The 72,089-nt window shown below is 42.2% G+C and overlaps 1 pseudogene; it reads right to left on the reverse strand.

Annotated features, from left to right (window-relative positions):
• Window positions 1–17,845: 17,845 nt before the first annotated feature.
• On the reverse strand, window positions 17,846–47,918 carry LOC147453923 (uncharacterized; annotated as a pseudogene).
• Between the last annotated feature and the right edge of the window lie 24,171 nt (window positions 47,919–72,089).

The following is a 72,089-nucleotide window of genomic DNA, read 5'->3' on the forward strand; positions in this document are numbered from 1 at the left end:
TTTTTGCTTTACTTAAGTTATTGATTGCCTATGTAATAGTCCTTAAAACAATATCGGATGGCTTTCTTGCTCCCATGTCTCACATTGGTCTTTAGGTAAGACAAGTGGTGACCTTAAAAGTACGGTCTCATATCTCGATCAAGTGAAGAGACATGAAGCTTAAATATCACTACTATGTATCTAGTGTTAAACTCCATCGAGACAAAGACTAGATAGCCAAATTGCAGTCAAGTTTAAGTGAAAAATCCATTTGAGCTAAGGTAAAACTTATAGTGCCTCATTTTTCTAGGATTCTACCCCATCAAGGAAGTTAGAATCTAGCACAAACCAATTAAGACTCTTTTGGAGCCTAGATAGGACAATTCGTGGAACTTATGAAACTTATTATTGAGTTAGAGTTTAGTTTAGATAAGCAAAAGATCTTCAAACCAGCACTTGACTTTCTTACTATTCAATATTCAAAGTCCCTTGAGGCTAACAAATTACATACCCACTTGTAACCTAACTAATGAGTAATTATATAGATCTAAGCAAGTATATATAATGAGTCTTCAAACTAATAATCCAAGGGAAGAGAGTAGCAAGGTCCACTACTTGTCCAAGCTCAGCTCTAGAAAACATAGAAAGATGCTAGTTCTACTAATTGTCTAATTATAGGCATGGAGAAATGATAGAAGGTTGACCACTTGTCCAACCTATCATCTCTAGTAAGATGGGAGGTTTGGCCTTAAGATTCACCATGTAACCAACCTATACATCATTGTATTATGAAGAGTAAAAAAGCAAAGCTCCACCACTTGTCCAAGCTAGTTCTAAAATCCACATGGAGATAAGCAAGCTCCACCATTTGTCGAATCTCTCTTCCATTAAAACATGAAAAAACTCATCTATGTTGTATAGGGGGACTTTTTTCCAAGGTCCACCACTTGTCCAAGCTAGGATCCCTAGTAGCACGAGTGGTTTGGTCTCAAGATATACCACTTGTACACTCTATGTCATTATATTAAGAAGAACTATGTATTAAGGTCCACCACTTGTCCAACCTATAAGGTTATATCTTAAATGGTATCCTTTCTCACCACTTGAAATGCCCATGATATGTTTTACACGGGGGTTTCATTCCAAGGTCCACCACTTGTCCAAGCTAACTCTATTCAAACATAGAGAGAAGCAAAGGTCCACCACTTGTCCAAGCTAACTCTATTCAAACATAGAGAGAAGCAAAGGTTCACCACATGTCAAAGCTAGGCTCCGTTGAAGTATGGAGAGAAGTAACCTCCATCATTTTTCCAAGATAGGTGCCATTCAAACATGGAAAGAATCAAGATCTACCATGTCTCCGAGATTCTAGGCTCCATTGAAACACCCTAAAACCATGATATTTTGTACATGGGGTGTTTACATTCAAGGTCTACCACTTCTCTAACGTATTATACCTAGTAGCATGAGTGATTTGGTCTTAAGATTCACCACTTATCCACTCTATGTCATTATATTAAGAATAACTGGGTGTTAAGGTCCACCACTTGTCCAACCTACAAGGGTATATCTTAAATGGTATCCTTCACCACTTGTCAAGGTCCATCACCACTTTTCCAACCTATAAGGTTATATCTTGAATGATATTTTTCCTCATCACTTGTAATGTCCATGCTATGTTTTACAAAGGGGTTTTGTTCCAAGACCCACCACTTGTCCAAGCTAACTCCATTAAAACATAGAGAGAAGCAAAGGTCCACCACTTGTCCAAGATAGGCTCCATTGAAACATGGAGAGAAGGATGATCCACCATTTCTCCAAGATAGGTTCCATTGAAACATTGAGAGAAGCAATCTCCACCATGTCTCCAAGCTAGGCTCCATTGAAATACCCTAAACCCATAATTTTGTACATGAGGGGTTTACATTGAAGGTCCACCACTTGTCCAACCTATTATCCCTAGTAGCAAGAGTGGTTTGGTCTCAAGATTCACCACTTGTACACTCTATGTCATTATATTAAGAAGAAATATGTGTTAAAGTCAACCACTTGTCCAGCCTATAAGGTTATATTTTAAATAGTATCCTTTCTCACCACTTGAAATGCCCATGATATGTTTTACATGGGGGTTTCATTCCAAGGTCCACCACTTGTCCAAGCTAACTCTATTAAAACATATAGAGAAAGAAAGGTCCACCACTTGTCCAAGCTAGGCTCATTGAAACATGGAGAGAAGGAACCTCCACTGTTTCTCCTAGATAGGCTCCATTGAAACATGGAGAGAAATAAGCTCCACCATGCCTCCAAGTTGCTAGGCTCCATTGAAATACCCAATACCCATAATTTTTTGTACATGGGGGGTTTACATTCAAGGTTCACCACTTGTCCAACCTATTATCCCTAGTAGGTTTGGTCTCATGATTCACCACTTGTCCACTCTATGTCATTATATTAAGAGGAATTAGGTGTTAAGGTCCACCACTTGTCCAACCTATAATGTTATAGCTTGAATGGTATTTTTTCTCACCACTTGTAATGCCCATGACATGATTTACATGGGGGTTTTGTTCCAAGGTACACCACTTGTCCAAGATAAATCTATTGAAACATAGAGAGAAACAAAGGTCCACCACTTTTCCAAGCTAGGCTGCATTGAAACATGGACCTTAATACCAAATTATTCCTAGTAGCATGAGTAATATTTTGTACATGGGGGGTTTGCATTCAAGGTCCACCACTTGTCCAACGTACTTTTCCTAGTAGGTTTGGTCGCAAGATTCACCACTTGTCCACTCTATGTCATTATATTAATAATAATTGGGTGTTAAGGTCCACCACTTTTCCAAGCTAGGGTCCATTGAAACATGGAGAGAATGATGCTACACCATTTATCCAAGATAGGCTGCATTGAAACATGGAGAGAAGCAAGCTTTACCATGTTTCCAAGCTAGGCTCCATTGAAACACTCTAGGGGGTTTTATTTCAAGGCCCACCACTTGTTTAACCTATTATCCCTAGTAGCATGAGTGGTTTGGTTTCAAGATTCACCACTTGTACACTCTATGTCATTATATTGTGTTAAGGTCCACCACTTGTCCAACCTATAAGGTTATATCTTAAATGGTATCCTTTCTCGCCACTTGAAATGCCCATGATATGTTTTACATGGGAGTTTCATTCCAAGATCCACCACTTGTCCAAGCTAACCATATTCAAACATAGAGAGAAACAAAGGTCCACGACTTGTCCAAGCTAGGCTCCATTGAAACATGGAGAGAAGGAACCTCCACCATTTCTCCTAGATAGGCTCCATTAAAACATGGAGAGAAGTAAGTTCCACCATGTCTCCAAGATGCTAGGCTCCATTGAAATACGCAAAACCCATGATATTTTGTACATGGGTGATTTACATTCAAGGTCAACCATTTCTCCAACCTATTATCCCTAGTAGGTTTGGTCTCACAATTCACCACTTTTCCACTATATGTCATTATAATAAGAGGAATTGGGTGCTAAGGTCCACCACTTGTCCAGCCTATAAGGTTATAGCTTGAATGGTATTTTTTCTCACCACTTGTAATGCCCATGACATGCTTTACATGGGGGTTTTGTTCCAAGGTTCACCACTTGTCCAAGCAAATTCTATTGAAACATAGAGAGAAACAAAGGTCCACCACTTTTCCAAGCTAGGCTCCATTGAAACATGGACCTTAATACCAAATTATTCCTAGTAGCATGAGTAATATTTTGTACATGGGGGGTTTGCATTCAAGGTCCACCACTTGTCCAACGTACTTTTCCTAGTAGGTTTGGTCGCAAGATTCACCACTTGTCCACTCTATGTCATTATATTAATAATAATTGGGTGTTAAGGTCCACCACTTTTCCAACCTATAAGGTTATATATTGAATGGTATTTTTTCTCACCACTTGTAATGTCCATGATATGTTTTACACGGGGATTTTGTTCCAAGATCCACCACTTGTCCAAGCTAAATCTGTTCAAACATAGAGAGAAACAAACGTGCACCACTTGTCCAAGGTAGGGTCCATTGAAACATGGAGAGAATGATGCTCCACCATTTATCCAAGATAGACTCCATTGAAACATGGAGAGAAGTAAGCTCCACCATGTTTCCAAGATGCTAGAGTCCATTGAAATACCCAAAACCCCTGATACTTTGTACATGGGGGGTTTACATTCAAGGTCCACCACTTGTCCAACCTATTATCCCTAGTAGCATGAGTGGCTTGGTCTCAGGATTCACCACTTGTCCACTCTATATCATTATATTAAGAAAAATTGGGTTTCCATATCTAAATGGATCTTTACTTGGATAAGTGGTAGACCTTGAGACCTAAATACCCATTCTACACTAGAGCATTGGTTAAGCCTTATACACTTCAAGAATACCTTTAACAACAAGTAGTAGTTATTAGTTGACTTAAGTCTAGTTGAACTCCATGGTATTGAGACTAAGAGAGAGTGTAGCATAAAAAAGAGTCAGGATTTTAATTTGACTTTCTTTCTATTAATGAGTAGATCATAGATGGATTTTGGTATCTAATAAAACCTTAGGGTAGACAATGTAAAACTCATGTCTATTGTTGAAAACTATTGAATTACCCATCCAACCTCCTCCAAGACCTTGTCCAAGGAATGAATCACCTTCTTATCACCTACCACTTGCTTTCAAGGACATCAAAAGAGTACTTATCTTGGATCTAGAGGGGTTACTTCTCAAGACACTTGAAATGAAACATGGAGATTCTATGCCATCTTGGGCTCAACACATGCGACTTGTGGAGGACAAAGATGAAGTTTATCATGTGGTGCGACCAGACGCAAAAAGTTTTTTGGATTTTTGTGCTGAATACTTTGATCTATGGATATGGAGTTGCTATAACTTAACAAGGGTGCAACGCATCACACAAAAGTGTTTTCCTGAGCAGTATACCAAGTTCAAGGTGTTTATGAGTAACAAAAATGGCCAAAATCCAAATATCATGTTAGGATTTACAAGGGTTTATCACAAAAATCTGAGTGATATTTGGAAGATATTTGAGGATTTGGATGCAAACAATACCTTAATTTTTGATGACACTCCATATAGGGTGATGTGGAACATGCCAGGGACATATCTTATATTTCCAAAGATGTGGAGGCAAACTTCCGAGCAACTTCAAAACTTCTTGCAGAGAACCATAATTCCATGGTTGGTAGGATGGTTGTATGCAAGAGATAAGAGAGTCTATACATACAACACAATTGTAAATCAGTATAGTGATTCTGAGACAAATTATGTCCTTGGTGTGTACTTGTCAACACGAAAGCATTGAATAAATATGGCTATAAGATGCTTTTTTTATTCTAGTGTGTATCTTTCAACATTTGTATAATTTGATATAGTCTTTTTTTTTTTTAATAAAGGTGTGTCAATTTTATGAACACTTGAATGGAGTGCACCCTACTCTAAGGGGACTTCAATGTACTATTGGAGTGCATCCTATTGTAAGGGGACTCTGATGTATTGCTAGAGTGCACCCAAATTTTTGGGGACTCATTTTTTATTTGATTGGGGCCTATGTTGGGTCATATAGTAAAAAAAATTCATTTTTTGTCAATTCATATTGAGGTTGCATTTATTTGGAACTATGAAAGAATTGATGTTTGATGTCAAAATAAAACTTGTAAGTGTGGATCAGAGAATTCATGGACTTTAAATATGTGAGAGGGATCTTTTTCTTGGGCACAAATGTTTGCTTCAAGAATTTTGTCATTACATACTTTATGTGAAAGAGTTTTAGAACCTAAAAGACTTTGAAAACAAAACTATGGAATCTAAGTGCATGTATTCTTGAATGGCTTGAAAGTTGATGTATACATGCATGTCGCCTTGATGAAGATTTAGATCTGACAAGATGGAAAGATATAATTCTTGGACGTTACCTTTGTTAATTTGGTAATAACATATTTAACTTTCTTTTAATATGGGTGGAAAATATATTATTATGTGCATTTGGAACCTAATTGCTTGACCTTCAAACCAAGATTCCTATGTTATTTTTTCATATACTTTTTTGTACTGAATTAAGATTGTGGATGCAAGGTCCACCACTTGTTCAAGCTAGATCTAAGAAAGTATATATACTGAGTCTTCAAACTAGTAAACCAAGGGAAGAGAGAAGCAGGGTCCATCACTTGTCCAAGCTCATCTCTAGACAACATAGAGAGATGTTATGTCTACTAATTGTCCAATATAGTCATGGAGAAATGATAGAAGGTTGATCCACTTGTCCAACCTATCATCTCTAGTAAAATGGGAGGTTTGGCCTTAAGATTCACCATGTAACCAACATATACTTCATTGTATTATGAAGAGTAGAAAAGAAAAGCTCCACCACTTGTCTAAGGTAGTTCCAAAATCAACATGGAGAGAAGAAAGCTTCACCATTTGTCCAAGATAGGTTCCATTAAAACATGGAAAACCTCATATATGTTGTACATGGAAGCTTTTTTCCAAGGTCCACCACTTGTCCAAGCTAGGATCCATTAAAACATGGATAGAAACAAGGCTCCACAACTCGTCCAACCTTTATAGCTGCGAAGTGTACCGGTTGTCTAAACTAGGCATGGGAAAATAATAGAAGGTCCACCACTTATCCAATATATTATCTCTAATAGCATGGGAGGTTTGGTCTCAAGATTTAGGAATTGGCTGACCTGTATTTCATTGTATTATGATGAATTTGGTTTTAAAGTCAACTACTTATCCAAGATATAAGTTTATATCTTGAATGGTATTCTTTCCCATCACTTAGAAAACCAATGATATGTTGTACATGGGAGGGTTTGTTACAAGGTCCACCACTTGTCCAAGCTAGTTTCATTGAAACATGGATGAAGACAAGCTCCACCATTTGTTAAATCTAGACTCCATTGAAATCTAGAAAATCCATTCTATGTTGTACATGGGGTTTTTGTTTTAAGGTCCAACACTTGTCCAAGCTAAGATCCATTGAAACATGGAGTAGAGAAACACTCCACCACTTGTCCAAGCTAGGCAACATTGATAGTAGTTGGTTTATTTTGAAGATCCACCACGTGTCTAAGCTAACTCTATTGAAACATAGAGAGAAGCAAAGGTCCACCAACTGTTCAAGCTAGGCTCCATTGAAACATGGACAGAAGCAAGCTCCACCATTTCTCCAAGATAGACTCCATTGAAACATGGAGAGAATCAAAGGTCCACCATTTCTCCAAGCCAAGATCTAGTTGTCCAACCTATAAGGTTATATCTTAAATGGTAATCTTTCTAATCACTTGGAATACCCATGATATGTTTTACATGGGGGTTTTGTTCCAAGATCACCACTTGTCCAAGCTAACTCTATTGAAACATAGAGAGAAGCAAAGGTCCACCACTTGTCCAAGCTAGTCTCCATTGAAACAAGGAGAGAAGCAAGCTCCATCATTTCTCCAAGATAGGCTAGCATGGATAAGTGCACCTTGAAACCAACCTTCCTATGAGGCAATAGAGCATATGCTACATATTTTATGTATGTCCCATGCCTCAAATTAAGAAGTTATAGATTAGAAGTGGACCTTGCTTAAATGTCACATGCAATAAATTAAGGAAAAATAGCAAAGTGGATTGTATTCCTCAATGGATCCTTGCTTTCACAAGTTGTGAACCTTGAGTCACTTTTACATTAACTTGGACAAGTGGTGGACCTAGAAACCAAGCTCTCCATGTTGAGATAAGTTGTAGGTAGGACAGTAGAACATAGACAACGATAATGGATGCACTATACTCCTCTCCTAATAATCCAATTGATTGAAACCATGATATTTTAGTTGTTTTCATTGTGTATTGTATGTGCATAAAGTGGAATGAGACCTTAAGAAAACTCAAATTTTTGACAAAATCTCTATATTTTATACATGATATATTGAAAGTTGTCCAACCTGGGAATTGGGATTTTCCCACTTTACCTAATATGGTCTTTGGAGAGTTTGCATATAATTTTCTTTGTTTTTTATGGCCACGGATAGCAAGCTCAGAGAAGTCAGAAAGCGATGAAATTTTCACTACCCGTGCTTGACACGGTGTAGATTCGATACCGCTTTTGGGCTTGGCCATCGGGCATGGGAGCAGAGAGAGGGAGCAATGGTGGTGTGTTGCCGAAGTAGGGGATGAGAGATCTTGTTGAAATTTTTTGTGAAGGCTTGGGAACCCATGAGGGTGCGGAATGAGGGGTCGACATGTGGCATGGGTTAATTCCGCATGTGCAGGGCGGCATAATTGTGCACACTATATGGGCTGGGCCATGTGGCCCCCTTGAATCACAAGGTGGAGTGTGGGGAGCTTACACTCCCATGAGCTATGGCGTGAGAGCTTTGCAACGCTTCAAGTGCTGTGCGGGAGCGGTGGGGGTGGAGCCCGACGGTCTTTTGGCCAGGAGGTGAGGCATAGGCAGTAGCGCACCCGCGTGAGGAGGACATGGAAGGAGCACGTGTAGCTGATGATGTGGCATGCCCGTATGGTAGTCAGGTGATGTGGTAGGTGCCCTTAGGGGTCTAGTCTCGTAGCCCTTGGGGCCCAACCCTTTTTTGAAGAGACCCCCCCCCCCCAATTAGCAAGTTCACTAATGCTCGAGGGCAGGGGATGATTCCCACAGAGACAAGGAGAGAGGGAGTGTAGCCGGCCGGGACACTCCAAGGCCAAACCCAAAGGTGAAAAGGAGGGGTTAGAGAAGAGGCCGTTAGAGCAAAGGCAAAGGCAAGGGCAAACGGAGGTAGAGGTAAAGGTAAGGAGGGTAGCCAGCACTAATAGGGAGCAAATGAGAAGAAAGAAATGAAAAGAGAGGTGAAAACTGGAGGGAGTCGGACAGAGAGGGTCAAAGCTAGGCCAAAGAAGCAGTGCAAAGCTAAGTCCCCCCAAAGGGGTAAAAAAGGAAGGAAAAAGAAAAAAATAGAGGTGTCTAGGGGCAACAGCGACCTCGCTAATGCCGCCCCCCAAGTGCAAAAGAGAGAGGAATTGAGCAAATGAAGCAAGGCGAATACCCCTTCCAAAAGATGCTAAAATTGATGTGCCAGATGGTCAAATATGAGGGCAATTTCCAAAATTGAAGCCCCTCCTATAAAAGTCAAATTTTAAATCAAATTAGGGGCTTTTTTGTGGGCTTTTTTTGTGCCGTTTGAAGCCTGCAAAGTGGAGCTCTCTGATAGAGGAGTGTGCCTGTCAAATCCCTTTGTAATTTCTCGTGAAAATGGCCATGGTGATGGCAGTGTAAGCCTGTGTACATGTTTTTGTGAAGTGCAATCGAGCCACTATTGCCACATCTTGTTGTTGTTTCCCCTTCCCCCCTTCTCTTTCTCTTGCTCTGGTGTTTTCCCTCAGTGCCGGCAGTGTGGAAGTGTGTGCCCCCCCGGACCGACGGTGTTTTGTGTCAGAGAGTGATATTGAGTGGCTGTGAGCGTGTGTAAGGGTGGAGATAGACCATGGCAGCAGTGTGTATTGTGTGGTGGATTTGAGGAGTGTGTGGACATTGCAAATTGAGCAGGTGGTGGTCTGCTAGTGTAAAGTGTGTTTTTGAAGTTGTATTCCGAGAGGATAGGGGTGCTGTAGATACCCTGCGCTATAGAGAGGCCCTTGTGTTTGTGTCGGGCGTGTTTCCCCATTCCTTTTCTCCAACATGTTGTGTGCACGCAAAGCATGTGTGGGTGTGTGTTTAGTATATGGGTGTTCAAAAAGGGAGCGAGAGGTGGGTGAGTGAGAGGCCGGGGGAGTGTGTGTGAGGGAGCAATGTGTATGGGGTGTGTGTGTGTGTGTGTGTGTGTGTGTGAGTGGATGAATGTGTTGGCCAATGTGTATGGGAACGAGAGTTTTAGAGGAGTTTCAAATTTTTTTAATATTTTCCTGGCTCGGGGTTACATAGAGAACAAGAGGGGGGAAGAGAACGGGAGTGAGAGATGGAGTGAGGATGTGTGTGTGTGTACGTGTGTGTGTGTGTGTGTGTGTGTGTGTGTGTGTGAGAGAGAGAGAGAGAGAGAGAGAGAGAGAGAGAGAGAGAGAGAGTGAGAGTTTCTGCGCTACGCTGCATGGCGGCCCTTTGACTACCGACATAGAGAGAGCAAGAGCGGGGCATGAGTGAGCGAGGAATGGGAGAGGGTGAGAGAGGGAAGGAGAGTGTGAGGGCGTGTGTGTGTGGTGGGGGTTAAGAGAGAGAGGGAGAGATTCTTTTGCTGAATTGGCCACCGTCACCGAGCTAGAGAGAGAGAGGGCTAGTCAATAAGGCAAGACAGAGGAGGAGTGGGTGAGGAGAGAGAGAGAGAGAGAGAGAGAGAGAGAGAGAGAGAGAGGTTGAGGGAGGGGGTGTGTGGATGTGTGGGTGAGAGAGGGAGAGTAGCGGGCCAGATGCTACCATGAATGGCGGCCCCTTGTTGGGTGATGAACGAAGGAGAGAGAGAGATAATATTTTTTATATGTGCCCTATGGGCTGGTCTATAGAGAGAACGAGAGAGGGAGAGAGATAATAGGAGTTAGAGAGGAAGTGTTGAATAATAGATGAGAGGGAGAGAGAAAGAGTGTAGCTGAGGGAGTGGGGGGGTGATAATGGAGGAGAGGGAGGGAGTGGTGCCAGGGGGAGGCACGACGGCCCATTGCACGCACGTGAGCAAGGGAGGGGAGGTTGGTGGCAACTACAAAAAAAAAACGTTTTTTTTTACTTTTTTTCTTGTTTGAAGCTTCCTTAAATGGGGTTTGATTCTCGTGGCCGTGGCCGCTTGTTAAAGCCTACCATCATCAGTTTTCTTCGGGTGGGCTAGAGGGCGGTGCGGCTAACCCGATGTCATTAGCCCTCCCCCTAAGGCTAGGGGCATTTATGCCTGTAAATCATTCGTTTGGTCGTTGTACTTCTTATCCTTGCATGTGTCGAAGCGATTGTCATAGCGGAGCACCAACATGCCCTTCTTTAAATCTTTGCACCGAAGATGTTGATTGAAACTACGCCGTCTGTGTTCTGCCTGTGCTGCATAATGATTAATTGCTTCTTCTATGTCCAGTTGTAGTCGTTCCAAGTCAAGGATGTGATCTTTCAAATGTATGCTAGGTCATTGAAGCTGGTGTACGCGTATGTCGCACGTGTCAATGCAAGGAACTTGCCGATACACCGTGTGCGAGCCACAAATGGCTCCAAGCACACAAAAAGCCTAAACTAGTAAGCTCAAAGATGGCGTTGGTGTGTCACCCATCACTCTACGCTTCTTGTCGTGGAGGATTCCTTGCCGCAAAGAAGAGGGAGACGCCGCTACGCCGCGCTCAATCGCCTTGCCGCCGTCATGCCGCCACAATGCTTGATCGCACACACACACACTCTCTCTCTCTCTCATGCATACACACACACACACACACACACACACACACACACACACACACACACACACACACACACACACACACACACACACAAGGAGATGAAGAAGAAGAAGATGGAGATGGAGCAAGAGCACCCTTCAATTGCACAAATGAGAGAATGAGTGAATTTTAGGTTTAGTTGACTTTTATACGAGCTCACCCCATTCACACTTGGGCACCCATGCTTAGCCAACTAATCCCTTGAATGTTCTAGTTAGAGTGCGCCTCTCATCGGCGATCACTCTTACCCTTTTCCTATTGGACCAACAAGCCCGGTACCTGACTCTACCAAGTAAATAATACAACGTTCGTCGTAGGTGATAGGGTGTCCGTGAGCCGTGAGGGTTAACATGCCCCCCTTCCTGATGTAGATTCCGTCCTCGGAAGCTATTGAGTTGCAGCGCATTCATCGAGGTGGAAGAGCATTTGAGATGAATGGCCTTAGCCTTCTTCAGTCACTGCAAAATCAAACAAAATTGGCACATTAATTGCATTCTCATATACAATTAAAAAGCATATGCAGTTTTAGACAGACAAATTGATTGGTAACAGAATTTTAAACCATTTGTCAGTAATAAACATTAAATTGCAATATAATCAAATGCATAAATAGATATAAAGGTAAAAATTAAATAAGTATGGGGTTGCTAATTTAACGGTCGAAAGGTACTAGAGATTAATACCATGGGTAAGCTTCTTAATTTTCTCTGGTCAATTAAGTTTTTTAATCGCGAGAGCCAAGTATTTCATGTTCGAGGACTGACTAGAGGCTATACCTAGAAGACCTTGTAGTTAAGCTACAATAAAAGGAATTTCTCATGAAATCATCGCCTGACTGATTACCTTTTCTTTGACCCCCCAAAGTATTTTCACATTGATTCAATTTTGATGTGTGTGCTTATTTTGTATGCCTTGGGTTTTTTGCTTTTCAAGGAAAAGCGCCCACACTGGGAACCTCTAGGGCTCTAGTACTGAGGCGGTTCGGGGCGGGCAACAAGAAGAGCAACCTGTAGACACCCTTCAAGGCTCCCGTGCTACTCAATGGGGTTGGGGCACAACACAACACAAACCAAAACAACAAACCCACAGCCAAATCCCAACTACACAAGGGGCACCACCTAGTTTAAGAGCGAACTAGGACGTAAAAGAGGAGAAACGTTAGGGCAATCCACAAACAAGCAATGAATTTACACTAACCCTAACACCAATGGAACACTCTCACACACTAAAACACGAGAGAGAGAGAGAGAGAGAGAGAGAGAGAGAGAGAGAGAGAGAGAGAGAGAGATGGTGTACAACTTAGCTTCAACTTTATATTTTGCACAAAAAGGAACTTAGAGCTTGCGGAATCAAGTGACAAGATTTGGTTATAGCATCACTAGCACATTGTCTTAGGGTTATGGGAGCCCTCTCACCATCCACCCTCTTACAATGGTAGCCAAGCAATAGCCAATGAATCACAAGCCACAAAACAACAACCTTCAATGAAACAAGTCACCTTATGAAGCTGAATGAGTTTGCCAAGCCAAATTGGAGGAGAAGCGTGAGCCTTTGGACATGAATTGCACCAAAAACTACCAATTCATTGATGTTGGGGTAGATACAACAATGGTAGGAAAATATCTTCTACTCGCACTCACTCAAACTAGCTCAAGCTTTTCTATGCACCAAGGTGATGGTGTATAGAAAGCTTACTCTCTCTTTACAACCAAGATAGAACTGGCGTGTGGTACGCTCAATCTAGTGTGCAATGGTATAGTGATCTCTTTTACAAGGAGGAATGGGTTCTATTTATAGGTTTTAGAAGCCTTGATTAGGATTAAGCCTAATCAATTTTATTAGGAAAGATCAAGGATTATGAATTTTTATGAATTTCAAATGATAATGGGGTCTCTCTTTTCTCTTGAGTCACATGGATGTGGGCTCAAGTAAGAGAATTATTGATGTGGTGAAAGGAGAGAAACTTCCATGGGAGTGAGTGAATTTGGTTTACTTGTGCGGTTGCCTACTCCATATGTTGATAGTGTGGGTGCATTTTTACAAGAGAAGTTAGTTGTTAGTGGTAATAATCACTAGAATTGTTAGTGATACATTTACAATGGGTAGGATGAGTTGATTTGATGAAGGAAGAGGGGTGAATTAAAAGAGAATCATTGAGATGGTGAAGCTTTGAAGAAGCTTGAACTCACCCTTGTGTAGATTGTGGAAAAAATGACCGCTGGTCTTCTTCTTCTTCTTCGCTTCTTTACGCCGCCGCCACGGTTGACCACCACGATGAAAAGAGGATTTGTTGATGAAAAATCCTCAATTTGCAGAAGTTATCATGGTTAAGATGCTAAATTTTAGATATTTTTAGGAGAGGTAAATGAAATTGTAACATAGAAGCAATAGAGAGAGACATGGAGAGGGTGTATGTATGTAGAGGTTCATAAAAGAACTATAGGGATGAGAGAGAAGGGTAATGGTGAAGAGGGTGGGAGAAGCCATGGAAATTGCAGGTTTGAGTGAGGGATGGAGAGGGAGGGATGTGTAAGAGTGAGTAGGTGTGTGGAAGGGTGAGAGAAGACTAAGGGCTACTTGTGAGAAAAGTGGGCACACTGGGGTCCACTCAAAAAATCATAGCTCACCGCTGGTAGCTCCAAAAATCATGAAAAAGTTTGAAGTGATTATTCAGAGCGTGGGCTACATTTTCTCTTTTGACCACTGCTCCAAATTCGGAGTGGAGATAGGTGCCAAAATTCTCACCAAAAAGCCTATTTTTTATGCCTGCAAAAGTCTTTTAGTGGCCCCCTCCTTTGTTGAATTTGTACAATGCATCCAAGAGTGAGCCCCTCCTTTGTCATATTATAATACAAATCATCCAAGTTGCCCTTGACCCATGCATGGAGGAGGATTATTGGTGAATAAAGAAATATATACATGTTGGGACTAGTGTATGGACTATTCATGGACTTTAGCTCAATGAGCACATGGTGTTAGAATAATGAGTAAAAATAATAATAAAAATATGGAGGAGTTATGGATATGGAAAGATATTGGAATCATATGATATGGTCCCTCCTTGAATTATTTTGGGTGAAAGAGAAAAAGGTATGCAAGTAAATAATATAATAAAAGTAACCAATGAGTAGAAATCAATTTTTTGTTTTCACGAGGGTGAGGGTGAAAATGTGGGAGTGATTTGTATAAAGAAAAAATATGAGGTTAGAGTATGTACATATTGTCAAAAAATATAATTATGGTGTAAGAGAATGAAAGAAGGTGTACATAGGTTTAATAAAACACACACCTAAGTAGAAATATTTAAATAAAATACCAAAATAATAATAAAAAATCCCTATATTTAGGCCATATATACAATGAAATATTTACACACAAAGAGGCCATAATATACTTTTTTTTTTTTCGGCTCAACTAGCCTAGTGACTAGCTAGCTGAGGGTTTTTAAGAAGATATGGGAAAAGCCCCCTAACTCACACATGCCTATGTACAGTGAAATGGTAGGGATAGCCATAGCGTTTGGGTGAATTTGGTAGGTTGGAGTAACTTACTATGGAAATTATGGAGAGCCAAAAAACGGCTATCATTAGCCCTCGGCGATACATGTGAGTGAAGTACCAAATCAAGCTGAGATTTCTCTTCCAGCTTAAGATTTTACATTGTGGCACTTTGATTTTTTGCTTGTTCATTTTCAACATTTTAATTTTGTAACTTTGGGGGGTCATATAACATTGTTACCCTCCCCAGGCTCATCAAACTAGTAAACTCCATTTATAATACTTAAGCTAAAGGTCAATAGGGACTAAGCCCACTAGAAAGCCCTAGTACATTTCACACAATGATGCCTAAATCGGATTAAGAACCTAAGTAACCATTGCTTATTAGGAAGGCATTCCCCATGGTATTAAGAGAAGATCTCTAACACCTAGCTTGGTCAAACTAGCTTATTCGGACTGATTGATTTTCAAGCCTAGACAAGTGATTATGACAAAAAATTACGTTGAATTTAATGTTTGGTGCTAAACAAAGACACTAAATATTATGCTACCAATCACAATCAAAGCAGAAAAACATAGATGCAAAAAAGATAAAGAGCAATGCTAATGGACAATAAACACCTGTTTGTGTTGATGGTCGCGCTTGGTTTGAACTGTGAACGAAAGAAAGATCCAATGAAGGTCCAAATCCTAACAACAGCAACACGAGGAATCCCAAAACTCGAGCGAGATTTTTCGAGCAATCGCTAAAACGAGCAAGACAAAGCAAGGCACACTATACAAAACAAAAACCAAAAATGATTTCTTAGGTGACTTCAAGCACAAAAAAAAAGATTGCACCTATTTTTAATGGTAAACCGACCACAGACTTTTGACAGACAAAATCCATTGAACAAGCGTTTGGTAGAATGTTTCCTTTGAGGGGCTAAAAGAGTTGGAACCATTACAATGGCATGTTGATATTCCTCTCCTTGAAACTCGCTGCCCCCAGATATTGGAAGCTTATTGCTACCACCATTGATCCTTGTTGGGAATAGTGGTACCATGATTCCAATGGATATAAATCTCCTATTTGTACCTTCCTTACATGTAGTACCTCATAGAGGTTGTTAACAATTTGGGTTAATATACATTAAGCATCACAGATGACACATTGATGCATGTATAACATGGATGTAATATGTTGTAGTTCCATTGCTTCCATAAAAAGGGCGATGAAAAAATATTTCCCAATTCCAACCCCCCAACCACAAGCCTTACGCTAAAAAAGTAAGGTTGTTGCCACTCATACAAATCTCATGAATAAGGAGAGTCTGGAAGCTTGAGCTTCTCTTCACTTCTTTTTCTTCTTCTCCTCTCTCTCACTCTACCTTAAGTTATTGTGGGTTGATGTACGATAACATACTATGCATTTTAAAGTTCCGCTAGAGAAAACGGTGGGAACTTGAAAATAATTATCTTATTGCGACGAGTCCATTCTTTTGAGAAACTCCACATCATAGTATCTATTAAAGTTTAAATCAAACCATCATATATGATGTAGCCTACCATAGAGGGGGTGGGAAAGTTGATGGTGTTGCCAAAGGTGGTGGTGACAAAGGTGTAAAGGGAGGTGGTAATGGTGGGGGATTATAAGGAGTACTTTGATAGAAGAGTACGCAAGGTGGATAAAGTTATGAACAATTTTCCTAGGATAACTTCGCCCATGTACCATCTATCTTTCACCCACCCATATCGATAAAAAAAAGAAACCTATGCTTAGTGTAATTCCACCAACAAATCTTGAGATTTATCTTCAAAATTTAAAGTAGAAGGTGAGAAGACCTACAAAATTTAAAGAAATTTTGTGTAAAAAAACTTCTCCTAAATTTTCCATGTTTATATGAGCACTGCTCAGAGTTCCTAGACTGCTCGGGGTTCCTAGTCTGGTGACTTATCCATCATGCCTCGACCCAGATTACTCACCCAACCCACGATCCCCCTATATTGAACACACCTCTTAGAGCCATGGTGTATGACTGTCATTGTAGCCCTCTCTACTGCTTTTCTTAATGCGGCTCAACCCTCAATTTTTGTCCGTAATCTATCTGCTGTTTGGGAGTTGTAGGTTTATCAATGCCTTGTAGCAACTCAAATGGATGGCAGTCCAATTTTGCATCTGTCTGTCTATAGAATGATGTGGCCCAGGCCTTGATCAACCATCCTTACATCGTCTATTGGCCCTTGGGACATCAAAAACCATCTTGGGATAGTTTTTCACGGGCATAGTTCCACCCCAGCCTACACATGTAAGCAAACAAAGCTTGCAAGACCCAACTGTGCCGCTCTCAACAGAGTGGGAAAACCTCATCTTCTACCCCCGCCTTGTAGATGGTTGGAGAGTTCACACGCAAAGCTACTTTTGCTTGCCAAGTTTTTGAAGCGTTTTCGTTGTCTCCCATCAAATGTTTCTTGAAAGTGTATGGCATCGTTGTATAGCACAACCTTGAGCATGGCTTGCATCTTGTCGTGAGACACCAAGTTTTCCACAATATTTAATCATCAAGTGTAGCCAAAAGTGTGTGGCTTCCTACTTATATGGCGACAATCCAACAATAACTTGCAGCCTACGTCTGTAGCCGAGTATCATCACCACCTCTCAATCTGATTGTTAACATCATCGGCGGGTGGTTGCCGCTTTTGACCAGCAGTATATAGAGCTGCTCCTTAAGACTATATACAGCTTTCTTACGAAGGGCACGCCAGCTTCCATGGCCGTGTTGATATAGGCGCTCAACTCTAGAACCCCTTCTTTAAAGCAGGGAGCTCGCCCCTTTATTTTTACGTCTGGTTAGCCAAGCCTACTTTGTTATTCGTGATCAATAAGCTCTTTTGAGAAGAATGAGTGAGAGAGAGAGAGAGAGAGAGAGAGAGAGAGAGAGAGAGAGAGAGAGAGAGAGAGAGAGAGTGAGGAAGCCGATTAACGTGATTATGTACTGGAGCATGTTCGTTTGCTAGAGCAGTACTAGAGCGATATGTCTCGTTTTGTGTAATGGAATTTGCCTATTCAATTTGAGAATAGCGGAATTTAATGAGAGTACTTTCAAGAAATGATTTTGTGAGCATAGCGGGTAGACATAATTGAAGATAGCAACATAATCATAGCAATTAGTTAACTTGGCATAGACAATACTTTTGCAAGAGAGAGAGTTTAGAGAACATGACAACAATTGAGGACCGGATTTATGTGGAGCCGGCCCCCCCTCCAATAGGCATTTGTATTATGATTTCTCCCATAAAGAGAGACTTGTTACAATACAGTCTTTGTGTTCCTTGTGACCTAGGTGATGCCATGAAGATGGAAGGCTTCATGCACCACAAACATAACATAAACTTGAAGAAAGCTTTAACTATCCCAAGCCTCAGTACCAAGACCTCAAACACCTTCGAAGGTGGAGAGAGCTAGCAGGGAATGAGGGTAGGGAAGAGGAAGAAGAAACATTTCGTAGGAGAAAGAATTAGTTCCTCACTTATCATCCTCTTGTTGCTAGCATACATAATAGCATAGTAATGAAGAAGAAGGATATGGCAAGCTTAAGCATTGAAGCATGGCTCTTGGTTGGATTTGCACTCCATAGCCAAGAGTGTTGGTGTAGGCTCTCAACCTCTACTTGCTTGGAGAGGGAGCTCTTGCACTTTGCATATCACACAATGAGAGTGCTTGTGAATGTGTGTGGGTGAGTATACCCCCTAGGCACCCCCCTAGCTTGCTTGGGTCGACCCCCCCTTGTAGCTCATGCTTGAAGCTCATTGGACCCCTCCAGGCCTAGCCAATCACAAGCAAGAGCCATTACAAGCAACATGGGTAGCCTTGGGACAAGTGTCCCCCTTTCCCCTTTGAGAGAGAGGACTTGATAAATGCTAAAACAATTAGATAATTCATGTAATTTATCATTGGACCCCTTTGAAGCCTAGCCAATAGGCTTCAAGCAACACATGAAGGTAACATGGGTAGGGGCCTGACATGTGTCCTTGCTGCCTCTTCAAGTTGGGCTTCCCTTGTGTGTGTGAGTGGGTGTTCTCTCTCTAGCCCCTAGGAAAAGGGCTCGCCCCCCCTCTTGTAGGAATGCTTTTGACTTTTAGGTGATCAAGCACCTTACTCACCAAGCATGACAAAGCACTTGAACTAGGGGGTGTTCCCACAAGCATCTCAGGCAAGCTTCTCAAGGCACCTCAAGTACTTTAATCATGCAGCAAGTCAAGCACCTCAAGCATGGAGCCAGTCAAGCACCTCAAGCATCTTAATCAAGCACCTCAAGCATGAAAAACACCTCAAGCATGACAAGCACCTCGAGCTTGGGCCGGGTTCCCACCTCAAGCTCAACCCTAGCTTACTTAAGGTCAAAGGACTTTTACACACATTTATTGGAGGTCTTCAATGAAGCTAACCCTAAGGTCTTATGCTCCATTGGTTAGCCTTGCTCTTTGATAGACCATCTCCCTTTTGGGCCCCTTTACCATTGGCCCCGTGTTGAGATAGATTTTTAAGCACATACCTATATCTTAACACTTGTTCCCGTTTATTCTCCCACATTAAGTGATCAATTTAATATGAGAAAATCATTTGGGTTAGTTAGATATTAGATTTTATGACATTACCTCTCTCTTGAAATCATAGTCATCCTCGACTATGAGGTAGAAAAGATAAAGTCTTAGTCATTAGTCAATCGTACTTAGCGGGTAAAGGATCCCTTTTTACCCTATGACATCTTTCCAAGATGGATGACTAATCCATTTGGTGCTTGGGAGACATAGCTGCCGCAAGCATGTCTGCTCTTTAGTCCATTTTATTCTCCCAAAGTAGAGTGACAAATTCTACTTGGTGTTTGAGAGACGTCGTCATCACAAACATGATTCTAAGCATGCATACTAGTTAAATTTTGTGCACAATTAAAAAGAGGACTAGTCATATAAGACAAAAACATGAGTTATTTAAAAGAAATTTGTACATTTGCTTACTCTAATGTAGCATTGTAAGCATTGACAAGGTTCATACTATCCTTAAGTTGTACTCCTTGCATCCATTTAGCATCTTCAAAAGGATAATTTTTGAACTTAATAAGATACCGTCGGATAATCTTACCATGTCGTAGTACCTTGTCTTCATGCCGAAGGATAGCTTCGGGTTGTAGCACCTCTTCTTGGTCTTCAACTTCGGGAGGGTCTTCAATAATTGGTTCAATTGGTGGCTCTCCTTTGTAGGGCTTAAGTAAGCTTACATGAAAGGCATTGTGTATAAGCCAATGGTTGGGCAACTTGAGTTGATAAGCCGTCTCATTGATAGGCTTCAAGATTTGGAAAGGACCATAGTATCTTTTTGCTAGTTTAGCATAATACTTTTGATGGCCCGTAGGATTTTTGCCCGTCGTTTGCCTTAATCGAGAGCCTTAGGAAACTTGAGTAAGACCCAATCATTTTCTTTGAACATTAAGGCTCTTCTGTGCTTATCAGCAGCAGCTTTTTGCCTTTGTTGAGAGATGGCTATAGCCTCCCTAATCTTTTGAAAAGATTCTTGTAGGTCACGGCTATACTCATCGGCGGCGAAGATTTTCCCATGTACTTTCAGTAGCAAGGGACTTTTAGGTCTTCCTTCTATGATCTCGAAAGGTGCTTTGCCCGTAGAAGTATGTACAGTATTATTGTAGGCATACTCTACTAGCGGTAAATACTTTTCCCATTGTGAGCGTTGATCTACTTCGGTAACATAAGTCTTGAGTAGATCAAGTATCGTAAGATTGGCTATCTCACTTTGGCCATCCGTTTGTGGGTGATAGGCCGAAGAGAAATTCAATCTTGTTCCTAGATTTTCAAAGAGACCTTTCCAAAAATTACTGGTCATTCTAGGATCTCTATCTGACATGATGGATGTGGGTAATCCATGGTGTTTGAAAATCTGAGATATGAAGAGAGTTGCCATTTGATGTGCCTTAATAGTCTTTTTGACAGGAATAAAATGTGCTTGCTTGCTAAACCTGTCGACTATTGTCCATATTCCTGTATTCCCATGGATAGACTTGGGTAATCCAAAGATGAAATCCATGGATATACTCTCCCATGGTGAATTTGGAATAGGCAATGGCTGGAGTAATCCAGGTTGCTTCCCTCTATCATACTTGGTCTTTTGGCATACTACACATTTTGAAACATACTCTTGTATGTCCACTTTCATGGTAGGCCAATAGAAATACGTCTCTACTCCTCGGAGAGTAGGTTGAATACCTCTATGCCCTGCATATGGAGGAGCATGGGATTCATACATAACCTTCTCACGAAGGGAATGGGTAACACATAGCCTATTGCCGTGAAGAAGATAACCATCCTGCAAGGTGAATGGTTCCTCTTTCTTCCCCAAAGAAAGGGCTGACATTATGTCTCTAAAGTCAGGGTTAGTAGCATACTCATCTATCATAGAGGATAGATCATTGTGAGTAGCTATAGACACCGCATTAACTTTTGGTCGTCGTGAAAGTGCATCGGCAACTTGATTGTGCTTACCAGCTATGTGAGCAATATGAAAATTAAATTGCGAAAGAAAATTTGCCCACCTCATTTGTTTGTCAGAAAGCTTGGTTTGCGTCATGAAATACTTGAGACTTTGGTGGTCGGTTCGTAGGATAAATGGAGTCCCCAATAGGTAGTGCTTCCATGTGTCTAGGGCATGTAGAACAGCTAAAATCTCTTTCTCATAAATGCCCAAGAATCGTTCATCACCATTGAGCCTTCGGCTCTCATATGCTATGGCATGCCCTTCTTGAAGCAAAACCGCTCCAAGGCAATCACCACAAGCATCACATTGGACCTCAAACGGCTTTGAGAGATCCGGAAGCACAAGGACTGGTTGGGAAGTAAGCTTCTCTTTGATTTTTTCAAAAGCATTTTGCTCCTTAGCAGTCCATACAAACTTAACGTTCTTCTTGGTTAAGTCGTGTAGTGGTCCTGCCACTTGAGAGAATTTTGCTATGAAGCGTCTATAGTATGCACACATACCAATAAAGCTTCTTAGCTCATGTAGATTCCTTGGGTTAGGCCATGATTTTATTACCTCTAACTTTGATGGATCCATACGAATACCATCGTGAGAGATAATATAGCCTAGATATTGACTCTCTTGAAGGAAGAATTCACTTTTCTTTTGGTTGAGAAAAAGTTTGTTCTCCCTCAAGGCTTGAAAAATCACTTGGAGATGTTGCTTATGTTCCTCCAAAGACTTGGAGTAGATGATGATATCATCGAAGAACACTCCAGTGAATTTTCGATATGGTCTAAAAATTTTCTCCATCAAACGATTGAACGTAGCTGGTGCATTAGTCAAGCCAAAAGGCATGACTAGATATTCATAAAGACCAAATGTTGTGCGAAACGCGGTCTTTAAGATATCCTCATCCACTATCCTTATTTGATGATAGCCACTCTTAAGGTCAATCCTACTGAAGTAGGTAGAGCCTTGTAGCTTATCAAACAGATCTTCTACCCGATGTACGAGAAATTTGTTTTTAATAGTGATATGGTTTAGTGCTCGATAGTCCACACACATACGGTATGTACCATCTTTCTTTTGCACTAAAAGGACTGGAGAACAAAAGGGAGAGGAACTAGGCCTCACCATCCCTTTGTCTACCAGCTCTTGTACTTGCCTCATGATCTCCTCTTGTTGAGCTTGTGAGACTCGATAAGGAGGTTTGTTAGGCGGTGAGCTTCCTGGAAGGAGCTCAATACGATGGTCATCATCCCCTCGTTTTGGAGGTAGGTCCATAGGGATATCATCGATGAACACATCTTGGAATCCTTTTAGAAAAGTAGACAAGTCTAACTCTTCTTGATTCCTATCATTTTCATTTGATGAAACATTATTAGCTTTTAGAGACTCTTTGACATAAATCATGTACGCAGAAACTGAGCTCTTCATTGATTTATCAAAAGAAAGAGGATTTACAAGTGGAATAGTGCGACCACGCTCACTAGCATCTACATACATGTTCTTTCCCCTGTAGGTGAAGTAAATTCTCCTTTCAGGGAACTTCATGTTGGCAGCCATGCGATCAAACCATGGTGCCCCTAGGATAACATCCTGATGTTGGAGGGGAGAGATGAAGAAGTCTTCTTTGTCGACATAGCTTTGGACATGAAGCCTCAACTTCCCAATCAAGGGAGTAACGGAGGCTTGTTGTCCCTTGAAAGCTGCATCAGCTGTTACTATATCTCCCATCTCAAAAGCTTGAATGCCCAACTTGGTGGCCAACTCTATTGATATGAAGTTGAGAGTAGAGCCAGGGTCAAACAAGATGAAGGCATCATGCTCTCGTACCTTTCCCCAAGCATAGGAGAGTGATGATCCTTTGCAATGAGCATCCTCTTTTGGAGCTTCGATGGTGGAAGCCCTAGGAGTCTCATTGCGAGTATTCTTCTTGGGGCAAGAACGATAGCCATGTCCTTGCTCCCCACACTTGAAACACTTATGGTCCTTGCGAAAAGCTTCAAGCTCTTCAGGAGAGAGTTTGTTTTTACCTTTGTAAACTCCCTTCTCCTTGGACCGATTGTTGTTGTTGTTGTTGGAAGTGCCTTGGGAATTATTTTGAGCATTGGATTTCCCCTTTGCATCATTTTTATCTTTGTTTTCCATGGGCTTGACATTACGTCTAGCCCCTTGATGGAAATTGATGCGTGAAGCAACCATGGTGTGGTGGATTACTTCGGTAATAGTACCGGGCCGTTGAGAGTTGATATATTCGGCCATCTCTTCAGGTAATCCCGCACAGAATTGCTGTCTTTGCTCGACAAAGTCTATCTTTTGAAAGACAGTAGCTTTGAGATGTAAATCCCAAAACTTATCTACATACTTGTTGATAGACTCATGAGAGAGGAGCTTCAAGCCGCGCCATTCGGTAAGAAATTTATCTTTAGTATCGCTTGGAAGAAATTGCTTCATGATGGAAACTCGTCGAGTTTTCCATGTCTTTGGGGCTTCTCCATTGCCACGAAGGCTAGCCCACCATTGACGAGCTGATTTTTGGAAGTGCATAGCTACATGGCGTAGCTTGGAGGACTCTGTGAAGCCCTCGTCCCCAAAGGCCGCATCAAATTGCTGGATGAAGGCCAACACTTTGTCGGTAGCACCAAAGGTGCCATCGTAGGTGAGAAAAGAGATACTCTTTCCTCCCTCCTTGAACTTCTTTAGCTTTTGTGACCTTCGCCATGCAGGAAATGATTTGCGATGCCCTCCCCTCTTGTATTCTCCAGGAGAATAGCCATAACTTTCATCGGAAGAGAAGGAAGGTGAAGAAGAAGGAGAAGAGGGTGACCTCTTCCTAGCCCTTTTCTTCCTTTGTTTCCTCTCTTGCCTTTGAGAGTGATGAGGAGAAGGACTATGGGTTGCTCTTTTCCTCTTGGGAGGAGTAGGCGATCGTCTAGACCGCCTTCTTCGTGGAGCCACATCTTCAGAAGAACTTAGACTTTCATTGCTTTCTTTCTCTTTGGATTCCTCCTCTCGAATGGGAGAGAGTCTTCTTTTGGGGGTCTCTTCAAGAGGCCTCCTAAGCTCTCTCTCCTCTTGGAGAGGAAGGGAAATTCCATAGGCACGAAGTTGTTGAGTAACTTCGGCTTGCAAGGTAGGGTTGCCCATAGCTTGTTGCAACCTAGTCACAAGATAATTCACAAACATGGGAGCATCATCATTAGCACCTTTATGTGCAAAATCAAAGCTATCAATGTTCATTCTACTCTCTTGATTATTGTCAGCCATGTTAACAAAATTTTATGTATGTACTTAGTGTATGCTTTGGCAATTCAAAACCTTAGTTGCCACTCCTCTTAGCCTTTGAAAATCGGCTCTTAAGTATCTACACCCACGGCTCAAAGTGGTTAATTATAGAGAGTAGAGGAGTAGGTCTAACATAGCAGAGTTGCCAAGGGCTAGCTCCTTTCGGACTTCTTATGGCTCAATAATGGTAAAGCCGTAGGCAAGTCTAAAAAGACTCCATTATAAAGTCCAAAGCTCCCGAGGTGTGCACCATCCCCCACATAGTGGGCTTAACAAAACCGGTATTAGATCCCAGTTCCACTTACTCTATTATAATTAACAACATCAACCATTTATAGGCTACTTAAGGACCTCTCTTCTTAAGCAAGAAAAGAGAAACCAAATGCTCTGATACCAATGTAATGGAATTTGCCTATTCAATTTGAGAATAGCGGAATTTAATGAGAGTACTTTCAAGAAATGATTTTGTGAGCATAGCGGGTAGACATAATTGAAGATAGCAACATAATCATAGCAATTAGTTAACTTGGCATAGACAATACTTTTGCAAGAGAGAGAGCTTAGAGAACATGACAACAATTGAGGACCGGATTTATGTGGAGCCGGTCCCCCCTCCAATAGGCATTTGTATTATGATTTCTCCCATAAAGAGAGACTTGTTACAATACAGTCTTTGTGTTCCTTGTGACCTAGGTGATGCCATGAAGATGGAAGGCTTCATGCACCACAAACATAACATAAACTTGAAGAAAGCTTTAACTATCCCAAGCCTCAGTACCAAGACCTCAAACACCTTCGAAGGTGGAGAGAGCTAGCAGGGAATGAGGGTAGGGAAGAGGAAGAAGAAACATTTCGTAGGAGAAAGAATTAGTTCCTCACTTATCATGCTCTTGTTGCTAGCATACATAATAGCATAGTAATGAAGAAGAAGGATATGGCAAGCTTAAGCATTGAAGCATGGATCTTGGTTGGATTTGCACTCCATAGCCAAGAGTGTTGGTGTAGGCTCTCAACCTCTACTTGCTTGGAGAGGGAGCTCTTGCACTTTGCATATCACACAATGAGAGTGCTTGTGAATGTGTGTGGGTGAGTATACCCCCTAGGCACCCCCCTAGCTTGCTTGGGTCGACCCCCCCTTGTAGCTCATGCCTGAAGCTCATTGGACCCCTCCAGGCCTAGCCAATCACAAGCAAGAGCCATTACAAGCAACATGGGTAGCCTTGGGACAAGTGTCCCCCTTTCCCCTTTGAGAGAGAGGACTTGATAAATGCTAAAACAATTAGATAATTCATGTAATTTATCATTGGACCCCTTTGAAGCCTAGCCAATAGGCTTCAAGCAACACATGAAGGTAACATGGGTAGGGGCCTGACATGTGTCCTTGCTGCCTCTTCAAGTTGGGCTTCCCTTGTGTGTGTGAGTGGGTGTTCTCTCTCTAGCCCCTAGGAAAAGGGCTCGCCCCCCCTCTTGTAGGAATGCTTTTGACTTTTAGGTGATCAAGCACCTTACTCACCAAGCATGACAAAGCACTTGAACTAGGGGGTGTTCCCACAAGCATCTCAGGCAAGCTTCTCAAGGCACCTCAAGTACTTTAATCATGCAGCAAGTCAAGCACCTCAAGCATGGAGCCAGTCAAGCACCTCAAGCATCTTAATCAAGCACCTCAAGCATGAAAAACACCTCAAGCATGACAAGCACCTCGAGCTTGGGCCGGGTTCCCACCTCAAGCTCAGCCCTAGCTTACTTAAGGTCAAAGGACTTTTACACACATTTATTGGAGGTCTTCAATGAAGCTAACCCTAAGGTCTTATGCTCCATTGGTTAGCCTTGCTCTTTGATAGACCATCTCCCTTTTGGGCCGCTTTACCATTGGCCCCGTGTTGAGATAGATCTATAAGCACATACCTATATCTTAACACTTGTTCCCGTTTATTCTCCCACATTAAGTGATCAATTTAATATGAGAAAATCATTTGGGTTAGTTAGATATTAGATTTTATGACATTTTGCATCATGGCCATGCCTTGATTGTACAAGCTCTGATGTCTGCAGAATAGTAAACAAAAACGTGCTTAATTCGCTCTGAACATTAATCAAACGAACCAACCAAACAAACGAACTTGTCCATATTGTTCTGTTGTAGCGGAGTAGTTATAAGTCTTTGCTAGAGATGATCAGGAAATTGTTTAAAGGGGGACAATACAGTGTACTGAGGATCAGCAATCTAGCGGCGCCATGGATCAGGTAATGGAGTTTGTCGAGCATACACAATTGATGGGGCCCTCGATATCATATTACTCCCAGCGGTAGCTGGGTATATTGAAAATGGTCAAGTTTGCTGGGGCTGGTGCCGGGGCTGAAGTCTAATAATTAGCGCGCGATGTCGATGCTGCAGGCCTGCACTAGCAGGACCAAAGTATGGATGAGGGGGATTAGGATTCGGATCTGCCGGAGTATGAATATAGATGGGAGTAAGTATCGATCAGGACACGGAGCGTAAAGATGTTGATGATCACGCACCTGATCCAGACGATCACAAGCAGTAAAGTTTTCAAAAGGTACTGTCGGACCCTGATTTCACAGGAAAGTTTTCAACATTAGCAGCAAGCCATTGATCATACAGAGCAGCGCCATTACCAGCAAAAGTCTAGTTATATGGTTGAAGAGCTACCTGAGCAGAGAATATTTGAATGGACTGAGGCTCGTTACTAGGAGTGCCATGCGGATATAAACTAGCCAAATGGGGTGGAGGAAGGAGCGAGTACGAAGGATTTATACCGTCCTGGGCCTGCTCCTGCGATCGTGTCGTTGCAAAATCTACTAGATGGCGATTGTATTCCTGTGTGCTCCGAGCCACGAGACGTCGACATCTCTGTGTGGGACGGCCTGTAATTAGAAAATGGAGAGGATTAATCCGTCTCTGTGTGCGAGGGCGCGTAATTCTCGGGCTATTAGGGGTGAGGTCGCTCTGTAACTATGCTTGTCCACCCCCTTGTAAATATAATTCGGCAGCAGCCGAGCTGGTACGAGCTGGTACTGGCCTGCGGATCACTATGGGAATACTCTCAGCAGATACTCTCTCTAGCCATCCGCGTCGGCGTGGATGGCTGCAGAGAGATCAGATATCAATATTTATACAGTGTGCAAACTACATGCGACTAAATAATTGGCATGGCATGGCATGCATGTGCGAATACTTTCTCTCTGCAAATACTCTCTCTAGCCATCCACGCCGGCGTGGATGACTACAGAGAGATTGGGTTTCAATATTAGTCTAATGCTTTTTAAAGGTAATGTAGTGAGATAACCGGGTTTTTGGCCAAAATATACGTATTTATCAAGATTTATAAATAAAATTTTCAACTTTTGACTTCAAAAGTCAAGGTCCAATTGAATTACAAGTGGGATTTTTAATTCAAGAGATGAACACTACAAACCGGGACATGTGAGCACTCGTTCTTAATCTTTTCCTTTTGAATAGGAAGCCTTGAGTTCAAGAGTCATTAGATAGATCTTTGAGGTTATTGTTAAGTATGGAGCTTGATTTACCCTTGTAATTTTCTGTGGTAAAAGCGCACATTTGTAAGGCCCCCATTATGAGGAGAAGCCATCGTGCGTGAAGGAAAATCACTCACCGAAAACCAAAATTTTCACGGACAAGAATCAGGGGCAACTTTAAAGGCCTTGGGGGCGGAAGCCCCCGAGACTTTTTTTTTCGCCGGAATATTATGGCCGGATGGCGGCCGAAAAGTGGTCGGAAAACAACCGGTCGGTTGGCCGGTGGTCGGAAGTCAATGGCCGGTGGCCGGTGGCCGAATTCAAAAGCGGACTTGTCTTCTCAAGGGCGTCCACACATGGGCGGATTGGAGGGTCCGATTTGGACTTATTCGCACAAGGGCGGCTACACATGGCTGTCTCTCATAAGAGAGGGCAGCCCTTTTGGCCTATAAAAGGAGGCCATTTCTACACACATTTCATAGTGTGAAGTTGATGCAACAAGGTGAGTGTGAGGTGGTGAGAGTGAAGCAAGGCGGGAGCTCCATTAAGGGTATAATCCCTTTGTAAACTACTTCTTGTTTTGAAGTACTAAAGCCATTGAGTGGCTGCTTTCTCGTGGACGTAGCCCACATTGGGTGAACCACGTATATCGTGTGTACTCTCTATCTCTCTCTCTCTACTCTATAATCTCGTGTATATAAATCTATCTCTCTCCATTAAGTAATCTACTCAATTATCTATTTAGCTACGTCTTATTTCCTAACATCTTCAAGTTTTCGCCGGAATATTATGGCCGGAGGGCGGCCGGAAAGTGGTCGGAAAACAACCGGTCGGTTGGCCGGTGGCCGGTAGTCAATGGCCGGTGGCCGGGGGCCGAATTCAATGGCCGGTGGCCGAATTCAAAAGCGGACTTGTCTTCTCAAGGGCGGCCACACATGGACGGATTGGAGGGTCCGATTTGGACTTATTCGCACAAGGGCGGCTACACATGGTTGTCTCTCATAAGAGAGGGCAGCCCTTTTGGCCTATAAAAGGAGGCCATTTCTACACACATTTCATAGTGTGAAGTTGATGCAATAAGGTGAGTGTGAGGTGGTGAGAGTGAAGCAAGGCGGGAACTCCATTAAGGGTATAATCCCTTTGTAAACTACTTCTTGTTTTGAAGTACTAAAGCCATTGAGTGGGTGCTTTCCCGTGGACGTAGCCCACATTGGGTAAACCACGTATATCGTGTGTACTCTCTCTCTCTCTCTCTACTCTATAATCTCGTGTATATAAATCTGTCTCTCTCCATTAAGTAATCTACTCAATTATCTATTTAGCTACATCTTATTTCCTAACAACTGGTATCAGAGCAAGGTTTCCTTGTAGCTAAATTATCTCAAGGAAAGGATTCCTTGAATTGAGTGGGAGTTATGGCGGAGGAAGGGAAGCTCAAGATTGAGAATTTCAACAGCAAAAACTACCAACATTGGAAGATGCAGATTGAAGACTATCTCTACCAGAAGGACCTCTATTTGCCACTAGGCGGTCTTGCGAAGAAGCCCGCAACAATGGCAGATGAAGCATGGATTGTCCTTGATCGAAAGGCACTGGGAACAATCCGGTTAAGCTTGGCGTCAACGGTTGCCTTCAATGTTTCGGAGATGAAGACCACGGAGGACTTGATGAAGTCACTTGACGACTTCTACGAGAAACCATTGGCATCCAATAAGGTATTTCTTATGAAGCGCTTGTTCAATCTAAAGATGGCAGAGAATGGTTCAGTTGCAGAACACCTAAATGACTTTAACACAAACATAAGTCAACTTCTATCAGTGAAAATCAATTTCGATGACGAAGTGCGAGCTCTCCTTATACTATCATCTCTACCGGATAGTTGGGACAGCCTTGTGATGGCTGTAAGTAATTCTATCTCTGGCACAAATACTCTTAAGTTTGATGATGTTGTGGGTGTTCTCCTAAGCGAGGAAATGCGGAGGAGAAGCACAGGAGAATCATCAAGTGCTGCACTATCAGTGGAAACAAGAGGAAGGCTTAAGGAGAGGTTCAAAAACCAAAAGGGTCGTGATCGCTCAAGGCGGAGCAAGTCACGCACAAAGTCAGTTCTTGAATGTTGGAACTGCGGCAAGAAGGGCCACGTCAAGAAGGATTGCTGGTCCAAGAAGAAGAAGGAGACAGAGTCTCAAGACAACAAGCCAACATCGGAGGCCAATGTGGCAGGTAAAGTAGAGCAAGATGCTCTAATTCTCTCATTAGACAATGTGTCTAATTCCTGGATAGTAGATTCCAGGGCTTCATTCCATGCGACACCACACAAGCAACATTTCCAAGACTACACCAAAGGTAATTTTGGATATGTATACTTGGGAGATGATGAAGCTTGTGAGATTGTCGGCAAAGGTACAGTTTTTGTTAAAAGTGCTAACGGAAATGAATGGAAGCTTAAAGATGTTAGGCATGTTCCTTCTCTTCGCAAAAATTTGATCTCTACAGGACAATTGGACGATGAAGGTCACAACATTGCATTCGGAAACAAACGGTGGAAGATATCAAAGGGATCTTTGGTGGTTGCCAAGGGTGAAAAAGTCGGTACACTTTACTTGTGTACTGTTAGCACGCAACCTTCAGCTTGTGCAGCAACTACAAAAGTTGACAGTGCGGTGTTGCACTACCGACTTGGGCATATGAGTGCCAAAGGAATGCAAATCCTTCAAACAAAGAAGCTTCTACCAGGTTTGAAAGAAGTGGACTTAGAGTTTTGTGAAGATTGTGTTTATGGTAAACAAAAGAGGGTAAAATTTCAAAAAACAGGAAATGAAAGAAAAAATAAAAAACTTGAGTTGGTTCATTCTGATGTTTGGGGTCCTGCAAGTACACCATCACTTGGTGTCTCATTGTACTATGTAACATTAATAGACGATGTGACTAGAAAAACATGGGTTTATGTCATGAAGAATAAATCCGATGTATTTTCCATATTTCAAAGGTGAAAAGCCTTTGTGGAGAATGAAACAGGTACCAAGGTTAAATGCCTCAGATCCGATAATGGAGGCGAATATTATAGCCAAGCTTTTGAAAGCTTTTGTGCTAGCAATGGCATTCGGAGGCAAAGGACAACCCCAAGGACACCTCAACAAAATGGGATTTCGGAAAGGATGAACAGGACAATCATGGAACGAGCACGAAACATGCGGCTACATGCAAGCCTACCGCTTGAGCTTTGGGCGGAAGCTGTAAGTACGTCTGTGTACTTAATCAATCGGTCACCCTCAACGGCATTGGATGGGGGAGTTCCAGAAGAGGCATGGACAGGTAAACCGGTGAATTATGCATTTCTCAAAGTGTTTGGGTGTGAGGCTTTCATGCACATAGATAGAAGCCTAAGATCAAAGTTAGATGCAAAGTCCAAAAAGTGTTTCTTCATTGGCTATGGAGAAGGAGACTTTGGGTATCGCCTATGGAATCCTGAAGATGGTAAAATCTTAAGGAGTAGGGATGTAATTTTTAACGAACAAAATATGTACAAAGATCACTTGGAAAGAAAACAAACAAAAGAAACAGGTGATGAGTACATGGAGCTTGAGGACGATGAAGACTCAAGGACTGCAAACGGTGACAATGTGGAACAACGTCAACCAAATGAGGAGCCTCAACCTATTCCCCGAAGATCTACAAGAGCAAGTAGACCTCCAGAAAGGTTTGTTCCTTCCTTCAACCATCTATTGATCTCAGATTCTGGAGAGCCGGAATCATATGAAGAAGCTATGCAACATGAATCCAAAGAAGAATGGACGAAGAGCATGCAAGTGGAGATGGACTCACTACATCGCAACCAAACATGGGAGTTGGTTGAGTTGCCTAAAGGTAAGCGGGCACTTCAAAACAAATGGGTGTACAAGCTAAAGGAAGAAGAAGGTGGGAAGAAAAGGTACAAGTCTAGGCTTGTGGTAAAAGGTTTTTCTCAAAATAAAGGTATTGACTTCAATGAAATATTTTCTCCTGTTGTAAAAATGAACTCAATTAGGCTTGTCTTAAGCCTTGTGGCTGCTCATGATCTAAATCTTGAGAAAATGGATGTAAATACGGCATTCCCTCATGGTGACTTAGAGGAGGAAATCTACATGCTTCAACCAAAGGGGTATGAAGTAAAAGGTAAGGAGAAAATGGTTTGCAGATTAAAGAAGAGCTTGTATGGTTTAAAGCAAGCATCAAGACAATGGTACTTGAAGTTTGATCGATGGATGTTGGATCATGGATTCACAAGATGCAACTCGGATCACTGCGTCTACACGGAGAATTTGGGAGATGGGGAATTCATCATCCTAATATTGTATGTTGATGACATGTTGATTGCAAGTGCTAACATGCAGGACATCAAAGACCTAAAAGAGGAGCTGTCCAAATCTTTTTCAATGAAAGATTTAGGTGCTGCAAAGAGGATACTTGGTATGAAAATATCAAGGGACAGGACGAAGAAGACAATAAAGCTATCTCAAGAAGATTACATCAAGAAGGTACTAGAAAGGTTTGCAATGCAAAATGAAAAACCAGTTTCTACACCTTTGGCTGGTCATTTTAAACTAACGAAGGATATGTGTCCAAAGACACAAGAGGAGATAGCCTATATGTCTAAAGTTCCATATGCTGCAGCGGTAGGTTCTCTAATGTATGCTATGGTCTGGACAAGGCCAGACATTGCACATGCAGTGGGAGTTGTGAGTAGGTTCATGGACAACCCAGGTAAAGAGCATTGGCAAGCTGTGAAGTGGATACTTAGGTATCTAAAAGGGACAACAACAAATGCTTTGTATTTTGGAGGAACTGATATTTTTCTAGAAGGGTATGCTGATGCAGATATGGCAGGTGACAAAGATACTCGAAGGAGCACTACTGGCTATGTGTTCACGATTGGAGGCACAGAAGTAAGCTGGGCTTCAAAGCTACAGAAAGTGGTTTCACTTTCTACCACAGAAGCAGAGTATGTAGCAATGACGGAGGCAAGCAAAGAAATTCTGTGGCTTCACAGATTCTTAGAAGAGCTTGGATTCAAACAAGACAATTGTGTCTTGTACAGTGATAGCCAAAGCGCTATCCATCTTGCAAAGAACTTAGCCTTTCATTCAAGGACAAAGCACATTGAGGTGAGATATCACTTCATACGCACTCTTTTGGAAGAGGGACAACTAAAGCTAGGAAAGGTGCATACAAGTGAAAATCCTGCAGACATGTTTACAAAGGTGGTCAACAAGGAGAAGTTGAGCTTTTGCTCATCTTCAATCGGAATTCAAGGATAAGAAGCCAGAATGGAAAGCAGTCACAGGTTTGGTTTGGAGATGACTCTCCAAGTGGGAGATTGTTAAGTATGGAGCCTGATTTACCCTTGTAATTTTCTGTGGTAAAAGCGCACATTTGTAAGGCCCCCATTATAAGGAGAAGCCATCGTGTGTGAAGGAAAATCACTCATCGGAAACCAAAATTTTCACGGACAAGAATCAGGGGAAACTTTAAAGGCCTCGGGGGCCTCCGTCCCCGAGACTTTTTTTTCGTCGGAATATTCTTTTTCGCCGGAATATTATGGCCGGACGGCGGCCGGAAAGTGGTCGGAAAACAACCGGTCGGTTGGCCGGTGGTCGGTAGTCAATGGCCGGTGGCCGGTGGCCGAATTCAATGACCGGTGGCCGAATTCAAAAGCGGACTTGTCTTCTCAAGGGCGGCCACACATGGGCGGATTGGAGGGTCCGATTTGGACTTAGTAGCACAAGGGCGGCTACACATGGCTGTCTCTCATAAGAGAGGGCAGCCCTTTTGGCCTATAAAAGGAGGCCATTTCTACACACATTTCATAGTGTGAAGTTGATGCAACAAGGTGAGTGTGATGTGGTGAGAGTGAAGCAAGGTGGGAGCTCCATTAAGGGTATAATCCCTTTGTAAACTACTTCTTGTTTTGAAGTACTAAAGCCATTGAGTGGCTGCTTTCCCGTGGGAGTAGCCCACATTGGGTGAACCACATATATCGTGTGTACTCTCTCTCTCTCTCTACTCTATAATCTCGTGTATATAAATCTGTCTCTCTTCAATAAGTAATCTACTCAATTATCTATTTAGCTACATCTTATTTCCTAACAGTTATTTGGGGTTGTCGCACTATGCAGTATGTAAAACTTCTCCTCGCTTTCCATCTCTCTCTTTCTCTCTCTCTCTCTCTCTCTCTCTCGCTCTCTCTCTCTCTCTCTCTCTCTCTCTCTCTCACCCAAGTGTGGTAGATTGGTTATGCCATTTCCCTCTTGAATAACAGATCTTGAGTTCAACTCTCGTCGGATAGATCTTTGAGGTCTCTTGGGATAGCTTCCAACGACGTTAAAATTCTCTTCTTCTCGGGTGTGTGTGTGTGTTAAAAGAGGAGGAAAATGGTATAACCTTTCTATCACCCAAGTGTGGTAGATTGGTTATGCCATTTCCCTCTTAAATAATAGGTCTTGAGTTCAACTCTCGTCGGATAGATCTTTGAGGTCTCTTGGGATAGCTTCCTACGATGTTAAACTTCTCTTCTTATCGGGTGTGTGTGTGGGTGGGTGTGTGAGTGTGTTAATAAGAGGAGGAAAATGGTATAACTTTTCTATAACCCAAGTGTGGTAGATTGGTTATGCCATTTCCCTCTTGAATAACAGGTCTTCAGTTCAACTCTCGTCAGATAGATCTTTGAGGTCTCTTGGGATAGCTTCCTACAACGTTAAAATTCTCTTCTTCTTCTTCTTCTTCTCTCTCTCTCTCTCTCTCTCTCTCTCACTGACACACACACACACACACACACACACACACACACACACACACACACACACACACACACACACACACACACACACACACACACATGGCTAGACATAGATGCTTACCTTATTAGTTTCTCCCTTGTGTTCTTCACTACTCAAAACAAACCATTTATTGATATTTGTTTTAAGATTGGGAAACCAAGTTTATGGAAAAATATGAGGTATTTAAAGGAATCCGTAACCGCAAAAGAAGCCCAATTTCAAATCTTCAAAGTGAAGGCCCCGAAAATAATTACAATCAATATTTGAATGGCTCAACGAGGAGATTTACACCACAATCTAATGGTGCTCTCTCTCTCTCTCTCTCTCTCTCTCTCCATCTTCATTTGAGTTGAAAATGTTTTTAAGAATCCATAAAAATTCTCACACCCCTAAGCTTTGAGGTTGTCACATTGTATGGTAAAAAGATCCTCAATATTTTATTTGTTTCCAAATAAAATTTTCCAATTATGACAATATGTCTCGTAAACTTTAGGCAGAGAACTCTAATAAGTTTGGTAGTTGTTTTTGTAAACTAGTTAAAAAAGGCTTTTGTTGCTCAATTATGGAAAAACATGATTTTGTTGTAACAAAAGAAGTCTTTCATAATTAATGGTGTTTGTCTGCTGTGTGTAATGTAAGAAGGGTGAAGATCACAACCTTGTAGTATGAGTAGGGCAAGACGGCGTGGAAGGGACGATTTGTGTATATATGAACTAATGAAGTGCAATAAATTGCTATCAATTTGATGTGGCTAAGAGGAGGAAGGGATGCACATGCTCTCAAGTATAAACGGCAATCAAGAACCAAAGTACTTGACAATGGAACAATACAAATGTCCTCTTGCAAAAAGAAATATAGGAACTTGAGCATTAAGTAAAGAGCTAGATCTCTTATTAGTCTATCAATCTAACTTCATGCTCAAACATGTGAAGCCCAAGCAAGAAAAATTGGAGCCAAAATTGGAGCCAAAGCAGTACAAGCACAAGCAGGGGAGACTACAATTGGATAAAGAAAGATTGAGCCTAAGGGAGAAGATAACACTTTCAAATATTGTGTTAATTTATTTAAAAGTAAACTTTGATCTTTTGGAATTTAGAAAGTAGTCTATCCATTGATAACCCTTTTTTGTTGGTGCATCAATATACAACAAACAATAAATATTTTGTTGACGACGAGATTTACTATATTGCATACAAACATTTGCTCGGGTTTGTCTTTTCTCGGAAAAACTCACTCGGTGCATGGTAAGACTCCACGTTCTTGTACACACTAAGAAACACAAAGAATGCCTCTAGGAGGCACATCAGTGGGAAAAGGTACCAACACTTATTGAATACAACAAAAAACATAAGGAACCCTAACCTAATTATTTGCACTCCCCTTAGAGAGTCAAGGGAATAGGATATTGCAGAGATTGGGGAGAAACCCTAAGGCTAAACCCCTATCCTCTTCGTCGAGATAAACAAAGTCATCATCCATGAGACCATATGTGCCATCCGTGTAGTCATGTAAATCTTCTTCTTCATCATAGGTACCCATGTTTACTAAGAAGGTCACTAGATGCTTATAGTCATCTTGGTCAAAAGGGTAGGCTTGTGCAATGGGAGAAACACTCTCTACTAAGTATGGGTCACAGTCGTGGTCAAGAGATGTATTAGCCATTCTAACTCCTCAAAATTCCTCTCACATGCTAGCGTACCTACCAAATCCCATTCACATGCAAGCATCGGAAAGACCATGTGGAACATTTGTGAAAAGTAACGAGGGTACCTCTCACCCAAGGCAGGAGTGGATGACTCTAGCGTACTAGCCATATCTGTACACACAAATAGATGATGGTTAGAGTGCAAATATTGCAAGGGTCTTGTTCTTGTGCATAATGTGTTTTTATGATTTTGTGTTATGGCTCTTGCTCTTTTACCTTTTTATCTTGTTTTTGTGAGTATAAGGCTTTATATATGCATTCCCTAAGATTGGAGATTAAGAGGTCAGGGAGGAAGGTTGAGGGGGAAGCAAGTGAATGATGAATGTCAGCAAACACTCCCCCCTTCCTTGGGTAGATCATACCTTTTGGAATGATGTCGTCACATTTTGAAACCAATTGTTCCAAGTTGTTATGGGTGAAGGCTTTAACCAATAGTTTTCGACCGCCCTATGCATTTCATCTAGTTGCAAGGGTGGTAAGGTACTCTCCCATGATTTTATTTGCAACATTGTTGTAGGTGTTGAACTTACAACGGGAGTTGCAAACTCTTTCTTGCTTGTATGGATATGTACAATGGTAGGTGGAGATTGTATCGAAGATTCTATTTCCGTATAGGAACTACATGAAGAGCAAGAAGCTTCACTTGTTTTCCCTGTTCCTGAGCTAGGTGGAACAAATCGTTCTTTCTTCGATACCCAAACTAGCTCTGGAGCAGGTGTGTAGCATTCTGTGATTTTTTCCCTTCCGGGATCTTCAATTTATTTTGGAGCCACAGGATTGAGCTCACATGGGCCGGGTGACAAGTAAGAGCACAATTTACGTTTTGGCACCCAGATTTGATCATTTCCTTCATAGTAGCCTTGGTCTTCCAATAGTTTTTTAGGAGTCCAACGCAACATTTCTTGGGGCGAATGGGACGTCTCTTACCAGGCTCCTGTCTTTTAGCACTAGCTATGGTCGCTAAAGAAGCTTTAGGGACCCACTTGTATGTTTTGTTCGTTATATTGGGATGGGTTTTGTCAGAAGCTATATGCATTGCCTGTAGCATATTTAAGGGTATGGGCATTTCATCCCTCTCAGGTGTTACCCAAGTTGTCCCCCTATTTCCCCAAGTGTCTATGGTTGCTACTAGGTGGACCCAATCCACATTGTCCGACTCAGTCATCCCAGGTAGTCCATCCATAAGGGGAATCTTCCCCAACATCAGTGTCCGCTTTACACGTGTAACAATACTGCAATGGGGCCGAGTGAACTGTGGTGTCAGACCTATGATCAATTATAAACCTGTTTCCTAGGGGATGTGCTCGACCAGTTACAAGATCCACTCGAATGACAGAATCTTGGAACTGCAAGTAGACATGGTTTTTAGACCAGTCATGCACCATTTTTGCTTCCCTCATGAAAGGACGTCCTAAGATCATCTCAGATGCCATAGTGTGTTTAGAGACATCCATAACAATGAAGGTAATCCTTATTTTATGTCCAAAGACCTTGATCTTGAGATCTTCTAGCATCCCAATAGGTTTAACAATAGACCCATTGGCCATCTTCACTACTATGGTGTGGTCGCAAGGTGAGGTCTTCCCATAGTTTCCCAACAAATTTTTAGTCACAATGCTAATCCTAGTGCCACCATCAAGGATTCCCTTCACAGTTAATCCCTTAGTAGTGATTGGTATGGTCGCATTGGATTCATCACCCTCAAAGTATTGTCCCAACTTGTTAACAGGTATTTCTATAACAAGGTTCTCATCTAGGTTGGGTTGTGGATCTAAGTGTTCCTCCTCTATTGGCATCTCCCCAACTCCATCCATCTGTGCAAATTGTGGTAGCCCAAACTTCATATCTCCATTGAGGAAGGCTCGAAGAGCTGAGACTAGCTCAGGGTCTTTATATAGTTTGGACATGATGGTGGTTCTAACTTCTAAAGACATGAAATCCATCAATTTGGGAATGTTTAATGGCACCTTTTGGACTTCAGTCCCTTGACGTGGGAAAGATGGGATCTCCATTTCTTTGATAGGATCAAGTAGTCCCTTTGTAAACATTCTTTCCATCAAGAAGTGAGTACGCCCACTTTCCCATGACTTTAAGTCACTTTATTCTTGGATATGACACTAGGTATGGCTAAGGGTCTATGGACTTGGTGACATTGTTGTTGCGTAGGGAACACGATGTCTGTAATCTGGATCTGCCTAGGTGCTGGTTCTAGATCCCTTTGGGTATCTTCTACCAAACTTATTAATTGCTTGACTCGCTCAATCTCCTCTGTAGGGTTTGGATAAGTTCCTATCTTCTTCTTGTATCCCTACCATTGTGGTTCATGAAGATCTTCTTTGTTGGTTTCTATCTTAGTGGTTGTTTTGGTCTCCATGGTTTCACCTGAATCAGAACCCTCTTTAGCGTCATCCATATATACGGGGTCGTCACCAGTCCCTATGTTGGTCTTTGAATTGGGGTCTGACTTCGCTGCTTTTTGTGATCTCTTCCTTCGTGTTTTCTTCTTTTTCCGAGATTGGGCAATTGATGCCGTGTCTCTTTCCTCAAGAATATAATTTTGTTTTTGGAGCATCGATCGTGTGAGTACGTTTACTGGTACCACATGTGTACTTTGTGATGGCTCCTCGGTAACTTCAATCAAGTTTAATGGTGTGATCTTCGGTGCATTTGGATTATTTGGACATTGGGCAATCAAATGATCTATGCCACATCGATTACACATGAGTATCGATATCGTAGACATGCTCGCTTGATTGGTTTGCATTAGTGTGGCGTTCTTTTGTAGCCTAATAGGACACTTGGCTACACGATGTGGAACTCCACACTCATAGCATTGAAGAGGTGGTCTCTTAGCAGTGTAATTGATATTTTGGCCTCTTGCAGCAAGAGCAGCTACTTGATATACAGGTTTGACTTGTCCCCAATAGTCCTCCATGTAGTATTGTGGACTTTCTTCAAGCACATCCATCCCATAGGCAATATTAGGATCCATATCTTCCTCACAGCCTTCCAAACAAGAAATAGATGACTCACAACCCACTTGATTCACAGAAGTGATTCTCGGATGTGGTGGTTGTGGTCCTAGCACTGGAGGGGGTAAGGGCGTTGTTTGAACAACATTTTGGGCCCTAGGGACCATGTGTTGTGTTGTTTGTGATGCAGGCACTCGAGGTGTGTCTGTCCATGCTAAGGTTGGTCTATTGGCCATTGCGCGCTTAAATATTATGCAATCCTTATCTTGATGACCATACCTTCCACAGGCATTGCAGTTCCCATTGAATTTTACTCTAAAAGTAGGGCATTCACTAGTACTATGCGGTCCATAGCATACTGAGCACCATTGTTGCTCCCTTCTTGGATACATATGATTGTTTTGCGGAGCACAATTGTCTATAAGACTCTCTTGAATAGCCTTGGTGAGAACTGCTAAATTCATCTCAGATATCTTTGGCTCCTTAGCAATAGGCTTTAGGGTCATTGGCTGATGCCCCGATGCTTGTGAGCTAATAGATTTAGACTCAACAGACACTCTTTCTCCTTGAATCATTAAATTATCCTCCAATTGGATCGCATTGGTGGTGACTGCTTCCCATGTGGTCATACCTCTTATGACTAAGCCATTGTAGATATCCTCATGTCATAATCCCCTAATGAATCTATCAAGCAATTGGTTATTGTTGAAGCACTCATTTGTATTACATTGAGAATTCAAATGCTTCAAGCGACTAATAAAGTATTTCACCGACTCTCCTTCCTCTCGTTGGGCTTTCTGGAGCTGAGAGGCTACACCCCAAAGTACTCCCTCTCGTATGTATGCCTTTAAGACCAGTCTCCTAAGAGTAGAGTAAATCGTTTTTTCTTCCACCCTTAGGGTTCTATACCAATCCCCTGCCTTTCCACTTAAGGTTAGGCTTAAAGCATTACTCTTATGCAGGTCATTGTGTTCTCCTAGAGAATCGCATATTTGTTCAAACACTTCGATATGCTTTCTCACATCCTCCTAGCTATTTGTAGTGGCTTACTTCTAGGCTCTCTATCAGGCGTGTTATGCATATTCTTAGCAATAGATCGACCAATAGCTTGAGCAAATGTTGCCAAGTCACCTAAGTGAGCAGGAACCATGGGTGAAGGCGCTCCAAAGACTACATGTGGAGTAGGTATTGGCATTGGGCTTGGCGCATAGGAAGCCCTTGGGTTCCATGTTGGGTACGATGTTGTGTCATGTGGTGGTTCATAGTTCATATGGGTGGCCCTAGGCATAACAGATGTCGGATGTGACATGCTAATGCTAGCCGGTATAGTCCCATGGAAATAAGAACTTGGGTGTTGACGTGGTTGTGGAGCATAGGTAGTTGAAACAATGGGAGGGGTAGGGACTACATGAGTATGATGACCCATAGGTGCATACGGTTGGTACACACTTGTAGGTACTGTTGCAGGCATTGAGCTACCATGTAGCGGTGCTTTACTAACAAATGAGGTCCATGGCATGTTTCTTGGCATGCCCATCATTGGGGTAGGCATGGTAGCCGTGGTGTCATCAAGGGAAAGATGAGCTAGACTTGGAAAGGTGAATCTATCACTTGTGGGCTCAGATTGCACTGAGACCCCTCGAGAAACAACATGTGGAGGATCCATCAGACTTACTGAGGAAGTCTCCATTTGCGATAAGGTTGGTTGTTTAGCCTTTCCTGTATCTAAGAATCTCATGAGACCCGTTGAAGGCATGTTGATCCCCTTGTTCTGTCTCTCTAACTCAATGACCCTATGGATGACCTCACAAACTCTTTGTTGTTGATCCTCCACACTAGTAGCACCCATTGTGGATTGTAGGACATCTAACCAACCCACGTGATAGGTGTGACCTATGTATAGGTCGGTCAGAGTTTCTGTTTGTAGTTCGTACTTGCAGTTCTTATTTAAGAACACTCCATCTAGGATTGAGGTGCTAGGGGTGTCCTTTGAGCTAGATGCAATGTTGCTTTCTAGGGGTTGGCACTTAGTGTTTGCTAAGTCAGGAGCACTCGATTGCTCTCTTAGCAAGGATATTGATATAGGGGCTTTCGCTTTTAACTCTCTTCGTTGCTCCGCCTTACGTAAGCTGTCAATTTCCTTTTTCCTTGCTGCAAGGATATATCGCTCAACCTCTTGCACTTCGGCAAGGCTTCTACCATCGGGTAATATGACCTCGGAGGGAAATAACTCTGAAGAGTCAGGAGGTGCAGTGAATGAAGTATTCACGTGCACATTCTCTAAGGGTATAGGGTCTATGTTGGTCACGAATGGAGAATTTACTTCCCCACCCCCCTCATTTACATCATTAGCTCCATGTTCGGAGCGAGTGGCTCTACTAAAGGTTTCCTTTAGGCGGCTAAGCATGCTCGGCTCGGACCTCTGGCCCATGGCATGCATGTCTTGGCTTGAGCTATCAGGATTAGGCATTGGGAAACCCTCCATGACGTCGTAGTCAGAGGAAGAGTCACTAGCCGCTATGTTCGGGTCTTGGTTAGTACTACCTTGGGTCCCCGCCGAGGGCCCGGAACCTAAAGTAGGTGGATATTGAGAACTCGCGTAAGTCGAAATTCTCTCTAGTTGCTCCGTCTCTAGCACAAGACCAGAGCGCAGATGCATGTGCCTTTGGCACCCTACAAGCATCGGGGAATAACCTTGAAGGTTAACCGCTTACTTTTTTAAGCGTCCGTTTTCACTCATGTTTTTTACGTTTTTAATGTTTTTTTAAAATATTTTTTAATGTTTTTTTTAAAAAAAAGGATAAGGTCGTCGCTGCCTGCGCGAGGGCACACACACACACTACCTACCTACTTCCAGCTAATACATCTACTGTTATACACTAACACACTCTATTAGCTCTCACATATCTACTTCCTACTTACTGTACATTACATTACACATAGCTAACAACCTTAACACTAACACACACTATTAGCTCTCACATATCTACTTCCTACTTACTGTACATTACATTACACATAGCTAACAACCTTAATACTAACACCTTACACAAAGAAAAAAACATAGTACCTTTGAAAACTCCATTAACAAAAAAATACACAGTAGTAACACAATTCCTTCTTCTCAACACACACACCCTCCTTCCTTACCTTTCCTACAATTGCAATTGCACCACAAAAGAAGCACAGAGTGCCATTCAAGCTTAATCTATGGCATTCCTAAGCAGCGGCGCCAGAAATGTGCACGTATGTCGCACGTGTCAATGCAAGGAACTTGCCGATACACCGTGTGCGAGCCACAAATGGCTCCAAGCACACAACAAGCCTAAACTAGTAAGATCAAAGATGGCGTTGGTGTGTCACTCACCGCTCTACGCTTCCTGTCATGGAGGATTCCTCGCCGCAAAGAAGAGGGAGACGCCGCTACGCCGTGCTCAATCGCCTTGCCGCCGTCGTGCCACCACAATGCTTGATCGCACACACACACTCTCTCTCTCTCTTACGCATACACACACACACACACACACACACACACACACACACACACACACACAAGGAGATGAAGAAGAAGAAGATGGAGATGGAGCAAGAGCACTCTTCAATTGCACAAATGAGAGAATGAGTGAATTTTAGGTTTAGTTGACTTTTATATGAGCTCACCCCATTCACACTTGGGCGCCCATGCTTAGCCAACTAATCCCTTGAATGTTCCAGTTAGAGTGCACCTCTCATGGCAATCACTCTTACCCTTTTCCTATTGGACCGACAAGCCCGATACGTGACTCTACCAAGTAAATAATACAACGTCCGTCGTAGGTGATAGGGTGTCCGTGAGCCGTGAGGGTTAACAGCTGGCTTGCCATTATTTTGAGACTTTCTAGTTGCACCTCAATAGATAAGATTGCCTCTTTACCAAATACCAAATGATATGGGGTGAACCCCAAAGAGGCTCAGAATGAGGTACGGTAAGCCCAAAAATCTGGGAGTAGATACTTATCCCAATCCCCAAGATGGTTGTTATAATAACCTGTTTAGTAATGATTTTACAAATCATTCCATTCACTTTTCCAACTAGGCCATTACATTGAGGGTAATATGGTGAGGATTGCCTTCTTGTAATGCCTAGTTTTTGCCCCGGGGGATTCACCATGGAAAACTTACTACACCACGTAAGTGCAGGGGAGGGGGTTTTTTTTACAAGCTACATAAGCGTATAAGTTAGGGGTAGTCCCCCAAATAATTCATCTCCCAAGCTTAAAATAAGGGAGGGGGGGGGGGGGGGGGGGGGGGGGGAGGAACTGACCGGGGTTGATTACTTGTAATGATTGGTCACCGGTGTGCACTAGAATGTAGATGAATTTTGGGGAAGTTTTTTATCAGGTCACACATCAAATTTTACATCAAGTCGGTCATACATAGATAAGGGCTGGTTTGGAGCAATTAAAGGGTTGATTTATGCCAGCTTTGGATGGGTTAGAATTGGACGAGTAGCCAGAGTAGTGTAGGTTGATCGAGCACATAGTTTGAAAGTTAAACTAAGACACATTGAGGGTACATCTAGTTATTACCAAAAGTGGTTTCTTAGTACGTTTCCAGTCACTATGCTACACACTCTTTGACTAGTTTTACTAAGTTAGATCATGTAAGATCTAAATTTTATATGTAAGATAGGGGTATGATAGTTTTCTTCATTGATTGTTGTATAAGAGTAGAAAGGGGGTCGTATTTACTAATGAGTCATATATAGGGGTTTTATCAAATTTGTCCGCTCGCAGGTGGCGTCCCATTTTGTATATAGAGTGAATCCCCTGGGGTTTTTGCATTAACTCTCCTACCAAGTTTGCTCTGAAACCTGGCCCTCTAGCAAAAATGGTTTCTAATGGTGTGCCAAACCTGCAACATATGTGCTCATAGACAAAATTAGCTACCTCCACAGCTGTGATCCTAGTTGTGGTTATAGCTTCCACCCACCTAGTCATATAGTCGACTACCATGATGATATAGAACTTCCCTGAGTTGGCCCTAGGCAATTGGCCCTAGGCAATGGTCCTATGGCATCTATACCCCATTTTTCAAATGGCCCATATGAAAGCATAGGTGTCTATGGTTCAGGCATGAGTGACCTGGTGCCGGCCCGTTGACACAACTTACATGTCTTACACCACTGGTGTACATCATGATTGAGGCTAGGCCATACAAAACTAGTATGCAAGATTTTTTTGCTTGTGATATCTAGGGCAAAGTGACTGCCACAAACACCATCATGACAACTGGCGATCACCCCCGTAATTTCATTAGAGAGAGGGACCTTCCTGAGTACTTGGTCCTTACCCTTACAATACAAACTGTCATTGATAAGACGATACCTTGTGACCTTCCTGGTAAGCCATTGCTTTTACCCTTTCGTTAGATCCGGTGGACATTTCCCTGTTTTCAAGAAATGCATTATGTCGGGTAAGGTGTCACTACGTTGAAATAGAGGGAGCTTTAGCTTTATAGCCCCAACCACCAAATTCCTATAGTATTTTTCTTGCTAAGGCATTGGCTTCATGGTTTTGAGCCCTTGGGATGTGGTGTAGTTGAACTGCTTCAAACTTACCCAACAAGGTTTTTACACAACTTAAGTGAGTCCTCAAACTAGGCTTCTTGCATGTCCATGCTCCATTTACTTGCCTTACCAAAAGTAGAGCATCCCTAAACACATTAAGGCATTTTACCCCTTGTGACATGCACCATTGTAATCCCTTTGTCAGTGTTGCATACTCAGCGTCATTGTTAGAATGTGATTCTAACAAATGGCCAAGCGAAATGACTTGATACCTTTGTCATCAAAGACCACCAGGCTTGCAGCTGCTTTGTCGAATGCTCGCTTGTAGGCTCCATCAAAGTAAAGAGAGTTTTCTCTTTCTATCACCGGTGTCTCTGGGAGTGGTTGAGTTCCCTCCCCTTTAGATTGCTTTACCTTCTTCTCAAAGTTTTGGTAGGTCATGAGTCCCCCCAAGCATGCCCTTGTTGTGCTTTCCACCTGTACTGTGTAGTCATATTCTTGTAGATGAACTAGCCACTTAGTAATCCTAGCAAAAACATCCATGTGTTGTACCACAGGGAAACACTCGATCCATGGTTAAGATTACAAATTACCTAGGCATCAAATATGATCAAAACTTTGTAGTTGCAAATCTAAGAGCCAAGACTAGGTGTTCTACATGGGTGAAACCTTTCTTTGTTGCTGTCATCATGTGACTGGAGAAGAAGATTGGCCTCATGAAAGATGACGTTGTGTCCTTTTGGAGTAGCACCACCCCCAAGGAGTCATCACCCACGCTTGAGGTGACATAAAACTTCTCATCCCACTTAGGTGGTGAGATAGTTGGTAGGGTGGCTAAGACCTCCTTTACCTTGTTGTAGTGATGTTCGCTTTCCTTGTCCCATGTGAAAATCGATCGTTGTGTGAGTTGTTGCTGTGGTAGAACAAGTTGTGATAGTAGATGTATGAATCTACTCAAGTACCTCACCTTTTGTAGAAAAGAGACTAGTTGACGTGCAGTTGTTAGTGAAGGTAGTGCAATGAGTACAGACACCTTACTTGGATCGACATTGATACCTTTAGCTGAAATTTCCTGGCCTAAGAGAATGACTCTACTCTCCACAATGTGGCACTTGTCTACATTTAACTACCTTCCTAGGCTTTACAGCCTTGCCAAACCCTTAGTTACCTTTTCTAGGTGTGAGATGCGAGGGCTATATATACAAAAGTCATCAATGAACACTCTTATGGATGTTACAAAGAACAGTTGAAAGAAATATGTGACATATCTCTGGAACATGGTGTAGGGGAAGCGAACTGCGTCCCTAAGAGACATAGCTATGGAGAATGAGGCACAGATAAGAGACGAGAGGAGAAAAAGAAGATAACACTCTAATTTGTACAAAATGTAAGAGAGTTCCAATTAAAGTTTGATGCACCTTATAAAGGCATGTATAAGAGTGCATACACGTTGTCCAGTTCACACTGTCCGCCCAAGTTAGGCTGACCCCAACAATCGTCCCCTTCAGCTAAACTTGGCATAATCATCCTCATGATGCCCCCTAGAATTAGATTCTCACTCTCATGACACAAAAAGTTTTAGGTGTACTCCCAACCATGAGTTTTTGGTATACTCGTAAACAGTGAGTTTTAGGTTTTCTCACAACCAAGGGTTTTAGGTGTACCCATAACCTAATGCTACCAAGAGAGCCTCCCCTTTCTCGTCGGTGGAGGTAGACATAGTCACCAAACATGGAGTTTTTGGTTTACTCCCAAACCTTAGAGTTTTTGGGTAACTCTAGCTAACCTTGGGTTTAGGTTTAGCCAATAACCTCATGAGAGTGTGGTTTACAAAAATTTGAAACTTTCATATCGCAAAGGTCTTGCCGCCGCTGACACATATGCGGCATTGTCTAATCCCGTACATATTGACTTGGCATAGAAGAGTGACTACTTGTCACACATGGAGGCGGATGAGTGTGTGAGCCACTTGTGGAGCTTCGATAAAAATGTTGTTAGGCTCGTCAAATAAGATGTATCTCGTGCTCGTGTGAATAATGCCTTCTAAAGTTAAAAGGCCAACTTTTAATCTTTTCAAACAAAGCTGTGAATAAAAGACAACAAAATAGAAAACGAAAGGGGGTCTGTTGATGGCGTAAGGGCTAAAGCCAATGGATACACACCACCGCCCTATGACTCACATGCTTGCCCACGCGTGCCTCTCTATGCTGGCCTTCATGTCCTCCTGCAACAAGACTTGCTACAACTAACCGTGGCAGTACTCCGACAGCTGATATGGCCTGGTGTTGCAGATGCGTTATTGTGCCGCTGACGCTTGTTGTTGGCCTGCCGCCACTGTAGTACTTTCGGACTGTCGGGGTGCCGACCAAAATTCTAGCCACCAATGGTATTGCTATACCGGGCTTGTTGAGGCTGCTCTGCTGCAAGCCCACCGGTTCAAGTTTGATTGCCTTGGCGTTGTGCTTTGCATCCTGGTCCTTGAGTTGAGCCGCCCAATGGCCTACTTGGGATGCTGTTCCAGATGCTCGAAGCCTTTCTTACCACCATCAGTTGTGTGCCTCTTTCCAAGCTTCACAAACAACTCCATATAACCTTCTTCATGACCTCCTCAGCTGCACAAGCTCGCAAGACGGACCAAATGCTCTGATACCAGTTGTAGGGGAAGCGAACTGCGTCCCTAAGAGACATAGCTATGGAGAATGAGAGCGCAGATAAGAGACGAGAAAAGAAAAAGAAGATAACACTCTAATCTGTACAAAATGTAAGAGAGTTCCAATTAAAGTTTGATGCACCTTATAAAGGCATGTATAAGAGTGCATACACGGTGTCTAGTTCACACTGTCCGCCTGTTAACCCTCACGGCTCACGGACACCCCATCACCTACGATGGACGCGTATTATGTATTCGATAGAGTCAGGTACCGGGCTTGTCGGACCAATGGGGAAAGGTAGAGTGATCGCCGATGAGAGGCGCACTTTAACTTGGACATTCAAGGGATTAGTTGGCTAAGCATGGGCGCCCAAGTGTGAATGGGGTGAGCTCCTATAAAAGCCAACTAAACCTAATTTTTACTCATTCTCTCATTTGTGCAATTGAAGAGTGCTCTTGCTCCATCTCCATCTTCTTCTTCTTCACCTCCTTGTGTGTGTGTGTGAGAGAGAGAGAGAGAGGGAGAGTGTGTGTGCGATCGAGCATTACGAAGGCACGACGGCGGCGAAGCGATTGAGCACGGCACGACTGCAGCTTCTTCTTCATTGCGGCGAGGAATCCACCACGAAGGCGAGCGTAGAGCGGTGAGTGACACACCCTTTGTTTTCTTGAGCTTGCTAGTTTAGGCTTGTTGTGTGCTTGGAGCCGTTTGTGGCTCGCATACGGTGTATTGGCAAGTCCCTTGCTTCGACAGTGCGGCAAGGAGCGCACATTTTTGGCGCCGCTGCCGGGGATATGCCCTACACTAAGCTCGGTTAGCACTTTACGCTTCCTTGTGGTGCAATTTCTATCATAGGAAAGGCAGGGAAGGAGTGTGTGGAAGGTTTCTGTTTTTTGCGTTTTCTGCAATTGCTGTCAAGTTTCAATTTCTGCTATTGTCTGCGTTTTTTCAATTTCTGTAATTTTTGCATTTTCAAGTTCGGCGTTTTCAATTTCTGCAATTTTCTGCATTTCTGCGTTTTTTCAATTTCTGCAATTTCTGCATTTTCAAGTTCGGCGTTTTCAATTTCTGCAATTTTCTGCATTTCTGCGTTGTTTCAATTTTCTGCAATTTCTGCGTTTTTCTGCATTTTTTTTTCAATTTCTGTATTTTCTGCATCAACAAAAAAAAAAAGAAAAAAAAATTTGGGGAAAAAAAGTTTTTTGAGAAAAAAAAAATATAATTTTGAAAAAAAAAAGGAAAAAAATTCGGAAATTAAAAACGCGAGCGAGTGGGCGTCGAAATTTTTCGAAAATAAAAAACGTGACTCTTAAAACGGACGGGTTGGTTTGTATAAAAGATAGATCGGGATCGGTTTCCCAAGCCCAAGCCCAAGCCCAAGCCTCAGTCCTCAATCTTATGATATATACTAGACTCACTCTTATATATATACCCTACTCCCTCAAGAGAGAATGAGAGCATGTGGGACAAGTCCTCCACTCTCCTCCTTTCTCTTCCCACTTGCACCCTTAGACTTTCTAGTTTGGGCCTAGTTCCCTACTGGAAATTGACAGTTTTAGGGATTCCGAGGGCATAGAGTGACCAAACGGAGGGCTGTAAAGCACGGCACGACCCTCTGACCGATACGCTCGTTTCGAGCTATCACACGGCCCATTCCATGACACGCTCTAAAAAATCTAGCAAAAAAAAACAAACAAAAAACACGCTAAAAACTAGTCACAAGGCCTCCTAGAGCAGCTTTTTGACACCTTAGGGTATCAAAAGCACATGCACTTACGCTCTGGGCGGGTGCTAGAACACGAGCATATTGAGGGTGCCTCTGTTCATACGGACACCCATTACCCATCCACGATAAGCTCTAGACCCTCAGCGGGGACACAAGGTAGCACCACCCAAGACCCTAAAATAGCCGCTAGTGATTCCTCCTCCGACTCAGAAATCATGGAAGCATACCCTACCCAAAACACTGAGAGAGAAGGCCATGCACCTCCCGAAGCTCCACAGCCTAGTACTAGTATGTTTAGCCGTTTCATGGAAACATTAGGTAGAGCTACTCGCTCGGAACCTGATGCAGATGAAGCACGCGAAGGGGGTGGGGAAGTGGAATCTCCTTTCACATCGCACGTGGACCCCACACCCCCAAAGAGTGTCCATGTGGATATCCTACCAACTTCTTACCAAGAAGGCCCTGTTGAGCTACCTCCTTCAGAAGTTCCCTCTAGAGTACCGTTGGTGACAAGTAAAACCACGGGGAGCAATATTGCTTCTACCTCACAAGAAACCGTTAACACGTCGACTCTAGAAGGATTGTTCATTAATGATCATGGGACATATGACCTCCACACTGAGGTGTTGACGGATCTACACTCTGGCCACGCCTACCATGTAGGATGGATAGAGATTGTACAATCCACCTCTAGTGCCACGAGCATCGAAGATCAACAGAAAATGATATGTAATGTTATCCATGGCATTATTCAATCAGAAAGGCAAAACCGAGGGGTAAATATACTCTCAACTGGCCCCATGAGATTTTTGGATACGAGCAAGGCTCAACAGCCTACTCTATCACAAATGGAGACTCCTCTTATGAGCCCCATGGACCCATCTTACGTCATTTCACCTGGAGTCTCTATGCAATCTGAGCCTCCGAGCGAAAACTTTAGCTTCCCTAACTTGGCTCAACCCTCTATTAAGGAAAACACAGTGCTCACTCCAGGGATAAGCCTGACAGAGAATGTACCGATGACATCTACGGTTAGCGCAGTGCCACTACCTAGTGTCGTAGTACCTAATATGGGGCCTCGACCATATGTGCCTCTAGCCCCTTATGCACACATGGCCCCCACACCTCCAATTGTACCACTTGCTTATGCTCCTCGAGTGCCGCTCCCTAGCTCTTATCCGAGTGGACCTATGCCCGGTTATGTTCCATATCCTGCATCATCCACACATATGCCAAGACCGGTACCCGTTCCTCTCCCACATATGATTCCAAGAGTACCTCCACCGGCCCTACCTCCTCACATAGGTGACTTGGCAGCGTTTGCTCAAACCATAGGTCGATCTATCGCGGAAAATATGCGTCACGCATCTGATAGAGAGCCTAGAAGTAAGGCAGTACAAATTGCTAAACTCACGCAAAAATTCAATGGGGACGAAGATGCTAGGAAACACATTGAAGTGTTTGAACAAGTATGTGATTCCTTAGGGGAACGCAACGAACTACATAAGTGCAATGCCTTAAGCTTGACATTAAGTGGGAAGGCTGGAGATTGGTAAAGGACCCTAAGGGTGGACGAGAAAACAATCTACCCTACCCTTCGAAGGTTGTTTCTAAAGGAGTACATACGAGAAGGTGTGCTTTGGGGTGTAGCATCTCAGCTACAGAAGGCCGAACGTAAGGAAGGAGAGTCAGTAAGGGACTTCATTAGTCGTCTAAAGCACTTAAACTCTCGCTGCCCTGTAAATGAGCGCTTCAACAATAACCAACTGCTTGATCGATTCATTCGAGGGTTGAGGAATGAAGGAATCTATAATGGACTAGTGATTAGAGGTATCACAACCTGGGAAGATGTCACTGCCAATGCAATCCAACTAGAGGACAACTTGATGATTGCAGGCATGAGGGTGTCTACTGACACGAGATCCACTAGCTCACAAGCCATTGAGTATGAACCCATGACTGCAAAGCCCATTGCCAATGAGCCAAAGGTATTTGAGACATTCTTGACAGACCTCACCAAGGCAATCCAAGAGTCTCTTAAGGATAATCGACCCCCTCAAAATAGTCACATGTATCCAAGAAGGGAGCAACAATGGTGTTCCATTTGCTTAGGTCCACATAGCACTAGTGAGTGCCCTACGTTTAGAGTAAAATTTAATGGAACTTGCAACGCATGTGGTAGGTATGGTCACCAAGCTAAGGATTGTTTAATGATCAAACGTATGATGGCAAATAGACCACCTGTAGCCTGGACGGATGCGCCTCGAGCTCCTGTATTGATGCCTACTCCACCTGTTGAGCAACTACCACAACACATGGTCCCTAGATCTCAAAATGTTGTACAAGCTACACCGTTACCACCTCCTGTGCTAGGACCGCAGCCCCCGCATCCAAGAGTCGCCCCTATGAACCAAGTGGGTTGCGAGCCATCAAATGCTTATCCAGATAGCTGTGAGGAGGAAATAGACACTAGTATTGCCTACGGTCTTGATACATTGGAAGAATGTCCTATATACTACATGGAAGATTGTTGGGGACAAGTCAAGCCGGTTTATCAAGCTGCTGCTCTCGCATCCAGAGGTCAAAATATCAACACCCAGGCTAGGAGGCCACCTCTTCAATGCTACGAGGGTGGGGGACCACATCGAGTAGCGGAGTGCCCTATTAGGCTGCAAAAGAATGCTGCACAGATGCAAGTGAATCAAGGGAGCACGTCTGCAATGCCAATACTCACATGTAATCGTTGTGGCATAGATCACTTGATTGCCCAATGCCCCTATAACCCAAATGCGCCTAAAATCACACCCCTGAATTTGGTCGAAATTGCTAGTGTGACGTCGCCAATACCACCCGTCGCACCCGCTTATGCGATTACACGGTCCATGCTTCAAGGGCCAAGCCATATCCTCGAAGAGAGAGATACCGCATCAGTTATCCAAGCAAAGAAAAAGAAGACACGAAGGAAGAAGTCGCAGAATACGGAAAATTCAAAGCCAAGTTCCAAAACAAACATAGGAACAGGAGATGACCCCGTGTATATGAATGACCTCGAGGATGATTCAGATTCAGTCGAGACAATGGAGACTAGAACCAATACCACAAAGGGAAAGACCGACAAGGAAAACCGTAACATGGGACCAAATGAAAACCAAATAAGAGAAAACCATAAAGAGCCTCTGAAAACACCACAAGTGTTTCCAAATCCAATCCAAGACCCCCAAGATAAACCGCAGGGGCAAAAAGGGAAAAATCGTAAAAAGAAGATTGGGACGTACCCAAACCCAGTAGACGAGATTGAGCAGGTGAAACATCTAAGAGGTTTAGTGGAGGAGACTCAAAGGAAACTAGAACCAGAACCCATGCATATCAAAATTCATGACACAGTGTTTCCCACGCAAGTTCATCCACCCCACATGAACCATAGACCGTTAGCCATATCTAGTATCATCCCAGAAGGGAGTGAGGACAGGACATCAGAAAGTGAGCATACACCCTTCTTGTTGGAAAGGATGTTTAACGAAGGAATACCTGATCCCATTGAGGATTATGAGATTCCATCCTCACCAGTTCCTAGTCAAGGACCTACACCCTGCAAAACGCCAATGAATGTTGCCAAACTAGTGGACTTCATGTCTTCTGAGGTCCGAACCACGATCATAGCAAAGCTGTATGGAGATCCTGAGTTATTCCTTGCACTTCGAGCATTCCTTAACGGAGAGCTACGAACGGGATTACCGCAGTTTGCGCAACCAAATAGGCCTGACTCGATTATGATTGATGAGGAAAATCATGTGCAATCACTTGACTTAGATGGACACGAGTCTGTGATCGAGGTACCCATTAACGAATTAGGGCAGTATTTTGAAGGCGACGAGTCTAATGCGACCCTACCCATCACTACCAAGGGATTAACTATAAAGGGAATTCTTGATGGTGGTGCGGGAGTTAGCATCGTTACAAAAGATTGTTGGGAATCCATGGGAAAACCCCGCCTCAGTGTTACTAACATTGTGGTAAAGATAGCAAATGGTACCATAGCCAAACCTATGGGGATGCTCAAGGATCTTAAGATCAAAGTTCTAGGACACAAGGTACGACATACGTTCATTGTAATGGATTTCTCTAAACACCTTATGTCATATGAAATGATTTTAGGACGACCATTCATGAGGGAAGCACAAATGGTCCACGATTGGTCTAAAAATCATGTCTATTTGCAATTCCAAGACTCTGTCCTTAGAGTGGATTTGGTAACTGGTAAGGTACACCCCTTAGGGAGTAAAACCATTATTGATCATCGCTCTGACACCACAGTTCACTCGGCCCCACTACAATATTGTTACACTTGTAAGAAGGATACAAACATTGGCCAAGATTCTCCTTATATGGATGTGTTACCGGGTATGACGGAATCAGACAATGTGGATTGGGTCCACCTAGCATCAACCATAGACACTTGGGGAAATAGGGGGACGACCTGGGTAACACCTGAGGGGGATGAAATGCCTATACCCTTAAATATGCTACAAGCAATGCATATCGCTTCCGACAAGACTCATCCTAATGTAACGAAGAAAACATACAAGTGGGTCCCTAAAGCTTCTTTAGTGACCATAGCTAGTGCAAAAAAACAGAAGCCTTGTAAGAAACGTACCACTCGCTCCAAGAAAAGTAAGAAAATGTTGCGATGGATCCCTAAACGACTCTTGGAAGCCCAAGGCTACTATCAAGGAAATGATCAAATCTGGGTGCCAAAACGTAGATTGTGCTCTTACCTATCACCTGACCCAAGTGAGCCCAATCCTGTAGCTCCAAAACGAATCAATGATCGTGGAAAGGAAAAAATCACAGAATGCTACACACCCGCTCCCGAGCTAGTTTGGGTACCAAAGAAAGAACGATTTGTTCCACCTAGCTCAGGAAGGGGGGAGTCCCATGAAGATTCTATCTCCTCATGTAATACATCCATAGAGGTAAAAGCTTCTACACCGCCTCCATCTATAGTAGTGGACCTCAATGAAGCTACAAAAGAATCCACACCTCCCAGTGTTCAAGAATCACCTAATGAACCACTTCAAGTTCGATCCTGGGAGAGTACCTTACCACCCTTGCAGCTTGATGAGGCACCTAGGGTAATAGAAAACTACTGGCAAAAATCCTCACCTATTACCAACTGGAACAATTGGTTTCAAAGGGTGACAAGCTCATTTCAAACGGTATGATCAAGGAAGGGGGGAGTGTTTGCTGACAGTCAACATTCACTTGCTTCCCTCTCAACCTTTTTCCCTGACCTCTCAATTCCAATCTTAGGGAATGTACATATAAAGCTTTATACTCACAAAAAAAAGAAAAAAAAAGAGCAAGAGCAATTAGCAAACGAGTATGCACAATAAAAGTCAAAACATTGACTCAGACCTACACATGTCACATCTGGTACAGTGAAACAGAAACCTATGCCATGAAACACCTTTGATCCTCATCACTTGAGTGATGGAGGGTAAGTAAGATTAGTACGATAGGAGCGTTTCTGTTTTAGAGTTGAGAGATTAGCAAAGTTCTCTTTTCCCACTGATGTTCCTCCTAGAGGTATTGTTTGTGTTTCATAGTGTGTACAGGAGCGTGTTGCTATTGATAGGATTTGGACCTTCATGGAACCTTCAAATCAAGCGCGACCATCAACACAAACAGGTGTTTCTTGTCCATTAGCATTGCCCTTATCTTTTTTTCATCTATGATTGTCTGCTTTGATTGTGATTGGTAGCATAATACTCAGCGCATTTGCTTAGTATCAAACATTTAATTCAATGTAATGTTTTGTCATAATCACTTGTTTAGGGGTAAAAATCAAGCAGTCCGACTAAGCTAGTTTGACCAAGCTAGGTATTAGAAATCTTCTCTTAATACCATGGGGAATGCCTTCCTAATAAGCAATGGTTACTTAGGTTCTTAATCCGATTTAGGCAGCATTGAATGAAATGTACTAGGGCTTTCTAGTGGGCTTAACACTAGTGACCTTTAGCTTAAGTATTATAAAGGGAGTTTACTAATGTGATGAGCCTGGGGAGTGTATCAGTGTTATATGACCCCCCAAAGTTACAAAATTTAAATGCTGAAAATGAACAAGCAAAAAATCAAAGTGCCACAATGTAAAATTTTAAGCATGAAGAGAAATCCCTGCTTAAATTGGTACTTCACTCACATGTATTGCCTATGGTACTAGAGCCCTAGAGGTTCCCAGTGTGGGCGCTTTTCCTTGAAAAGCAAAAAACCCAAGGCATACAAAATAAGCACACACATCATAATTGAATCACTGTGAAAAGAACTTGGGGGGTCAAAGAAAAAGTAATCAGTCAGGCGATGATTTCATGAGAAATTCCTTTTATGGTAGCTTAACTACAAGGTTTTCTAGATATAGCCTCTAGTCAGCCCTTGAACATGAATACTTGGCTCTCGCGATTAAACAACTTAATTGACCACAGAAAATTAAGAAGCTTACCCATGGTATTAATACTTGATCTCTAGTGCTTTTCGACCGTCAAATTAGCGACCCCAGACTTGTTTAATTTTTTGCCTTTACATCTGTTTATGCATTTGATTACATTGCAACTTAATGTTCATTGCTACCAAATTGTTTGAAATTCTTTTACCAATCAATTTTTCTATCTAAAACTGCATATGCTTTTTAAGAGAATGCAATTACTGTGCCAATGTTGTTTGATTTTGCAGTGACTGAAGAAGGCTAAGGACATTCATCTCAAATGCTCTTCCACCTCGACGAACCAGCTTCAACTCAATAGCTTCCGAGGACGGAATCTACATCAGGAAGGGGGGCATGTTAACCCTCACGGCTCACGGACACCCCATCACCTACGATGGACGCGTATTATGTATTCGATAGAGTCAGGTACCGGGCTTGTCGGACCAATGGGGAAAGGTAGAGTGATCGCCGATGAGAGGCGCACTTTAACTTGGACATTCAAGGGATTAGTTGGCTAAGCATGGGCGCCCAAGTGTGAATGGGGTGAGCTCCTATAAAAGCCAACTAAACCTAATTTTTACTCATTCTCTCATTTGTGCAATTGAAGAGTGCTCTTGCTCCATCTCCATCTTCTTCTTCTTCACCTCCTTGTGTGTGTGTGTGTGAGAGAGAGAGAGAGAGGGAGAGTGTGTGTGCGATCGAGCATTACGAAGGCACGACGACGGCGAAGCGGTTGAGCGCGGCACGACTGCAGCTTCTTCTTCATCGCGGCGAGGAATCCACCACGAAGGCGAGCGTAGAGCGGTGAGTGACACACCCTTTGTTTTCTTGAGCTTGCTAGTTTAGGCTTGTTGTGTGCTTGGAGCCGTTTGTGGCTCGCATACGGTGTATTGGCAAGTCCCTTGCTTTGACAGTGCGGCAAGGAGCGCACACCGCCCAAGTTAGGCTGACCCCAACAAATGGCAGGTGCATTTGTAAGACCAAATCGCATAACTCTATAAGCAAAACAACCCCATGGTGTAATGAAAGTGGTTTTTAGTTGATCTTCAAAGGCTATGCGTATTTGAAAATAGCTAGAATACCCATGACACAGTGTGTAGCATTCTAAACTAGCTACTTCATTCATAATTTCATCCAAGAAAGGGAGAGGGAAATGGTCCCCCTTTGTGGCTACATTTAATGGATTGTAGTCGATGTAGACCATCCACTTACCACTCTTTTTAGGCGTCACCACTATGGGTGATACCCACTGTGAGTTTTCCACACGATAAATGAACCCTGCTTCCAGTAGCTTCCTTACCTCAGCAAGGAGTGCCTTTTCCTGTATGAACCCCACCCGTCGTAGTTTTTGCACTACTGGCTGTACCCCTTCCTTCAACTTAATGTGATGCTCCACCGCTGTAATACCTGTGATTCTTTCATAGTTGTCAATGAAAAGGTTAGAGAATCCCATCAACATTTACAAAAAATTATCCTTCTCTTCACTTGTTAATTTCATAGACAGCATACTCTTCAACCTACCCTCTCCTAGGCCAGGTGATTTATTTTCCTCTTCGTTGTTTTGGCCTTATGGTGACGGGTCGCCAGTCGTGATTGCCCTTTGTAGATCCTTCCTAAGGATGCCCATCACATCGATGGAACTGTCACTCTCATTGGTGGAGGTGGTCTCCTTAGAAGTGGAAGACTCACTAGTGGTTTCATCTGTTGATGTTTCTAGGTCCATTTATTTCTGCTTGTAGATCCTCATGTCGTAGTAGATTGTTTCCCCTTCTTACCGGTCATGCATAGAAGACTAGTGTCCTAGTCCTGTTTTGCCTAATGGCCATCAACCATGGCCTTCCCAAGATCAATGGATAGCCCTCTCCCTTAGTTGGCATTACAAAAATATCTACTTCTACCTCATTGTTGAAGGCTTTTATCTTCACTGCACTTACTACACCCGCACATTTTACTTTTACGTTGTTTTCCATCTTTGTCTTGCATGGAGAAGGCCGGTCAACCTCGAACCCTAGCTGAAGCATCATAGCTTCACTCATCACACAGATTTGTGCGCCACCATCAATGTAGGTGTTTCCAACCCTCTTACCCTTTATGTTGACGTCGACGGCTGGAAGAATGTCATCCATGTTGCATCCTGAAATTGCTCCGCCTACCTTTGCTTTGGAGCGCCTTATACTTACCATTTTAGACCATTACTACCTTACCTTTGGTGTGAGATGTAGCACCTGTGGCCATTTAATCTTTGGTCCTTGCTCTGCCGCATCCAATGTTAGATCATAAGGCCTAGAACTCTCCCCTAACTGAAAGTTGGTGATGCCTATTTTCCATCGTGGTCTTGGCAGCCTTTTGCTAGTTTCTCCCTTCATGCTTCTCTCATCATCAGCTTGTGCAATTTTCTCCCTCCTTGCTCTCTTTATAGTCATGGTTTCAAATGGTTATACAAAGGTTACCTTCTCCTTACCCTTGCCCTTCTCCTTCACTCTGGGTGGATCCACTACTACAACCGTTCCCTTCTCCTCTAAGCTTATGATGCTTACAGAGCAATCAGGTGGTGGTGCCGGTGGAAGAGGTGGAATAGGTGCTTGTGGTGGATGTAAAATTTGTGTTGGTGGGGTTGATGCTCAGGGTGGAGGTGCTCTTTCTCTAGGGGGTGACAGTTGGTTTCTCCTACCTCCTCTATTATAGGGTTGTCGCGGTTGAGGGCAGTTGTACATACCGTGACCATCTTCTCCACAGTTGTAGCAGTGGTTTTGTCATCGTGCTCTCCCCGGGTCTTGATCTCTCTCCTAATTCCTTCCTTGCTGTATTAAGTGGACATACAAATTTTGCAATTGATCAGTAATGTGGGTCAACATATCTTGTTGGTCATTTCTTAACGCAGGAGCCAGTGGTGGCTCTCATAGTTGGTGGTTGACACGATGTTCTTGCTTCTGCTGACTCAATTTTTTTGGCTTTCATTTGCAGCTTCTTGTCCTTAAGACGATCAATCTCCACGGCTAGCTCATATGTAGCTCAGAACATACCCTTCACCTTTTCCTTGACCAGCGGCCACAAGCCATGCGTGAACTGATCCTTTTTGAGAAAATCGGGTGCCGCTTCCCATCTTGCTAGTGACTCAACCCATCGTTCCCACAAATCCACAAACTTGGATTCATAGGTGGTATAATCTAAAAGACCCACCTACTTCAAGTCTCTCAACTTGTCCCACAACTTCTCTCATGTGGTACCTCCCCCAAAGAGGATAGACAGATTCAAAGTGTAATCTTGTGCTAAAGGATATGCAAAGTGCATACATTAGCATTAAGCAATCGAATTAGTGAGCATTTATTGCTCTAGTTGGAGTTTGCTTACCATACTAAGTTAAAGCATGTTTGTGATTAGGTTCAATCTCTTCATGCATAATTCAGGCTCTTAACCTTGAACACTAGTTATGGTGGGGTTGTTTACTAATGAAAATTGAGAACAAGTCAAGGAATTATATTTTGTTGATAAGTTATGTCGGCCAATTACTTGCATGGAAAGTGAAACGAGGTACTCTTTTGGGTACATCTTCTTTGTGATAACTCGTTTAACATGCTCATGAGCATTCTAGTGGAGTCTACACACTATGTTGGATAGGAGCCTATTCCATAAGATGGTTGTAAATGGACAACAATACGGAAAATCAAGATGCTACTCTTGGATTCATTGGACCTCCTACTAAATCATGTTCTAGTCAAGCAACTAGCTGGATCCATGAAGGATGCCACTATGGAAAACATCAGTGTATCATCCCTCTTGTTTTCGAGGACAAAAATGCTTCTCCAAGGGGGGAGTAATGTCAAGCCTAAGGTAGGATGGGCCAAGGCCAAGGGTCAACTCCAGATACGCATACAATACATGGGCTATATATAGCTAAGAGCCAGAGGGCCAGGGGCCTATATATAGGTAGGTTGGGTGGTTATGAGCATGTCTATTTGCCCTCGGTCTCACACTTGCACTTTGTAAAAGTGATAGATCCATAGTCTGTTAGCCCATAAAAACCTGAAGAAAACATATTCTTTGCATATACATCATGCGAGAACTTTTCTCTTCTTGTACCAATGCAATCCCACTCTCCAATGGTACATGGTCAAAACCCCTCATATCCCTGTAGTCCTTGAATTCTTTGTTTGTCTTTGGCAAGGGTTTCTCTCTAAGACTCTCACACTTCCTTTCAAGCTCCACACAAAAAATAAGGAATAGGAATGCATGCTTCCCATCCATGCTCCTTATCCTACCATAAGTTGATCCATCGGCCTTCACCTTTGTTTCCATACAAGTAGCAGTGATGTATGGCTGCTCAAGGATAAGAAGACATGTAAATATCTCTTGGACAAAGAAATTTTGGTTATCTTACACATCCTTTATAGTCACCCTTACATTCATACAAGCTCCATATAGCTCCCCTAATGAGTTGTTTGTTGTACGAATCATCCATTCGTGATTTATATTGATTGGCCATTTTTCTTTTTGATAAAGACTCTTTGACTCTGAGGTTAACCTTGTTGGGTTGCGAAGCTATGGGGGATGCCGCCTGAGAATAGCCATGGTCTTGAGGGTGTGCAGCAGACGAGCGAGAGAGAGAGAGAGAGAGAGAGAGAGAGAGAGAGAGAGAGAGAGAGAGAGAGAGAGAGAGAGAGAGAGAGAGAGAGAGAGAGAGATAGATAGATAGATAGATTTTATTATCGTCCTCGGAGGTCAAATATGACCTATGGGACCAAAGTTACATGTGATGTAGTATGTGTATGGCTAATGAGTGACTCTCGATGCTCCAAAATTGTAGTGATGAGAGTCGCAATGGAGAGCCCACACTTTGGCTGGGAGAGGAAAGTGTGTAGGTCTAAGTTATGGCTGAAAATGTGAGAGAAGCAAGTTCGGATGTGATCAAAAGCTGAGCACTCTAGTAGTGTGTGGTACTCAGACTCTCGAACTTGCAGTGAGCATAATGAGCACAATCGATTTGACTCTTCTCCATTGCCCCAACGCCCTATTTCGCATCGAAGGAAATGGGAGCTAAGCTGAATTGTTGTGATAGTGCGTATCGCGGACAAGGGAATAGGCTCAAGCATGTAAGTGTGAGTACGGTTTCCTCTCTCAGCGAAGAACATGGTTTTGTAGTTGGGGGCAATATAGGTGGTGTAATGTATGAAGCGTGACCCACCGGATTTCTCCCAAGCCGTAATACATTGGCGTTGTAGAAAAGCTTCATTCACTTGAGAGTCAATTGAAGCATCATGTAGCAAGTGTAATGCATCCCATCTCCCAAACCACTTCTTTATGTCTTGCATCCATCCCATGCAATTGTAGGAAGTCGATGTGAGGGGTTTTGACGCATCTTTATCATGTACTCCACAACCCTTTCCATGCCCATAACCTCAATTGGAAGAGATCCCGACTCAAGAAGTAGGAGCATATATGGTGTTTGTGTCTTAACTTGGAGAAAGTTTGTAAGAAAACAATTTTGGACATTCTCAAACTCTTTCCAAGTAGACTTTGAGATGCTCCCGTCCCACACTTCAACTCCATAAAGAAGAACCGGTGTCACCAATGCAGCAAAAAGATACTTCTTGAGAACCCAACACTTGATGTTTCCCGCATTACACATGTTCTCAAATGCATAATATGCTCTCTTTCCCGCTTCCAAACGACGCATAGCACATTCATGCCACTTGTGATTGGATGGAACCTCAAGGCCAAGGTACTTAAAGCTCTCAACAACTTCAAGTGTCTCGTTGTTGTACACAATGCATGGCTTCTCCTTATGGTTGGTTTTCACAAGCATAACCTTTGTTTTGGATTCATTTACAATCAGCCCACTATGCAAGCAAAAGTTCTCAAGGACAACCATAAGCTTTTGTGCATCTTCTAAAGTGTGTGCTAGAAGCACTACATCATCCGCATACAACAAAAGCATGATTACCGCATTGCAAATAGTGACCTCTTCAATGCCTTCTTCTTGCATAAAGTCAAGTACCATTTGTTCCAATTGATCGATGCATAGACCAAAGAGAGTTGGTGACAATGGACATCCTTGTTTAACCCCAATAGTGCTTACAAAATTTTTTGAAATTTCTCTTCCCATGCGCAATTGACAAATCACCTTCTCATAGATTTGAGAAACTGCAAGCATAAACTCACTTGGCACTTGGAGTTCTTCCATCCTTCTCCACAAATTGTTACGTGGAATCATATCAAAGGCTTTCTTAAAGTCCACAAAACAACAATACAATCGCTTGCCTTTCAACCGACTTTCCTCCATGAGAACACAAAGAGTGACAAGATGATCAATGGTGCTATGGCATCGACAAAAACCCGCTTGTCCCTTTGCACGCTTGTCATTCTCTTCAGCCCAATCACTCAATTTCATCTCCATTATGCACCCAAACAACTTTGCCATAAGAGACCCAATCATTATAGTCCGGTAGTTGCTTACATTCTTTACATCCCCTCCTTTATGCAAAGGCTTAACCCAATTAGTACTCCAATCATAAGGCATACCATGTTGAAGTGCAAGGTTGAACATATCACACATCCACTCATGGGTAAAATCTCCCGTCCATTTGATCATCTCCGGCTTGATACCTTGAAGATCTCCCGCTTTGCGAGTGGCCAACTTTTCAAGCCCACCGCATACATCCTCAATAGTAAAAAAAGACGGCATACATGGGAGTGAACCATAAAATGGCATTTTTTCAGTATTTGCTTGCTCATATAATTGCCTACAATGTGTGTACATATCCACTAAACTCAAGTTACCAAAATTCTCAACCCGCTTGCCTCTCAAGTTTCTCCAAAATCTTCCACGTGCATGTGCCTTTTCTTGGACTTGAAATTCTTGTTGCTTTACTTCCCATCTTCTTCTCTTCTTTTGAATCAATGCCTTGTATGTATGCAAATGACTTTGATAGTTGTCTTTGTCCATAGTTGCATCAAGCTTTATCAAGGACTTTCGAGCATCTTGACATTCTTTATCAAACCACCTTTTGCGTGATCTATCTTTGTTGATACCATGGAGATACTTTATGGCAAAGCATTCTTCCGCACAAGAACAAATAGCTTTCTTGAAAGCTTCCCATTTAGTTTCCAATGGTGCATCACATTGAAGCTTTGTCATCCATAATTTTTTCTCAACCATTTCAATGTACATTGGTGCCCGTTTGAAATCCATACATAGTGATAACTTCTCTTTCCTTTGGCTGAGATTATCATGCTTAGTTGCTTCTCCACATGAAAGGTAAATACATAAGGTGCGATGGTCGGATTCCGGGGTCCATTGACCAAACATAAAACTCTTTATGCGATACATGATGGCTTCAGAGAGTACCATATAGTCAATCACACTATCCCCATTATGTCTCCTACATGTAAATCCATTGGTTCCACTCCACAAAGATACACCATTGGCAATGAGCATACCCGTGCTATTACACATGTGTAAAAGTAACTTTCCATAGTGATCCGGCTCTTTCTCATCCATTGAAGTACGATCATACAAGTGAACTTCCTCCAACTCCGTTGAAATGTATGGCATATCAAATTGTTGAGTATCATGTTGCAATGTTTTTGTGCGAGCATTCATATCCCCAAATACAATAACATCACCTTCACCTTTGAAATAAGCAATGTCCTCTTCCAAATCAGAAAATGGTTGATCTCTATCCATGCAAGCATAAAAGGGAGAATCATGATGAGGAATGTAGCAACCGGCTACAAAAATGGGTCCCCTTTTTGGTGTCATAATTTTCAGCCATACATAACGTTTGTACTTGTCATCTTTCACAATTGATACAAAATCTTCCAATCCTTTCTTAACCATACATGCTAACCCTCCTTGTCCTCTTCGTTGCTTGAGATTCTTTGACCACATCAATGAATGTACATTGTAATCCTCCAAGCCGTTAATCCTTTGTGTATCATGCTCCCAAGTTTCAACAAGAAGTACAACATCGGCTTTGCTTGTTAGTTCATCAATGCCAACCCCCGCATTCCATGGGTATCCATTACAATTCCGAAAGCATATTTTCAATTGTAACTCGGTCTCATAGGTCACGCATCCCTATTTGCTTGAGAGACTTGCCTCCTCCTTGGGCACATTTTCTTCATGAGAGATCTCCTTGTTTTTATTATTCTTTTCCTCATATGCCTTGCGACGCATATTTTGTTGCATAATAGTGCGATCTTCACATACAAAACATTTTGTATCCCTCAAATAGATCCAACTATTATCAAGGATAATCTTTCGCTTGGTCTCATCCGGCATGGTGCATACAATTGGCTGTTCTCCCGAGCGAGGAGCTCCTTGCTTCCCCACTCTATGTGCTCCATAGACCATAACTCCGGACATGCCAAAGTGGGTTTTGAAGAAATCTTCAATAACAATGGTATGAGAAGGAGGTGTCTCTAACTTCTCTTCGGGAATTCCACAAATAACAATGTTCTTGGAACGTCGCTCCCGTTCCTTCAACTCCTCCACATCCACATTCTCAACATTCTTTGTTTGAACCATAGCTTGCATGAGTGAGGAATTAGAAACCACATTGCTACCACATACATCAGCCCAAGACTTGTTTGTGCATACATTTTTCATGTCGCATACATCCCGGCTCATAGTGTCAAATTTCTCCTCTTTCAATACATGGTCATGCTCTACTTTGCTCATCCGCTCCTTCAAAGCATTCAAGTCCACAAGAGAGCATTTACATTCCTTGACTTCCTCTTCAAGTTGCATCAAACGTGTTGTTTGCATCTCAAGTGTCCTCTTGAGATTCTCATTCTCAACCACAAGTACCTTTAGTGTGCCATTCTCCATTGCAAGTGCTCGTAAGTCTTCGCCTTGTTTGTTTACGGTCTCTTGCAATGATACCAAGTACGCCATGATCATGGTTTCCGATGTCGTTGGCTGGGTGGTTGTGTTGCTATCTCCACACTTAGGAGATTTTGGATCATTTTCCACAATGGTTGTGGACCTTGTTGAAGAAGAAGAACCCTTGCGAGTGCCGGAAGACATTGTATGTAAAATAGGAGATGAGAATCAATTTTGTTGAACCTGTTCACTTCGGAAATGCTGCTACAGAAACGCCTTCCATAATTTTGAAAATTTTTGTCTTTACATCAATGCGTAGAGGACTTTGTGCTCTTCGATTGAGGCTATAGATCACCCAAATCGGAGTTCGGATGAAGAAGTTATGATCAAAAGAGTGAACTGCTGTCTACTAGGTCAAAAAACGGCTGCGTTTTTTGAGAGAGAGAGAGAGAGAGAGAGAGAGAGAGCAAAACAAAAAAAATCACACGCTATTGTTGATTGAGGTTTGTGTAAAAATAACCTTACATATATAGCTTTTTCTTGCCATGCAAAACTCTACTCTAACTGAGCTTGCCTGCATGCGATAAACAGTGTTCCCATGAGTTAGACACCTCTTGGGCTTGGAAACCCAACAACCCCCCCCTCAAGCCCAAACCATTGACAATGGACTCGAGACAGACCATGGTAGAGTTCAATCACCTAAAACTATGAGTAGAAGTCCCCCCCTTGACAATAACATAGGTGTGTGTGTGCACTTTCCTCAAAGAACTATCAGTGTGAGACATATCAGAACCCGACCAAACATAAGGGTGGTCTTACCAATTTTATTTGTGGTAGTGTCTATAACCCTGTACAAAATTTTGGCATGACAATAACCAAAAACAAGGCTTTGACTGAAAAGTAAATGATCGTTTTGACAATATACAAAAGATGACATACTACGACACTAAACTGACAAAAATAGTTTGTGATAGCTTGTACTGTAGTCTTGAAGCACATCTTCATGTGTTGCATATGCTCTTATGTTGAGTGCTTGAAGCAAATAATTGAAAGATCTTCACTACCTTTATTGCTAGCTTCAATTGGTAAAAAAAACCTCGATTCGAACTGCATATGTGTAGTGACCATCTTCTTGTGATTGCAAAAGCTTGTACTTGAACGTTGAGATATCTTGCTCAACCGAGCCATCTGGAGTAGCAGTCCTCTGTGTGTGTGTGTGTGATAGAGAGAGAGAGAGAGAGAGAGAGAGAGAGAGAGAGAGAGCAGGTAGCAAAACAAAAAAAATCACACGCTATTGTTGATTGAGGTTTGTGTAAAAATAACCTTACATATATAACTTTTCATTGCCATGCAAAACGCTAATCTAACTGAGCTTGCTTGCATGTGATAAATAGTGTTCCCATGAGTTAGACACCTCTTGGGCTTGGAAACCCAACAACCCCCCCCTCAAGCCCAAACCATTGACAATGGACTCGAGACAGACCATGGTAGAGTTCAATCACCTAAAACTATGAGTAGAAGTCCCCCCCTTGACAATAACATAGGTGTGTGTGTGCACTTTCCTCAAAGAACTATTAGTGTGAGACATACCAGAACCCGACCAAACATAAGGGTGGTCTTACCAATTTTATTTGTGGCAGTGTCTATAACCCTGTACAAAATTTTGGCATGACAATAACTGAAAACAAGGCTTTGACTGAAAAGTAAATGACCATTTTGACAATATACAAAAGATGACATACTACGACACTAAACTGACAAAAATAGTTTGTGATAGCTTGTACTGTAGTCTTGAAGCACATCTTCATGTGTTGCATATGCTCTTATGTTGAGTGCTTGAAGCAAATAATTGAAAGATCTTCACTACCTTTATTGCTAGCTTCAATTGGTAAAAAAACCTCGATTCGAACTGCATATGTGCTGTGACCATCTTCTTGTGATTGCAAAATCTTGTACTTGAAAGTTGAGATATCTTGCTCAACCGAGCCATCTGGAGTAGCAGTTCTGTGTGTGATAGCCAACAAATACTTCAACTTGAATAATTCTAATATCTTCTTTTATACGTGTTACCTACTCAAGCATGTGCTTTTGCTTCGTCTATGCCATTCCCAAAAAAAGCACAACTTCTCTTGCCGTTGACAAGTATTACCGGTGTCGACTATCCAAACTGCAACCTTTGCTAAGGGCGTTATGATATGCTGCTTGTTGGCTAGCTTTGCCCATTGACCAAGGCTATTTTGAGAAGCTTATTATTGAGATTTAAAACCTAGCTCTTGATATAGCGCTTTGAAGTCTAGTTCAAGTCGCCAGGCTTCAACCAAGTGCTCTGCAGTTTTGAAAAGCTCCCGCCAACAGACTCTACACAATTGCCAGCGTTTTGAAATGCTTGCGTTGACAGGACTGCCAATCAGGACTGCCGCCTACAAGCACTGCAACATTTTAGAACGCAGTGTGTTTGCCTACCCTCTTCTCTGCCCCAGTGCAGCATTTTGATATGCAATGTGCCTGGCCACCACCTTGCCTGTGATGACGTCCACCTTGCCTAGGGCAACCAGTGAGCATCTTGAGATGCTGTCGGTGCTCCCTGCCTGTCCGAGGTTGCTGCACCTAGACAACGCCCTAGCCGCCGACCTAGGCTTTGATACCATATGTTGGGTTGCGAAGCTATGGGGGATGCCACCTGAGAATAGCCATGGTCTTGATGGCATTCAGCATACAAGAACGAACGAGAGAGAGAGAGAGAGAGAGAGAGAGAGAGAGCAGAAAACAAAAAAAATGACACGCTATTGTTGATTGATGTTTGTGTAAAAATAACCTTGCATATATAGCTTTTCCTTGCCATGTAAAACTCTACTCTGACTGAGTGTACCTGCATGCGATAAATAGTGTTCCCACGAGCTAGACACCTCTTGGGCTTGGAAACCCAACAAATATTTGATCCATGATCTATCAATGCAATGCATGGCTCTTCTAAGTCTCCCACGTTTACCAAGGTTGCTATAGTTGCTCTTGCCTAGTGGCCTTTGGATTAATAAATCTTGTGAGTTGTGTAAATTTCATCCTCATCATCAAGAAACCAAACCTATTTCACTCCTCCTTGCATCCAACAATAGTTTCATCACCTTGCTTGCCATAGACCTATACTCCCTATGCATTTAAAGTCTCTCCTTCACCCTATACTTGGATAGATTCAGTAAAAGACTGTCTCTTTCTCTTGATAATATCAAATTTTTCTTCACGGAACTCCCGATTTTCTCTGCCAAGGACCTCACCTAAGGTAAATTCCACCTTACTGTTCACAATCCTCTCTTCCAAAACCTTTTCGAAATCTATTGCTGCTTCTATACCAAATTGGAGTTTGTAGGCTGGACCTTTGCTCTAGCTTTTGTTGCTTCCTTTTTCTTTTCTTTTTTAGAAGCTTCTTGCATATGCACTTCAGGTATAGGCATCTCTTGTGCAGAAGATGATCTTAGAGGCACTGTATCATTTCTACCTTCACTTCTCATGGCCCTTTTTGAATACCCTTCATCCCCATTCTCATGCCTGCATTTCTCTTTAACAACGGCCTCATTGGCTTGACATTTGGAAATGTATGCATGTTAGGGAGAGCATCCCACAAAGGATGGGGAATCTCTATGCCTTTAAATGTTTTTGAGGATAATTTTGAACAATACCAACCAATGGTACTTGTACTTATGTGTGTGTGCAAGAGAGAGAGAGAGAGAGAGAGAGAGAGAGAGAGAGAGAGAGAGCTTAGGGAGAAATGATCAATGAAAGGAAGAGAGTAGAGAGAGGTTGTGTATGTGAAAGAGAGAGAGGGATAGGGAGGGAGATATTAGAAGTGTTGATCAATGACAAGAAGATTGGGGGGGGGGGGAGAGAGAGAGAGAGAGAGGTAGGGAGGGAGAGATTAGAAGTGTGGAGAGATTAGAAGTGTTGATCAATGACAAGAAGATAGGGGAGAGAGAGAGAGAGAGAGAGAGAGAGAGAGAGAGAGAGAGAGAGATTAGAGAGAGGTCAGAGAGAGATTGATTTGTGACAACTGCTCACATCGAAGTATCCTCAGTTTTTTGTAAAATATTGTTAATGGAATTTTCCTTGCATGAAATAGCAGGATTCATGCACGCACATGTAGATAGATAGATAGATAGAGGGGAGAGAGTAGAAGAAGAAGAAGATAAGTTCTACCTTCAATAAATCTTGGGATCTAGAGCTTAGAGGGAAATTTGGATCACCATTCTACTATATCTGAGCAATAAAGGGAATTTGTAATTGCTTCTCTCTCTTTCTTTGTATCTTTATCTCTTGTAAGGAGAATATATAGATTTTTTAACTTGAAAATATCTCTAACAATGTCCTAATGGTGATAATTTTGAGGGCACTAAATCAACAAATTGAAATTGTGAGAAATGAGTACAATAGACACATGGGTAAATTCGAAAAACAAAAACCGCCTTCCAGATGCCTAGATCTAGTTGTCTTTTGAATGTAGTGTTATTTTGTGCATAAGTAGTATCTTAATATAACAACACACACATCCTAAACATGAGGCCTTCCTAGGAAATTGGGTTGGCCAAGATTCTAGATTTGGACTAATTTATTTTATGTGGTCTCTGATAGGCCCATTGTAGTAAATCCTTTTTGGTTGACAGGTGTTAGGTGGTCCCGGGTTGCATTTATACGATCATATTATAAAAATATAAGTATTTTTTGGATTATACAACATTTTTTCTAAATAATACTATATAAGACGTATAATCAAAGCATTTCTTTGATCGAAGACCATTTAATTTATGTGTTTCTTTGCTCAAAAGATGGCACATTGCTTTGAGGTGGAAAGTGACGAGAGATAGGACAACATGTCAAATTTCTTTTGCAATAAAGTTTTTTTAAACTATTCTTTTTTTCAATTCTTGTTGGGCCCTTGCACACAAAAGTAGTTCGCAGGTCTGTAGGACTATTACAAGGTTGTGTAGATTTACAGGCCACACTCCGGGAATAGATAAACACTAGCATTTTGTCTCGTGGTCGTGTAGACCTATCGGTCACACTCTAGAGAGATTCATAGTAAGTGTAAATTCCCACTCGTGCTGTGTAGAGGTTACCTCCTTTTACTTTAAAGATGGGGTAGGAGTATGTCACTTTGTGCTGTGTATGAGAGTTTTCTAACACTTCAAAAGTTGATAGAAAATATGGACATATTTGGAATATCGCTATCAAGTTTAGGTTGCTTACACATTAGAGACAAAGCTAAACTATGGCACAAATAAATTATACACATTGCCACATTTTAAGAGTGAAGAGTTAAGTTTAACTTTCTCTTTATATGCAAATGTATCAAAGACTATATTTTATTTGCACTAAATTGTTTATGCTTTTGTTTTGCACATCCAACTCACCTAAATAATAATAATAGATAGTGAGTGCTAAGTTGAACCTTTACTTCTCTTTTCATCAATGTTTTCTACTCACAATAGGTGAGCAAAGATATACACTCTATGTGGTACTTGCTATTATGATAGGTAGCCTGTTTTGGATGTGTTGATTAATGGGTTGACTATTGTGTTGTGTTATAGACTTTGTTCTCACGCTTCAACAGGACCAGGTTGATTGTTCAATCTTTCAATCATTTGAATAGTAGTGTCCACTCTTGTGTTAGAGATATTAGCTCACACAATTGGGATATAACATATACTTTTTGTAGTCTAGTAGACTACTTTTATGTGACGTAAACTTCTAGTGTTTAGTGTCTAGTAGTGTCCACTATTGTGTTAGAGTTGTTAACTCACATAGTTGGCCACTTTTACATAACATAAACTTCTAGTGATCTATTTCTAGAAATTTTTTCTTCCACTGCATTAGAGATAAATTGATTGATATAATTTCTTATTAAAAAATAATACTCATTAAAAAGTGTATATACCTCATTTGGTGAAACAAAACTTTAAGTCTTTCAGCTTAATGTGTCTAGATATTAAACATTTATATTAGAAAACATGTCTGCATATTTAAACATGTTTGAATGATTCTCTTTTTGTTAATATATCTTCGTTTGTTTTAATAGCCATGTGATAGACAAACATTAGGAAAAGTTTGGACCCAAAAATGGGCCTTGTAAGAATTGTTGATGTGGCATAGCTTTCAAAAAAGTGGAGATCGATAATTTTTTTGTAAATAAGATCCAAACTTGTCGGAGGTTGGATATTTAGAATCTACTCTTAAAATGCCATCTATTGATATATAGCATGCATGTATCGGACATTGCCTTCATGTAGATCTAGAAAAAGGTGATTTTAGATTACCATAACGGTAACAAAACCTGGCTGGTTGAAAAAAAATGGCATAACTTTCATAGAAGTCATCCAAAATTTTCGGATCTTGGCTCTTTAGAATCCATTTTTCAAGAACTTTCCAATGATAGGTCATATCATGGGGTTCTAAGCAATATTTAGAGGGGTCTACCGGGTTGCTTTCTTTTGTACAACTTTGATGATGTGGCACTCTTAAAAGGCCCAAAAATGAGTTCAAAATTTTCCTAATGGCTATCACAAGCATATCAAATATCTGTCATTGAAGTTGTTGTTTGTTATCTACATGGTGCTAAAGAGCAGCAGTTGTGATGATGTTTTGAAACTGTAGAACCTTCCATTTTTTATGATTTTGTCAGTACTTTGACAAAACATTGCTTTGAGTGATTACAATAATCATTCTCCACAGTATCATTTGACATTGCAATTTTGCAAGGACTTGTCAAGCAAACCTTGAGACAAATCTTGGTTGCCTTTGATGCCACACAAAACCTTGAAGTCTACTTTCTCCCTCTAGTACACAAAGGATGAAATTGGTCCATCAATTATACGTAGAAATGAAAGGGGATAGCAAGTCAGAAGGCCCTTAGTTGCGTGCAAATGCTTTTTAGTCTATTGACTAAGCTAGATAAGCTTTCACTCTCTTGCATAACTAAGCTATAGAGTTGCATTTTAAGAGAAATCTTAGAGTGTTTTGATTTTGCCCCAAAATTCCTCTCAAGTATCTCCCATGCATGCTTAGCGGTAGTGGATTGGTCTAAATAGTGAACTATCTCATCCGCTACACTTGTGATAAGAATGACCAATGCTTTTTCATCCTTAATTTGAAGTTCATGTTGTTGTGCATGTGAAGGTGGGTTCTCTTCATCAAT

This window comes from Adiantum capillus-veneris, chromosome 7 (assembly GCF_014529385.1).
Source record: "Adiantum capillus-veneris isolate H3 chromosome 7, ASM1452938v2, whole genome shotgun sequence".
Classification (NCBI taxonomy): domain Eukaryota; kingdom Viridiplantae; phylum Streptophyta; class Polypodiopsida; order Polypodiales; family Pteridaceae; genus Adiantum; species Adiantum capillus-veneris.